This window comes from Saccopteryx bilineata, chromosome 5, assembly GCF_036850765.1.
Source record: "Saccopteryx bilineata isolate mSacBil1 chromosome 5, mSacBil1_pri_phased_curated, whole genome shotgun sequence".
Taxonomy (NCBI): domain Eukaryota; kingdom Metazoa; phylum Chordata; class Mammalia; order Chiroptera; family Emballonuridae; genus Saccopteryx; species Saccopteryx bilineata.
This window is the reverse complement of record NC_089494.1, coordinates 221,740,286-221,812,374: the sequence shown is the minus strand read 5'-3', so window position 1 is coordinate 221,812,374 and position 72,089 is coordinate 221,740,286.

Below are 72,089 nucleotides of genomic sequence, written 5' to 3'. Positions count from 1 at the left end.
AGGAGGTAAGATCTCCAACATCTCTCACAGCGATATAGTTGAAGATTTTTCTCCATGGGCAAGTGAAATAAAAGACAAGATAAACAAATGGGACTATATCAAACTAAAAAGCTTTTGTACAGCTAAAGACAATATGAACAGAATAAAAAGACAAACCACACAATGGGAGAACATATTTGACAATACATCTGATAAGGGGTTAATAACCAAAATTTATAAAGAACTTGTAAAACTCAATACCAGGAAGACAAACAATCCAATAAAAAAATGGGCACAAGAAATGAATAAACACTTCTCCAAAGAGGACATACAGATGGCCAATAGACAAATGAAAAAATGTTCAACATCACTAATCATTAGAGAAATGCAAATTAAAACCACAATGAGATACCACCTCACACCAGTCAGAATGGTGCTCATTGACAAAACAACACACGATAGGTGCTGGTGAGGATGTGAAGAAAAGGGAACCCTCCTACCCTGCTGGTGGGAATGCAGACTTGTGCATCCACTGTGGAAAACAGTATGGAGATTCCTCAAAAAATTAAAAATGGAATTGCCTTTGACCCAGCCATCCCACTTTTAGGAATATATTCCAATCACACCATATCACTGATTCAAAAGGAAAAATGCACCCCCATGTTTATGGCAGCATTGTTCACTATAGCAAAGATCTGGAAACAGCCCAAGTGTCCAACAGTGGACGAGTGTATTAAAAAGCAGTGGTACATATATACAATGGAATACTATGAAGCCATGAAAAAGAAGAAAATATTACTGTTTGCAACAGCATGGATGGACCTGGAAACTATTATGTTAAGTGAAATAAGCCAGGCAGAGAAAGAAAAATATGATATAATTCACTCGTTTGAGGAATCCAAGAAACAATGTGAACTGAGGAACAAAATTAAGACAAAAGAGGAATCAAAGGGACCAGAAGAAAAGAGGACAGAAGGAAAAGAGAAGATAAGATGGGATAAACCTGAAAGGAAGAGGGGAGGGAGATGTTGGGAAGGGGGCAAGCGATATGTTGAGGGTAATACCGGGGAGGGGGATGCATAAAAAAAGAAATAAAAAAGAGAAGAGCCATATAAACTGTACATGCAGTATATAATATGTATGTGCATATTTCTATTTAAAAATAACCTAAAATTATCTATAGTCTGACCAGTTGGTGTTGTGAGATATGTTTTTGTACAATACATCTGTTATATATGTATATGTATTACATAATTTACATTATCTATTCATTTATATATAAATGAATATATATAATAATCAATAAATATATATATAATCACAGACACAAGCAAGGTTCAGAAAATCTACTCCAAAGATATAATTCTCCTTGTATATTGTTGGTATTTTAGGTCACTTTTGTTTTCTTTTGAGCATTTTTATGTTGCATTTGCATATTAATAAAGTACAATTATTTCACTAAATAGAAAAATATTGTATATATTATTAATAAAAGTTCTATTAGCCAATTATGCAGAATGTCTCTTTCACTTAACATAAACAGGGAAACAGCTTCAATCAATTTACGAAGACTTTTCAATCTAAACAAAGCAATATGAAGCATCATAAATGACAAGAATTTACATTTTAGTTTTATCTGCTATTTTTTTTTTAATTTAGTGAAAGAAAGAGAGGCAGAGACAGACTCCTACGTGCACCTTGACTGGGATCCACCCTGCAAACCCACTAGGAGGTGATTATCTGCCCATCTGGAGCATTGCTCCATTGTAACTGTAGCCATTTTTTAGCACCTGAGGCAGAGACCATGGAGGCAGAGACCATGGAGTAATTAATGCACAGCGCACAAGGCTAACTCTCTCAAGCCAATTAAGCCATGGCTACGGGAGAGGCAGCGAGAGAGAGAGAGAGAGTGAGAGAGAGAGAGAGAGAGAGGAAGAAAAAAAAACAGAGAGAGAGAGAGAGAGAGAGAGAGAGAGAGAAGGGGGAGTAAAATGGGTGGAGAAGCAAATGGTCACCTATCCTGTGTGCCCTGACCAGGAATCAAAACCTGGATGTCCACATGTTAGTCCAAGACTCTACCACTGAGCCAACAGGTCAAGGCCTGATATATTGTTTTTATACTGGTTCTATATTGAATGTTTTAAAATAGATTTTTTTTTTACTTGGGAGAGTTAAAGAGATTTTTTAGTTAATCACAGCATTAGTTTGGTCAAATATCAATACAAGATGATCTTTGGAATACATTTTCTAAAATGATGCATTTTGATAGCACTTGGATATCAGGCTATTGAGATCACACTTAGAGTAAAGTGAAATAACTGCTTTGTCTATATACAGTAAACATTCTTAAATATGATACTGTGTGTGTACTAGATGAGCAGACCCAGAAAACACTTCAAAGTGTTTTTCATACTGTACACTGAAATAGAAGTTTGAACACTATTGGAAATTTCTCTAATGACTACAACAGAACTTTGCTAAGCAATATTTTTGAGCCAAATTAATTTCATGCCAATGTTAAATAACAGCTTTCTGTAAATTGTTTGAAATAGAATTTGCCTATCATCTATTTGTGCCTTTAACTTTTATTGTATTTATGCTTTTGTTTGCAAATGGTGAGATTATTACTCTCATACAAAATTATTTAACTGAAATTAACTATAAATATTAGAAGGTAGGGCACTGGCATTATATTTCTTTCAATTAGATAGGGGTAAGAATGTTGTTTACATTCTCTTAGTCAACCAGTGAATGCAATTAGTCATTGCAGTTATACCACTTGGAGCCTGGCTAAATTTCATGATTTTCACAGTTTGAAATAAATGCATTTAATAAAATGCACATCATCCAAGATATATGTTAATTATTATGTTTAATATTTAGGTATTAGATATATGTTTAATATTTAGGTAAGGGGAGATAAATAAGATACCTGAGATTAATTTACTGAAAGGAGAGGAAATTTCCCTTAAGGAATACTAAATACGATATTATGCTACCTCAGGATGAGGTAGCATTTAGTTTAAAATGATTAAATGGTGCTCCCATATGCATTTTCGAACAAAGCAAATACAATTTTTAAGGCTTTCCCTTCAATGGGTGCTTCCAGGAATTCCTAGTAATAAACCATAAAGGATAATAAAATCACAGTGGCAAAAACAAAGAAACAAAACAAAACAAATAAAACAGGATATCAGGAGTGACAGATGAAGAAAGACAAGATTGAGATGCACAATGATTTCAAATATTGAAATTACCAAACATAATGGTAAAAATACATTTAAAATTAGAAGAAATTGAAATTATGAGTAAAGAACAAGTGATTAAAATTGTCAGGCTTATATAAGTAGAATATAATTCCATTAAAAATCTTAGAAATTAATAATATATTTATATTAGAAATTTAATGTTTTTAACACTGGACAAGAGAATGTAAAGAGAATTTTTTTTACCTTAAAAATTGAGTGTAAAGAAATTATTAAAAATGTAACAGAGAAAGAAAGAGGAGAGATTAAAATATAAAAACATTGAGTAAATACATGGGAGAGATAGAATATCTACTATGCATCCAATTAGCACTCCTAAAGAACAAAAGAAAGAAAATAAAATGTACAATACTCACAAGAAATTTTTATTTAGCAAGAAAATGGAGGAGAATTTTTATAAATGATATAATACAACATTCTATTTCTTTTATTTAGGGTTAGGTTTTATTTAGTTTCTATTTTCTTTTATTTCTTCTCTGAAGGGTTATTTCCAACCTTATACTGATTTTGAGATATATTTGTTCTTTTTCTAGTTCCTTAAGTTGCATTGTTAGATTGTTTGAGACCTTTCTTGCTTCTTGAGATAGATCTGTATTGCTATAAACTTCCCGCTTAGTACTTACTCTGCTAGCTGCATATCAAATATTTTGAGTATGTTGTATTTTTATTTTCCCTTTTCACTATGTATCTTTTGATTCTCTTTTTTTTTTTTTACTTTTTTTACAGAGACAGAGAGAGTCAGAGAGAGGGATAGACAGGGACAGACAGACAGGAATGGAGAGATAAGAAGCATCAATCACTAGTTGTTTGTTGCACATTGCAACACCTTAGTTCATTGATTGCTTTCTCATATGTGCCTTGACTGTGGGCCGTCAGCAGATGGAGTAACCTCTTGCTCGAGCCAGCGACCCTGGGTCCAAGCTGGTGAGCTTTTTGCTCAAACCAGATGAGCCCGCGCTCAAGCTGGCGACCTCGGGGTCTCGAAACTGGGTCCTCGGCATCCCAGTCCAACATTCTATCCACTGCGCCACCGCCTGGTCAGGCTGATTCTCTTTTTATTTTGTCATTGACCCATAGTTATTCACCAACATAATATTTACTCTTCACATATTTGTTGATTTCTAGTTTTATATGATTGTGATCTGAAGAGATGATTGGTGTGCTTTAGAACTTCTTAAATTTATTAAGACTTGTTTTGTGTCCCAGCATGTGGTCCACTCTTGAGGATGCTCCATGCACACCTGTTCCATGACATTTTGTGATGGAAAGTTCAACGAATATCTATTAAGTTTATTCTAATAATGTATCATTTAAGGCCAATGTGTCCAGTTGACTTTCCATCTGAATAATCTATTCATTGGTTTAAGTGGAAAGTAAAAGTCTTCTACTAATATTTTTTTATTATCAATTTCTCCCTTTAGTTTTGTTAAGAGTTGATTCATATATTTTGAGGCTTCAGACTTAGAACCAATATAATAACATTATGTCTTCTTAATAAATTATTTCTTTTATCACTGTAAAATATTCTTATTTGTCTCTTGTTATCTTTTTTGTCCTGAAATCTACTTTGTCCAATATATGTATAACTATACCTGCTTTCCTGTGAATACTGTTTGCTGGGAGTCTCATCTTTTTTTTACCTTTTTACTTTGACCCTATTATTGTCTTTTGAGCTGAGATGGGTGTCCTCAGAACAGCATATGACTGAGTCCTGTTTTTTTAATTCATCCAGTTACTCTGTATATTTGATTCATGTGATTAGTCAATTTATATTTAGGATGATTATTGATATATGAGGGCTTATTACTGCCATTTTATCTGTTTTCTGGTTGCTCTGCATCTCCTTTTGTATATTTTTCCTTGTGTTTTTGTCTGTTCTTTAAGTTTGGTGGTTTTTTATGATGTACATTTGATTCTTCTTTTTTATGTTTTGTATATCAGCTAATTTTGTTTTGTAGTTACCATCATACTTGTATAAAATGTCTCATAGATAAAACAGTCTTTTTTCTTCTGATAGCATCTAATCTTCATTAGATTTTATTTGTTCATAGAAGTTTTATCCTTACCCTCCTCTCCTTTAAGTTTTTATTGTCACAAATAATCCATTTTTTGTGCATTCATTACCAAATAACAACTATAGTTATTTTTAATGTTCTTTTCCCCTTTAACCTTGAGTTATAGAAAGTATTTAATATCCTATTCTGAAATAGAGTTGCAATTCCCTACTACTATCTATCCCATTGTCACCTTACACAAAATTTTATACACTTTTGTTTCTTTATTTTAGATAAAAAAGCTCTTCTCAACACTTCTTGTAATTCAACTTTTATAGTGGTAATTTTTTTTTTTAATCTGTAAAGTCTTTATTTCTCATTCAAAGCTAATGTATACCTCTGCTGGACATATTGCTTTCGGCTGGTATTTTTTTTTAATTTCAGTATTTTAAATATATCATTCTACTCTCTTCTGGATTGTAAGGTGTTTACTGAGAATTTTGTCAATCTTTTGATAAGGTTTTTTGTTTGTTTGTTTTTTGGTAAGGTACTTTTTCTCCCAGGTTTTCTTGAGAATTATTTCTTTATTATTAACTTTTGACAGTTTTAGTATGTGTCTTTGAGAATGACTTTTTATATTGAGATAATTAGGTTTTCTTCTAGTTTTATGTACTCAAATATTTAAATATTTCCATAGGTTTGGGAAGTTCTCCTCAATTATTTTTTTGAATAAGTTCTTTATTGCCTTCCTCTTCTCTTCTCCACTGTGATTTCCATTATCCTTCTATTGACCTTTCTAAGGAAGTCAGTTTTTATAGAGTACTTTCATTCATTAAAAATCTTAGTAAACTCCCTTATTCTACCTGAATTATTTCTAGATTTCTATTTTCAAGCTTATTAATTCTGTCTTCCATCTGGTATGCACTATTTCCAGTGCTTTGTAATACATACTTTGTCTCATTTATTGAGTTTTTCAGCTCCAGAATTCGGGGGGTGGTATTATATTTTCAATCCTGTTGGTGAAGTATGCTTTTTACTCATTAATTTTATTACAGAGCTCACTGAACTGACTTTCTGAGTGGCTTTGTATCTTCTTGAGTTTTTTTAATGAGTGCTACTTTTCATTTTTTTATTTTTTTATTTTTCTGAAGCTGGAAACGGGAAGACAGACTCCCACATGCGCCCGACCGAGATCCACCCGGCAAGCCCACCAGGAGGCGACGCTCTGCCCACCAGGGGGTGATGCTCTGCCCATCCAGGGCGTTGCTCTGTTGCGACCAGAGCCACTCTAGTGCCTGAGGCAGAGGCCATAGAGCCATCCCCAGCGCCCGGGCCATCTTTGCTCCAATGGAGCCTCGCTGCGGAAGGGGAAGAGAGAAACAGAGAGGAAGGAGAGGGGGAGGGGTGGAGAAGCAGATGGGCGCTTCTCCTGTGTGCCCTGGCCGGGAATCGAACCCGGGACTTCTGCACGCCAGGCTGACGCTCTACCACTGAGCATACTTTTCATTTTTGTCATTCAAATCATAATTTTCCCTGACTTTGAGTTTGGTGTCTGGTTACTTGTCATTTACTTTTTTTGTTACCATGTTTCCTTGGTTGTTCATGGTACTTGAAGAATTGTTCTTCTGTTTTGCAGTAGATGGTGCTATAGCAGAAGTTTTTGTTTTCTCTTGACTGCTGCTCCCCTTCAGCATCATACATAGTAGGTGGACATTGCTGCAGTTATGGGAATCATCATGTCTGTGACAGGCGTGGTGGGTGTCACTGCTGTGTCCAGGTTGCCATGGTTTCAGGACACCATTACTGGAATGAGGGTGATGTGGATGGTTCTGGGTAGTTGGCTTCACAAGCCTGCAGTGCTGCCTTCTTATTCCTAATGGTTGGCACAGCCGTGGTATAGATGAGAGGCCTTATATGTCTCGATGCTGCTGCCTATTTAGCCCCAGAAGGAAAGGAAGAACATTGGGTTCTCAGGTGCTGCTGTACTGCTTCTGCTCCTGTTACCCTCACCAGGCATAGTATGGAGCTGCATCCTGACTTCTCCACCACTACCCCATTAATTGGAGCCAGAGAACTGTGCCCACAAATACCATCCCTATACTTCCTTCTGTCTCACCTCCCCATGTGTTACATTTTGCTCACCTACAAATGTACTGATGTGTGGATTTTCCATGTTTATTTGTATGTTGAGCAGAAAGACCTTTGTTGAAGTCTAGATGTTCAACTGGTAGTAAATTTAATAGGAGAAAAAAGACTCTTCTCACTTTGCAATGATGCTGATTTTACTCTCAACAAAACATTTTAAAGCTAACAAAAGCTGAGAAAGTAAAATGTTAAAGGATTACATGAAGATAGAAGAGAAATGATCATAAATAAAATGAGATGCATTACGAATTATTTTAAAACCGAAGTTGTAAATGTGAGGATTCATCTAAGCTCCTGGTTTTCTTACATTTTTTAATAAATACTTTTGCCTTTCTGTATAATTTAAAACAAATGAATGAAAAAAAGAGTAATGGGTGTGGGAAAGATCTTAAATTCGTTTTATTCAGCTTAAGGTGGCTTTGAAAGAGCTACAAATAACTGTATTTATGAGACCAAAACTTATGAGAGATGACTGAGCTTGAGATAAAATATGAGGTCAATATGCACATAAGTGGTTATTGGAATAATGGGCATAGATGAGATCATCCCAAGAGAGGATTTAAAATGAAAAAGAAAGAGGCCACAACTTAGCACTGAGAAACATCAACATTAAATAAAGAATCTTTCCTGTGAGTTAAACTATTAAACTGTTTTCTAAACTGATCTTCACTTCTAACAGATGCAGGTCAAGTCAATACATTTCTTTATACAAATGTTAATCCCAATTTCTTTACTACATTGTGATCATGAGCCAATCAGTGCTCTAGAGTCCCTAAAGCTGCTTAAATTAGACACAAATATTAAATATTACATTATTTAAAATCATTAGTCAAATCAATGAGTCTTAATTGTATTAATAAAATACATTATATAAGGATCTATGGTATATTTATCACTACTCCAAGGAAAATTGCCACACCTATCTTCATGATATTATATAAATTCACTGGTAAACAACGGCATCCATGAAATTCCAAAATTTTTATTCCAGGAATGGAAGATTAGTTCTTTGGCATTTAGAGAGCACTTTGTAGCCTTGTACCACCTAAGCTCAATCAGTATCACCTATAAGATGGTCTAACTGAAAACTTTACATAGGATATCAGATTTGTAAACTACGTAGATATAAAAAATTTTTTTCTTTATAAAAATTGTCTAAATAAAACTAAAAAAAAAGCAGCATGTTTTTACCATTATTTTTTTTTTCCCAGAGAGTCAGAGAGAGGAATAGATAGGGACAGACAGGAACAGAGAGAGATGAGAAGCATCAATCATTAGTTTTTGTTGTGACACCTTAGTTGTTCATTGATTGCTTTCTCATATGTGCCTTGGCATGGGCCTTCAGCAGGCCAATTAACCCCTTGCTCGAGCCAGTGACCTTGGGCTCAAGCTGGTGAACCTTGCTCAAACTAGGTAAGCCCGGGTGAAGCTGGCGACCTCAGGGTCTTGAACCTGAGTCCTCCGCATCCAAGTCTGACGCTCTACCCCCTGCGCCACCCGCCTGGTCAGGCTTACCATTATGTTTAAACCCTAGCTCTTTAGCATCTCTTTTCAAATGTATTGCCATCTGTTTTCCATTACTATCCCTCATCTAATTACAATTTTATTTCATTATTGTCTGTGTCGAAGTTCCGTTCCTGACCATCTAAAGTGATTGTTTTTCTGTTAATAAATTTTGAATATTTGTTCTGACCTTTGTATAAGTCTTGGCTCTAGACTGAAATCATTTCCAACTCCTACCCCAAACCATTTTCTTATCCAAACTTTAAAATACTTATTTTAAAATTGCCACACTCATTTTAACAATTATGAGACTTTGGAACAGATAATCATTTCAACAAACTCAATATCTCTTTCAGAGTTTAAGTATATAATTTCTTCTATAGACATTTGGAAAATTTATGTCCTATATTTTAATATGTATTTTCTCCTTATGCATAGATTCTAATTATTCATTATATTCTTCATGGGCCTAAAAAATGCCATTCACAAATCAGTAAGCACCTAAACATCAATTATTATCTTTCTCTTTGACCATTGGATAGTAGGTATTTTGTTTTTCTAACTAATACATTTATTTTTGAGAACCAGCAGATTCCAAAATTTGATGGCATTTATGTGTTTATTTTTTCTAGCCATCTAATGGGGAAACCTATATTTATGCAATTTAAACTTTTACTTGTGATACTGTAAGACAGGCACAGAAAATATTTGCCATAATAAAAAGTCAAAATAAAATGTGTAGAAATGCAGAATCTAATTTTATTGAAAATACTTCATCCTCTTACTTCAAAGAGATAGGTCTAAATATGTGCAAATTTTGTAGAGTAAGTCTTTTAACAGTTACTTGGAATCTCAATATTTTCCTTGGAGTCATCATATATAAAGGTATGCCTTCTTGATCTATCAATAAATGTTTCCACTCTTTCTTTCAAATAGTAAATCATTTTGGAAAAACACTCACGCATATGTATGTTAAGCCATATTTTGGGATGACAGTGGATTGTCAGTGCATTTACAGATGCCATTATTAAAATAAGTAGATGATTGATGAAAAAATGCACTGATCTAGAGGTTAAAAAACTTTCAAAAAGGTTGTGCCAAATGTTAGGCAACTACATCCAGCATTCTTTGGGACACTGTGGTTAGATGCTGTATCTGTTTTTAAAAATGTAATGGCATTTGAGGCCATAAGATTTTCAACAGAGCAATATAACTGATGAGGAAATTTATCTTTAATAGCATCGTAAGATTTCATTATTGTTTGAATTTAAACTGTTTCTACTTCCAATATCTAATTGAGGTGATGTGTATGGTCACTGAAAAGAACTTTATGCCATTCTAGAAAGATATTTAATATTTTCTAGAAAGAAAGATATTTTACATTTCTAAAAGTCTCACATCAAAAACATTTAATATGTCTTATCATAGAAAAGTAAAAATAAGAAGCTATACAGAGTTCAAATAAAATAATACTTAAATAAATAACCATGTCCACTAATTATGATTGGTTAAATTTAAATGAATAACTTGGTATGAAATGGTACTTTAATTAATGTTAAAGATCGTTCAAGAACATAATACAGCTAGTGCTTGACTTATAACCATGATTGGTTCTGACAGACTGGTTGTAACATGATTTGGACATAAGTTGAGTAGGTTATACGTATAGTACTGTGAAATTATGTTATAAAAATCTTTAAGTTATATTTTATCATAATTTTCTTTCATTATTGTTATATATCATCAGGTTTTTGTTCATTTTATGCCATTTGTATCATCTCTACACCATTTTGTTTCTTATTTTTACATTCATCAGGCTTAAGTAAAACACTCCATTATCAGTACAACTGGTTTAATATTTGCAAAACATACAAAATACAAGTGCATACAAAAATACAAAATACAGGTGTAAAAAATATCATAGGAAACATTTTCCCAACTGAAAAACATATCAAAATATATAAACATGTACGAAACATTTTATTGGCCGCTGGTGCTTGGCTGTGGACCATTGATGTCATCATCTGAGGCAGCAGTTGGGGTTATTGGAGTTGGTTTTTTCATAAACATGTGTGATCACATTCACTTTCTTTCCTCCTTCATACTTGTTCATTGATTCCTTTCTCATATGTGCCTTGACCAGAGGGTTACAGCAGAGCAAGTGGCCCCTTGCTCAAGCCAGTGACCATGGGCTCAAACCAGCGACCATGGGGTCATGTCTGTGATCCCATTCTCAAGGCAGTGCCCCTCAAGCTGGTGAACCCATGCTCAAGTCCGATGAGCCCGCGCTCATTTTCGTGTCGAGATCGATGGAGTTTCTGTCCTTCTTGGCAGGCTGAGGCATAGACAAAGACAATTTTATCTTGGTAGACATCTTGGGAGGGGTTTGATGAAAAATATCCAAGACACAAAACACAAATTGCTGTACGGAGTCTGGGATAACAGTTGAAATGGTGCACACAGAGATGGTAGTGCTGCCGGAGGCTGGTCCGCACTGTCATACACACAGCTGGGCAACGCTTGTGCTGCCAGATGCAGAATAGTCGTGGCTAGTGATTGTGGTCGTAAGGTTGAATGGTTGTAAGTTGCATAGGACATAAGTCGATCAATATCTGTACATACATTTTCTCAAAACAAATGCAAAGAAATCAACAAATATGTACTGTTGTTACAGAGCAAAGAGACTTTAGTGGTAGACTAATATTTCTTTGAAACTAATTAAGATAGAGAAATAGGGATATGTAGTTCTACTAGGGAAAGTGTATTGTCTATTTTCATACTTCATTTTTTGTGTCCTTAAATGGTATTTCTCTTCTGATGGTGTACCCCAAAAAAATTTTTTTTCTCTATAGGAAAAAACACTCAAAATAAATAGAATGTTATTTTAAAAAATCTTAAATGTTCAGAAGTCCCGGGTTCGATTCCTGGCCAGGGCACACAGGAGAAGTGCCCATCTGCTTATCCACCCCTCCCCCTCTCCTTCCTCTCTGTCTCTCTCTTCCCCTCTCACAGCCGAGGCTCCACTGGAGCAAAGATGGCCCGGGTGCTGGGGATGGCTCCTCTGCCCCAGGTGCTAGAGTGGCTCTGGTCGCAACAGAGCGAAGCCCCGGAGGGGCAGAGCATCGCCCCCTGGTGGGCGTGCCAGGTGGATCCCGGTCGGGCACATGTGGGAGTCTGACTGTCTCTCCCCATTTCCGGCTCCAGAAAAATACAGAAAATAAATAAATAAATAAATAAATATCTTAGATGTTGACTTGTATTTGTGTGTTAACAGTGACTATTTACAGGCCAAATCTCATCTGTTTTATATTTTGCTTCTTTTTTTCCTAAAGTGAGAAGCAGGGAGTTTGAGAGACATATTCCTGCATGCATCCAACCAGGATCCACCCCGCAAGCCCATTAGAGGGTGATGCTCTGCCCATCTGGGGCATTGCTCCACTGCAACCAGTCATTCTAGCACTTGAGGCAGAGGCCATGGAGCCATCCTCAGTGCCCGGGCCAACTTTGCTCCAATGGAGCCTTAGCTGTAGGAGGGAAAGAAAGAGATAGAGAGAAAGGAAACAGGGAAGGGCAGAGAAGCAGATGGATGCTTCTCCTGTGTGCCCTGACTGGGAATTGAACCCGGGACTTGCACACGCAGGGCCAATGCTCTACCACTGAGCCAACCAGCCAGGGGTTTATTATTATTATTATTATTATTATTATTATTTTAGTAGTTTGATGTCTTAGAGTGCACATATATATGTACATGCATTAGTAAGAGAAAGCATGGACTCTGAGGGGCAAAGTATTCTTTATTTCCTTGTCTTTTATCTCAGCGGTGAAAAACTAGTTCTATTTCTCATGCATCCCCCAATCTTTTACCATAAAATAGTTTTAGAACTTTATTTATGCTTCAAGTAATGGAATGTATAGAAATTTAGTCATTACTCAGATCATTACAATAGCATTTTTAGGCTGCACATATTAAATGCATGTTTTAAGGCTCTTATCACAGTCATCTTGATCTGTATCTTAATTCATTCCATGTTGCTTTAATGATTTGCTTGTGCTTGTAAAATAACGTCTGGAAATTTCAGAGTGCAGGAAAACAATTTACTTCCTTCTTTTTATCTGTTAAATGCATACTGCATTTCAAAGACTGTCTAACAGCACAAACTAATACAGTATATAACTTTAGGATGAACTCATTTTTATGCATAACTAATAATAAGTTACATAGTAACATATTTGTTTAAATATGTTATAAAACGTTATATATAACAATGAGGAAAATAGCTCAGATTAAAAGAAAAGTTAAAAATAATTATTACTCTTGTATTTTGGGGGGGGTTATATAATATTAGCATAGGGCAAAATACCAATCAAAAACCAAAATATAAATGAAACAAAAAAAAATAAAATAACTCCTCCAGAGATCTAGCATTTTGTTATATATACACTAAATTCAATTTATTGGGGTACAGGTTTTGAGTGTACAACTCAAAAAAACATCATCTGTATATTGCATCATGTGCCCATCATTCCAAGTAAGTCTCTTTCTATGCCCATTTTCTCTCCCTTTCCTCCCCTCCACCTACCTCCACCCTCTTTTTCCTCTGACTATATATTCAATAAATGCTTATTAATGATGATGATGCCTAAATATTCTTCAAAATATTTTTTTAAAGATTTTTAGTACCACCTACAAAATTGTTTTATTTTCTGTATACTGCAGATAAAAAAATATTATTTAGTGTTGGTAACCTGAAATTTATCTTCTGAAGGCCTTCTCATTCAAAGTCAAATCTTTATTGATTTTGTGATTTAAGCATAGGTGAATGTACTCAATACAATTTTTTCCCATTGGATTCATTGAATTGCACAGTATATTGTCTTTCACATTGTTACTACATATTACTTTTCCTAGAGGAATATATCAGCTTGTAGACTTTCAATTATTTTTTATTATCTATAAAATACCTCCACAATATATTTATTCCTTTTAAGAAAAACACCTCAAGTGTAGCTCAATAATTTCTGTCTCTCTCAAACATAGTTGCTAACCTCTCTCTCTCAGGAGGTTATCTCCTTATGTTCTTGATCTCAAGAGTTCATAATTTTTAATCCTTTCTATACTTTTTCTTCTAGTCAACAGGAAATTCTATTGATATCAACAAAGTATTGCTTATAGGAGCCAATGCCTTTTAAAGAAGAATATCATTTAATGGGTTTTTAAATCTCATATAATTGCCTGACCTGTGGTGGCACATGAAAAAAGCATCAACCTAGAATGCTGAAGTTGTTAGTTAGAAACTATAGCTTTACCCAGTCAAGGCACATATAAGAAGCAACTACTATGGCCTGACCAGGCAGTGGTGCAGTGGATAGAGCATTGGACTGGGACGTGGAGGAGCCAGGTTCAAAACCCCAAGGTCACCAGCTTGAGCATCAGCAAAATCTTGTTTGAGCAAAAGCTCACCAGCTTGGACCCAAGGTCACCAGTTTGAGCAAGGGGTCACTTGATCTGCTGTAGCCTCCTGGTCAAGGCACATATGAGAAAGCAATCAATGAACCACGAAGGTGCTGCAATGAAAAATTAATGCTTCTCATCTCTCTCCCTTCCTGTCTGTCTGTCCCTATCTATCCCTCTGACTCTCTCTCCATCACAAAAAAAAAGAAAGAAGCAACTGCTATGAGTGCTGCTTCCCACTCCCTGCCCCCTTTCTCTCTCTCCTCTCTCTAAAATCAATAAATAAAATCTTAAAAAAATAAAATTTCATATAATAATTTATATATATTTTCTTTGCTATTTTAAATAATTTTATTTAAAATCAACAAAAAATATTTTATTTATATTATTTCCTAAAAATATCAAGAATATTTAGAAAAGGGCACACATATATCTTTTTCATTTTAATAATAAATACTTGAGCTTTAGAATCTTAAGAGAATATTAGAAGAGGATAATAAAATTTGAATAGGCTGATATTTCTTAAAAGTTAATTACAGTAGTACTATAGTACTATTTTCAATGTGAATAGCAGATATTATCAGGAAAAATTACAAAATCAATGAAAGGATATTTGTTTTTATTTCTCTTTCAGTTTTATTGCAATATAATTGACATAGAGCACTGTATAAGCAAAGTATACAGCATAAGGACTTACATATATTGTGAAGTAATTACCATGCTTAGTAAACAACCATCATCCCATATAGATAAAAAGAAAAAGAAAAAAAGATGTTTCTTTTTCTTGTGATGATAACTGCTAGGAGTTATTATCTTAATAACTTTCAAATTTACCATACAAAATTGCTAACTATAGTCATCCTGTTGTACATTATATGCCTAGGACTTATTTATATTAATACTGGAAGTCGATAACCTTTTGACCACGTTCATCCAATTCCTTCACACTCTCGACTCTGGTAAATACAAATCTGATCTTTTCTATGAGTTCTTTTTTTTTTCTTTTTAGATTTCACAAATACATGAGATCATTTAGTATTTGCCTTTCTCTGACTTATTCCACTTAGTATATCCTCAGAGTTCATTTATATTATTTCAAATGGCAGGATCTATTCTCCTTTTTTATGTATGAATAATATTCCATTATGTGTGTAATAGACAGAAAGAGAAAGAGATAGAGACTATTCTTTATTCACTCACCAATGAATGCTTAAGCTATTTCCATGCCTTGACTATTATAAATAATGCTGCAATGAAAATGGGGTGCAGATATTGCTTTACATAGTATTTTTATTTTCTTCAGACCATGTCATAAGTAGAATTGCTGTATCCTATAGTAATTCTATTTTTAATATATTTAGGAACCTCCATACTGTTTGCCATAGCGGTTGGACCAATTTACAGTTTCACCAACAACTATAATGGTTTCTCTTCATCATATTCTCACCAATATCTGTTGTTCCTTGTCTTCTTGATAACAACCACTCTAACAAGTATGTGGTAAAATCTTAATTGTGATTTTGATTTAAATTTCCCTGAGGATTAATAGTGTTGAGTACTTTTCATGTACCTATTGGTCATTCATGTATCTTTTTTGGAAAAATGTCTATTTAAGTCCTTTGCTCAATTTTAAATTGGATTATTTGGATGTTTTTTGCTATTAAATTTATGACTTCTTTGTATGTTTCTATATTAACCTCTTATCAAATACATGGTTTGGTATATTCAAGCCATATTCTATAGTTTGTCTTTTCACTTTGTTAATAGTTTCTTTTCTGTGCAGATGTTTTTTAGTTTGATGTATTCCCACTCTTTATTTATTTTGTTGATTGTACTCTTCTTGCTCTAATTATTGCTATACCAACTGTGATTTAGCTCCATATAGAAAAATGTTTGTATATCCTTTCCTTTACATATAAATTATTTCAAAGTTTCTATCATTACTTCTTCTTTAATGTCATTCTTATTCCATCCTCACTGTCCCTGCTTTACTTCAGTCCTTACGTGTTAACTGTACTATATCAACTGAAAGACTGAGTATACAAATGGATAATGGCCAGACCATGTATAAAATTAGAAATCTGTCCCACAGCTGCAGGAACATGCCCAGGAAACCAGCCTTCTTAGCTACAATAACAGCCCAGAAGCTAGGCTGCTATAAGACAGACTTGTAGGAAGTCAAAACATTATCTATAGTAACAATCCAGGAAGCTAAACAATAAATTTTAAATCACTTGACCCAGGACTTAATTAATATTGACAGATTACCTAATTTCTACCTCTACTTTTAAGTTAGAACTGACCACAAAAAGCTAAGTATGTACTCCTAAACAATTGTTCAGGATGCCCCATTTCCAGTTATCCTATCTCCAGTTTTTCTGGTGGCTGACTCCCTTGCTATAGTACTCTCTAAATGGCCTTTGCTTGTTCTCATTTGGTTGGTTTCCACTGATTTCCACACAACAAAATCCTAACTAGTCCCTTCCCAGGGGATATTTCTAATTTATTACATTGTACAAGAGTGATAGGCCAAAATTCAGAATTTATGTTGTCAATGCTCTGCATATTTTTAAAAGGCTGCTCATTGCCTTCAGGACTAAAATAAAATTCTTAAAGCAAGCATACAAGACCCCAAATTCAACTACTACCATGCCTTCAAGTAAAACATCTTGCTTATCTCATGATACATCAAACAGTATCCTTTGTCCAATTGTTTTTAAACAATCTGTTGTCATTTTCTTCAATGATATTGTCCTACCTGTTTTTCCTACCTGTCCTGCTTTTCCTACCTGTTCTATTCTTTTCTTATCCTTTGAGTCTTATGCTACCTCCAAGCCTTATTTGATTTTTATCTCTTCTATAGTCTAATACTATCATGAAGTTACTTCTACTTAGCATTACTAAAACCATACTCCTCTTATAGACTTGTCTGTATCTTATATCTCTAGTTAAACTGGGAATCTCGAGTATGAGATTTTAGTCTTAGTTAATTTTCGAGCAACAGAAATCAGATCAATTTCTAGAAGAGACTAGGCCTTCCATAAATAATACTGACAATTTTATTTGTGGCCTTGACTTATGTAGGTGGAGTAAAGAGCTCATTCCTAGCACCTGTGGCTGATGCAATGCTGTGAGAATACTCCAGCTCCCAGAAGCCTCCTGGGCATACCCAGGAAGGGAGCTCACCCGCTATAAGGAAGTGACTTAGCACTAACCACGCAGCTCCCTGATCTTTTCAGCCATTGGCTATGAAGGACATGCTGTACCATCCTATTGGCTGAATCCATATACATTAGCTAGCTTACTTTCTGAATAAAGTGGATCTGCGTCACTGAACCTGGTCCCCGGAGTCAGGTCTTTGCGTCTCCATCGTCCTCACCCCCAGCAGGACTTGTCCACAACTGGCTCCCAACATTGGGCAGGGACCTAACTGGCATCCAAGGGATGGGTGAGTGACCCTCTGCAATGGGAAACCTTCTCCCTCACTCCCAAGCTCTGCAGGCTCGAGCCCTGCACACCCTATTGCAGAGTAGGCGAGTTGAAGTTAGTGAAAAGGATCTCTGTAGTTACTGGGAGATTCTCTCCGGTCTCAATCCCTGTATTGAGGACGTGCTGCTCTGGGACCCAGATACTTGGGCCCAAGTTTTCCGGAGTGTCTGTTCGGCCGAGGGACGGGCCTTCCCTCTCGGCCTCATTCCTGCCCTGCTAGCGATACACGCCTGCTTGACCGGTGCTCCTGCTGGGGACCCTCCACCAGTGCCAAAGATATTGCAGGCTGCCTCTCTCTCTGGGGAGCCTCTACCTCCCTATTCCCTCCCCTCCACTGAGGAGGAAAGTAGTTTAGCCTCCGAGTTTGACAAAATCGCACTGAGTGTGCAGAAACGAAACCAACTGAATTGCTAACTGTGTCATTAGCTCTGCCGCTAGAAAAAGTGGAAGTCACTACTTCCGCATTCCCTGCTAGGGCTCTTTGCCCCACACCAGCCTCTCAGACACCATTTTCTCCAACACATGTTCCTGCTGCAGACCCATGGGCCAGCCTATACACCCCCATGTGTCTTTTTTCTTTCTGTCTGTCTTGTCTACTCCTCTGTATCTCTCTCTCTCTCTCTGCCCCGCCCCTCTCTGAAATGACTCTGGAAGGACCCAGCCATGGCACAGAGGTGGGGATCACACCCTCTTCTAACACAAGGAAGAATTTATGCTTGTGTTTTTCAGCCAATTTGGATCCCAGAAACCCCCCCAACCTGCTTGTGCTTGACAGGGTTTCTTGGGCACCCACTAAGTGGTTCAGTCTTCACCTGTCCAAAGCCACAGCCCTGGCCTTCTCCACACTAACTACACCTGAGCAGAGGAGGTCCTCAGTGCTCCAGAATAAGACCTCGCAGCCTGCATGCACGCCCCATTACCTGGGGGGATGTGGAGGCTTTGGCGGGGCAGGCCCAGAGAATTGCCCCTGATGGACCCCAGGCCCTGGTGCTCTGTTCTTGCTTATGTGTGCTATAGTAACTGCTGACTCCCAGACGGCAGGCGGTAGCAGCCCAGGGCCTGGGCTGGTGTTCTCTGTTCATCTTTGGAGGATGAGGAGAATTGGGCTGGAGTTGCGATTCACAGACTCCAGAAGGTAAACAGGGGCAGCTGTGGTGGGAGGATGAACAGAAGCCAGGCTTGCATCATCGAGTGGCCACTGGAATGGCACGGAGTGCCTGCTAAGCCACTGGTGGGTTCACTGACTTTTTGGGACATAGGGGTGAATGCCATCATGCTCTCTGGAGCAGAGTTGAAAATGCTGACTGCCATTGCCATGTGCTCCTCTTTGGGACAGTGTAAGACCTGCCAGGATGGCAGGAATGAGGGTGGTGGCTAGGCTTCATGTGCATGGACTAATTTCCTGGACTACAACTCGAGTGAGCACTGGCTCCTTTGTTGGATGGACTTATGAATTTTGGACAATGTGAAATGCCTTGATGGAGGTGGGAGCGGCTTTGGTGGAGGCCCTTCCCCTGCCCCGGGAAGCTTTTCCCATGGCTAGAAAGAAGGCCAGAAGGCCAGGACATTTTGTGCTTTTGGCAAAGTGGTCAGAGACTGATGAAATGTACCTTTGTAATTGCTAAAATTGAATGATTTGTCATATTGTTATAATTTGTGTAATGTGCCTTGCAACCATATGCAGTACACACCGCACCACAAGCCATCATTCTGTGTTTGGACGCTGTGACCTTTGTGGGAAAGGGGAGTGCATTGACCTACATCAATTTTTTACAATCAGACTCGAACTGTGTTAACAGCACCTAGAAGGTCTCTGTAACACAATGGGAAGGAAATGACAATCCGACCCCTAGGAGGAATCCCCTGTTTAAGACCCTTGTTCTATTTCCTAACTAGTCAAACATTATAGAAGCTTGCCTCATTGTTTAATCCAGCTAATCTATTAGCATATAGTATAATAGATATTATAGTTGTTTTAGTTCTACTAGGATTCTGTTGCATAATGCATAGTATTCAGAAGCTACAACAATAGCAAGCTGTCATTCATCAAGTCCAATTGGCCTTAATTAAAAGAGAAGGGGAAGATGTGGGTGGAGTGCAGAGTACATTCCTAGCAGCTGTGGCTGATGCAATGCTGTGAGAATACTCCCGCTCCCAGAAGCCTCCTGAGCATACCCTGGAAGAAAGCTCGCCCATAATAAGGAAGTGACTTAGCGCCAACCACGCAGCTCCCTGATCTTTTCATCTATTGGCTATGAAGGGCACGCTGTAACACTCTATAGGCTGAACCCATGTATATAAGCTAGCTCACTTCCTGAATAAAGTGGATCTGCATCACTAAACCTGGTCCCTGGAGTCAGGTCTTTGCGTCTCCATCGTCCTCACCCCCAGCAGGACTTGTACACAGACTTACTTGTTACTCATATACAATATTTACTAATTGATACCCAGTGAATATTTATTTTTATTTTTTTAAAACAAAAATGTTTAGTTTTTGATCATTATCATCAATAATCATGTATCTCCTTTTGCATAAGTAGAATCAAAAAGAACTAAGAGAAACAATGCAATAAATACATCCTATACGGTTTTTGGATATTAGTCATACCTTAAGTGCCTCCTCTCATTTACTCAGGACCAATATTTCCCAGACCCTCTCAGCCACATCATCTGGTTTAGCTGCCACTGAACATAGCTTGAGCCCATGTGGATTTGCTGCCTGGGGTGTACTAGATGTCTACCTAGTAGGGCTGGGCCTTCTTGCTTTGCTATCTCTATGCAATCAAATAAAAATGCTTCATCATCTCACTTCTTTAGCTTTTCCCACCTTTCCCAATTGAATGAGGAACCCACAACAAAGCCTGTGTTCTGGCTTCTTGAATAACAAACTAAAAGCAGAACCACACATTAGAAGTGAAGTGGAGTTTTTCCCCCCAGGGGCAACAAGTTTAGAGAAATTTGGGCAAATGAATGTACTCTTTTTTTCTCCCTCCCATTGCTGATTTTTGTCCTATGTTGCAGAATGGGTATGCCTGCTGTCACTTGCATTGCTTTCCGTCCTTGCCTGTTTTACTTTCCATTTACCTCATTGTTGTTGCCCTGGGATTGTACTATTTAAATCAAAGACACAGTAATCCTTGCCTCAGGTTTTATTTTCTAGGGATCAACGTTTAAAATAGGATGGATATAAGTGTTAGCCTGCCAGAAGAACTTGTGATTTAAATTAATGAAAAATATTGTGTAACACATATGACAGAAAGTTTGTCTTTGTCCAAGTGGAGTTCTTAGCTACTTTACGTTGTTCCACATAGACCCAATAGGAGACTAAAGTAAAAATCCTGAGAATTTCTGCATTTGCTCATTATTCTATGCACAAGCTATGCTGAGATAGTAAAAAAAAATCTCAATAGGTGTCTGCTAAGCCAAGTAAAGCTAGTATTGTGTTTATATTAAGTAACCAGTTTGGAGAGCTATTTTATACCAAGTGCCTTTGGACTGGGTTCAAAGGACAGAAAACTCAGTAATGCCTGATCTTTCAGTCCACATGTTGGTAATGTTAGTATCCTAGACAGGGTCTGAGAATGCACACCACATGCACATCTTGTTTCCCACTTGCCCTTTTTTGTATTAGTCCTTGAGAACCTCTGACTTTGAGCAAAAGCATGAACAAAGGGTATAATCAAGTACAGAAAAGCAGACATTTGCTGCAACTGATGCCTGACAAAGCCGTAAACCGTACGTGAGCACTGGAGACATATGCTTGCCACAGTGGGAGTAAATAGGCCTGCCAGTGCAGGGCCCATGAAGCCAGGGATCCCGTGGAGTCTTTTGAAAGTTCAATATAGAAAGAGAGGTGATCATTGAGTGCACTGGTTGCTCTTTATTCTTTTCTATTAAATAGAAAACTCATCGTCTCTACAAGAATACACTATTTATCAATATTGGCGCTCTAGGAGCACCTTAATCTACTTGAAAATGACATTGAATATGATGTCATGATATGTGTTTCAAAAGATTATGTCTGCACACAGAGAAATGTTGCAGTTCAGCAATCCTATCTTCGTGTGACAGGAAGAAAGACTCGAACTGAACTGTAGGATGGGACTGTGCATGTCTGGCAGAGTTATCCCTACTATCAACTTAAAGAGTACCTAGGGAATGGAATAAAACAGAGATTCATCGCTAAATGTTAATAAAGACTTCAAAATGGGCAATAAAACTGTACATTTTTAAGGCATTGATTCACGGTGTTCCAAGCGTTTTTCATTTTTCTTTTTTTTTAATTTGTTTGAGGAAACAGACTCTTCTATACAAAATTTAAAATGAATACTCTAATGCAATGTTTCTATTTACAGTATTCATGAGCTTTTAAAATGTATTTGAAAGAGAAATGTTATTTATTGTTAATATTTTGTGTAGTTTTATAAGTCCTGGTATCACTTGAAATGTAATGCCCTGTAGGTAGGTGAGAAAAAGTAAGCAACTATGTAACAAGTATTAAAATAAAAACTACATGATTTCACACAGAGGTGGGATATAAAACTAAGACCCATGGCCATAGATAAGAGTGCAGTGGTTACCAGGGGGAGGGTGTGGGCATAAGGGGAATAATGAAGGGCAAATATAAATATGTGGTGACCAGAAAATGATATGACTTTGGATGATGAGCTTACAACACAATCAACTGTTCAAATGTTATAGAAATGTTTACCTGAAACCTATGTACCCTTATTGATTAATGTCATCCCATTAAATTTAATTTTTTTAATAAAAGTAAAAAAGTAAAGAAGTAAAATAAATGACCAATGAATATCTATATGCTCACTTTGAAAAAAATCATTTGCTTCATCTGTCATTAAACAGCATATTGTTATCAAACTCATGGTCAACTACTTCTCTATCTAGCACAGGTTTTTATAGTGACCTTAACTGAGGGATTTAAAAATATTTACTCCTTAGATCAAAGTATAAAATATATTGTGAATAGTCTTTGTCAACTTGCAAGAAACACAGTATAGGTACTACACTTGAATAAAAAAATATCTAAAAATGAACTTAAAGTCTATGGATAAAAAAAAATAAAATAAAATTGTTTACATGCTTTCATGGAAGTGGTATGAAACAAAGTTTTCAAGGAATAGCGTGATACAATATTTGATAAAATATAGCATCTAAAGTACATAGTTAACTGCTATATGCTCTTCAAGTTTTGCTTTATGTTACCTATTTAGAATAAATAATACCATATTACAGCATATAAGATCAGAGCCAGACTCCAGATTAAATTGCCACATTTATTTGTTAACCATGTCCCCAGTTCTTGAGCCAAATCATGGATTTCAAAATTAGCAAAGAATTTTATTCATTTTTGCTTTGTTTTTGCTCCCCTATTCCTGATAGTCCTTCTTCTTACCTGCTTCTTTCATCTACATTGTCCCCTTTTAATCTAGCATACTCCTACTCATTTTCAAAGGCGGTACCTTCTCTATAACTGGCTGAGATCAGCACCCTTCTTATTCCCACAAATGTATCTCATTTAAATTTTAATTATGTCCTTACTAGGCCTGGCCAGTTGGCTCTGTGGTAGAGTATTGGCCCAGCCTGTGGAAGTTCCTGGTTTGCTTCCTGATTAGGGCACACAGGAGAAGTGACCACCTGCTTCTTATCTCTCCTTTTCTCTCTCTCTCTCTCTCTCTCTCTCTCTCTCTCTCTCTGTCTCATCCCCTCCTGCAGTCATGGCTCTAATGAGCAAGTTGGCCCTTGGCATTGAGGATGGCTCTATGGCCCCGCCTCAGGTGTTAAAATAGCTCGGTTGCCAAGCAGCGGAGCAGCGACCCCAGGTGGGCAGATCATCAGCACCCGATGGAGGTTGCTGGGTTGATCCCAGTCAGGGCACATGAAGAAGTCTGTCTCTCTGCCTCCTTTCCTCTCACATGATTAAAAAAACAAACTGTGCCCTTAATTTAGCTTTTATTATATTGCATTGTTTTTACATGCTACATTGTTTTTCCTGACCTCTTTAAACAAAAAAAGAAAAGTAGTTTTAATCACCCTTGTTCACCCTGCTCCCCATACAGTGTTTAGCCTATGGTTGCAGGGCAATAAATATTATTAAATTGATGATAAATTTTATTGCATGTTTATTTAGTGTATTTTCTAAAAATACATTATGTTCATATTTTCAAAATGGTCTCCTATAAATGATTCTTTCTATTCATGTCTGAGAAGAATTTTTATTTTTTCATAAAATAGAATGGCTTAATTCTACATGTAGCAATATTTTCTACCAGAAGAAAGTATAGGCCAAATATTGTTCTTGCCACTTTCAGCCAAGATTCTCTTCCTTTTTACATTATTGTCATTTTTCAGTCCTAATGTTTTATTCTTGTTATTTACTTGGCTATATGTAGTTTGTTTGATTCTGTTTATTGATAATTTCTGTGATTTTCTCATTAAATTATTCTAGTCATATTCTTTAACCCATAATTTTCTTTATACAAATTACATTTTTTTTGAGAGATAAAGAGAAAGAGAGAGGAAAGGAGAAAGAGAGAAGTGTAGTTGTGCATCCATTGATTAGTTATCAGATGTACCCTGACTAGGGCTCAAACCAGTGACCAATGGATGAGTGCTGACTGGGGCTTTACCTCGCATCCTTGGAAGAGAGCCCTGATTGCTATACTTGAATCAGCTGTCGGTACACTAGGACAACCCTATCCACTGTACCACCTGCCAGGGCACAAATGACTTTTTTTGTTTTTTTTATCATGAATTTCTGCTTAAAAATAATAAATGCCCTCTAGAAAGAAATGTAGGTCAAATAATTTTGTAAATATGATATATATGTTTGCTCGCTTATAGTTTGCATGGGGTATGGAAGACAGGCTGTAAGTTGGCAAAGTCATTATAGCCTAAGGCTTAGTTTTAAGACTAAGCCTTTCTCACCCTTTTAATACTAAGATCTTCTCAAAACTAAGCTTTTCCCCACACCCTTGACTGTTGCATGATGTGGGATGGTGCACTCTTATGAGGAATCCCATTTGTCCCTCAGATAAGTGGCTTTGTATCAGAGACTTCCTTATTTGTATTATATATTGGCTTAAAGGTTTTAATTTCTACACTATAAAATGAGGCGAACTGGGGGCACCCTATCTCAGATCCTGTCATTAGCATTGCAGAGGAGAGATAGCCACGATGGTGGAATGCTGAAGGAGAATCCAGCTTGTGCAGAGTTTGTGCAGAGAGAAGGAAATGGGGAACAAAGGTGAATAAGGCTGGTGAGGTAGAAACCTTTGATTCTAGGAATACTCGGATGAGTCAGTAGCTTTGGGAGCCCTGAATGGAAAGGGAAGTGTTTACTCACTCTGTGTATTTCTCGCCCGCCAGGTGCGAGCTAGGATTAAAGATAATGGCCCACCAGCTCTTGCTCTGTTGTTTCATTACCGTCTGTCAGAATCAAATGCGAACCTGCACAAACCAGGTGGCTGTGATGGTAGCCGCGGATACTGGCCTTACAGAATATATATTTCTTTCTTTTTTTTTAGCAAGAGAGAGACTGACAGGACAGACAGGAAGGGAGAAAGATGAGAACATCAATTCATAGTTGTTAACTTTAGTTGTTCATTGATTGCTTTCTCACATGTGCCTTGACTGGGAGACTCTAGCCTAAACAGTTATCTCTTGCTCAAGCCAGCTACCTTTGGGGACAAGCCAGTAACCATGGGGTCATGTCTATGATCCCACACTCAAGCCAGTGACCTTGCACTTAATCCGATGGGCCCACACTCAAGTCAGTAACCTCAGGGTTTGATACTGGCTCCTCAACACCCTATGGGACCACCTCATCAGGTGAAATGATATGATTTTTTAAGAGCTCAGGATTATGTCTAAATTTTCTTTCTAGATAACAAAATATCAAGTCAGTCCTCTGCATATAATTGTCATTCAAAACAAAATTTTGCAATAAATCAGTAAACAGTTGAACAATGATCTGCCAATAACTTATCTTTTTTATTCCAAGTTTTATTAAAACCAAAATAAATTTATTTTAATACCATGCATCTTTAATAAGACATATTGATTGTACTGAATAATTTTATTTTTATATTGTTGAATTAATGAAACCCAAAAGGGTCATCAACAAAATTAATTGAATGACTTGATAGGCCAATTAGAATCTTTTTTTTTTTTCTGAAGCTAGAAACGGGGAGAGACAGTCAGACAGACTCCCGCATGCGCCCGACCAGGATCCACCCGGCACGCCCACCAGGGGGCGAGGCTCTGCTCACCAGGGGGCGACGCTCTGCCCACCAGGGGGCGACCCTCTGCCCCTCCGGGGCGTTGCTCTGCCGCGACCAGAGCCACTCTAGCGCCTGGGGCAGAGGCTAAGGAGCCATCCCCAGCGCCCGGGCCATCCTTGCTCCAGTGGAGCTTCACTGTGGGAGGGGAAGAGAGAGACAGAGAGGAAGGAGGGGGGGTGGAGAAGCAGATGGGCGCTTCTCCTATGTGCCCTGGCCGGGAATCGAACCCGGGACTTCTGCACGCCAGGCCGACACTCTACCACTGAGCCAACTGGCCAGGGCCCAATCAGAATCTTTATCTGCCTTCTTGGTTTGAAAAAAGTTAATTTATTAGAGCTCTGAGAGCCAGAAAGGATACTTTCCCCCATCTCCATTACCTGCCTCGCTGGCATCCTGAACAGGCAAAATAATAAATCCTGTAATGGGAAAATGGCTTCTATAATGTTAAAACGAAATACAAACTTCTGGAATTAAACACATCTTGATTTCACGTTTGCTACTTAGTAGCTGTCTGATGAAGATGTTAATCTCATTTTTCTTATCTGTAAATTGGAATGTGCCTTCTTCATAAGTTTGTTGTTAGAATTTAATGAGACTATTTAAGTAAAAGGATTTGACATGGTTTGTTTGACATTAAACATGACTTTAGAAGGAAGGAAAATTTCTATAATTAACGTTTTGAAATAAAATGATATTTCTGTGAAGGATTGAGAAAAAAAGTATAAAGAAAACGAGAATGTCATGTAATTTGTTTAAAAAACAGCTGTTACACTTTGGAGCATTTCTGGAGATTTCATAGAAAACAAGCAGTTTTATCTCTCTTCTTACTGTGACCCTTGAAGGCAGGCTTAAGATGTGTGATAGGAAGGAATTGAAGTTCTTTCAGGAGAGCTTGAAAAAGAAACCTAAATAACTTTGTAAATTGAGAGAAATCTAATTGTATTTCTCTGTTTTACTAAATAAACTATTTGCTTCCCCCATCCTTTGCCATCCTCCCCCATACTTAGGGGCGTTTCCAGTGATTTGGCAATTTGTTCATAATAGGGAGAATGATATATAATTAAAACTTGATTTCATGCCTGATTTGATTACTGATTAAGTCAATGCTAGCAAATTCCATTTAATTCAGTGATTAGGAGAGGGGTGTTTTCTCATACATCTTTGAGAGACCAATTATTTAGGTAAAACTTCCTGTTCTTTTTATGATGGGATGTCTGAATCGGGCGTTAAACAATGTATTCATTATTTTAAATGTAAATTTATTAATAGGTTTTTCTGACAGACTGGACTCTTAGGTCCTTGGGTAAATGAAAGCAAAGCTATCTCGTTGTCTCTTGGGTTTATTGACATTTATTACTTCAGATTCTTGACAAGCACCATTATTACATTTCACTTTTTGAAAAGTGACAGTGTGCTAAGCCTAGTACCTGACATAGCATTTGATATCTTGCCCAGTAGGTTTACAAGTTAATTCATTAAACCAAATCATTTTTATTAGAACACAGCCTTGTCTGTTACTACCAGCACTAACATAAATTATTTTATCCTGTCCATTGTGGTATGTGATACATCTGATACAGTTATTAGGTTAAAGTGTTCTCTCAAATTCTCATGATCAATTATTCTTGTCACTCCTCACTATGCTGATGGCTCTCTCAGGAATCAATATCTATGAGAATAAATTCCAGAGTTTGTTTCCTGGTATTTATAGTTCTCTGCTTTGGTTGCAACTACTTTCCCAAATTCATCACCAACTATTCTGTACCCAAATCTTCCACATCAACTAGGCTGTTTTACTCCATGTAGACTTGAGGTCTACTAGGAACACTGCAGCCTGCCTAATATGTCTTCACCTTCTATTTGTTTAGGAAAATTCTACCCGTCCTTTGTGACCAGATCTAACCCCACCTCTTTCATAAAGAGTTTCTCTTCTATTCTTTTTCTGTGCCTCTCTTTTGTATATAACAACATGGTCTGATGAGTGAGTCCTTTGCCATTGTCTTCACCATGCTGTTTACAAGTATCATTACTTACTTCTCAGATGACTATTCCTTAAACTTCTAATTAGGTTATATGTTGTATACAGATATAAACTAGTCTGTTATATTTATCTCTGTCCACCCAATATTTAGAACTAAATGCATAGGAAACAGTACGCACATTAAAAATGACTCAGTACTTGTATATCATTTTTGCTTGGATTTGGGGGGGGGGTTGGAAATGTACTCTATAAATCAGCTGTAATTCCTCACACTATATATTGGTGATCACTCTTCTCATTTCTTTGAATCCACTGAGTTGATGACATATCTTAGACCATAATTGATTCTAGCTACATTTTCTACTCTTGTTGATTAATGTTCTCAGGAAAAGTAATATTTATTAAGTCCCTTAAAATATATGGAGACTTCTATAAATCCCTAAATTCCAGTTCTCCTTTAGCTCTGTGTATGCTACATATTCCTTGAATTTTCTTTAACTTTATTCTTTAGATTCACCAAACAATGCTATGATGCTACCACTTCTACAGATTTTTTTTAAACATGGTGCACAAGTGTTAAACAAAATAAAAAATGTTAACATGAATTCACAGTAAAAAGCAGAGACGACACATTTTTCTGAATTTAAGATAGCTCAATCTAATGTTTATTGGCTGAGCAGTAATGGTATGGTACAAGAAACTTTTTTTTTTTTTTTTCTGAAGCTGGAAACGGGGATAGACAGTCAGACACCTGCATGCGCCTGACCAGGATCCACCCGGCACGCCCCCCAGGGGGCGACGCTTTGCCCACCAGGGGGTGATGCTCTGTCGCGACCAGAGCCACTCCAGCGCCCGGGGCAGAGGCCAAGGAGCCATCCCCAGCGCCCGGGCCATCCCTGCTCCAATGGAGCCTTGGCTGTGGGAGGGGAAGAGAGAGACAGAGAGGAAGGAGGGGGGGGTGGAGAAGCAAATGGGCGCTTCTCCTATGTGCCCTGGCCGGGAATCGAACCCGGGTCCCCTGCACGCCAGGCCGACGCTCTACCACTGAGCACCGGCCAGGGCCTGGTACAAGAAACTTTTTGACTAAGATTATATACCAGAGTTTTATTCACTAGCTTTCATTGGCTGAGAGCATAAGACAGGAATAATATGTATAGTATGTTAATTATATAATCTAATATGTTAGTACATATTTATGTAATTTATATGGGTATATGTATATATAGATACATATATATTAAATGTTTCAGAGGAAAACAATATTATAGTAAAATATTATATTTTACCCAGGATACTGAAAAATTAGGTTTTGCTTATATTAATAATTAAAGCCCAAAAATATATGAGTAAATATATTTGGATAATTCAGTTATATAAAACAGATTACTTGCTATTTTAATGAGTCTCATAAATACTCAATTTAATTCTGATGACACTTTTATTTAATATATTTGCCATATTTTAGGAACCAAGGTTCCAAAAACTCAAACCTGGACATTAGATGGTAACATATTAAGAAAAAGAGATGTGGCATTATATAACCATTAAATAATGTCAACACCTAAAATCTCATACTATTTATCCTATTGTGATGATTTTTTTAATACCTGAATTTTGCTAGGACATAGTGCCCAGTTATTCAATCAAACACTAATCTAAGTGTTGTTCTGAAGGTGTTTCTATAGATGTGATTAAAATCTATATTCAGTTTAAGCAAAAGAAGTTTTCCAAAATAATCTGGTTGGGCATAATTTGAAATGCCTTAATACTAGAGCTGAGCTTTTCTGATGAAAAAGAAATTCTACCTTTGGACAGTATTTTCATCCATTGCAGTGGGTTTCAATGTTCCTCTTCTGACAGACTGCCTCATGGATTTCCAACTTGCCTAGCCAGCTTCTACAATAGTGCAAGCCAATTTCCTGCAACAGATCTGTTAATTTCTTTCTCTTGTTGGTCTGTTTCTATGGTTGATGTTTGACTAATTGAACAATACCCATGTAGTTCATGTATCCTAATAAGTATGAATGTAGCATTATATACACGCACAATCAGAGATATTAATAATGAACATATTATCACCCCATAGGGTGAAACTTATTTTTTTTTTTAATGCTGAGAAGAAAAGAATATCTAGCAATCAGCCAGGTACAGAGGAATGGGGCTAGTCAGAGTGCTGCAAACCCATCGAACAGCCTGTGCAAAGACCTGGAGACCAGAATGTGTAGGGTGCTGTCTAGGAACAGGAGACAGTCAAGAGTTGAAGTTTCGTAGGGACAACTCGTGTGTGTGTGTGTGTGTGTGTGCACATATATGACCATTTTTTTTTAAATTCTCTCCAAAGGTTCATAACCTTAAAAGTTTAAGAATCACTGAATTTCTTCTCTTGTCCTCCATAAATGCCTATATCATACTTTCCTATATTAAACTCAGTTTTATATAGTCTGAAGATTCCATGAACTTCTTTGTTCTCTAATCTGAAGAGGGTCATTCATTCATTGCCAAAAATTTAATTAGCACTTATATTATAACACATACTGTTCTACACTCTGCAATAGGATGGTAGATAAGGTTTAATTAGGTCATAACAGAATTTACTAACTAGTGAGAATGTAAATGGAGAAATAAAAAGTTGCATTACTCATAATCCTCTATGATCCACAGAGTTATTATCAGATTAATAAAACCACTAAAAATACTAAGAAAAATGTTCTCAGTTTGGATTCTAAGAACAAACAGAACTATTGGTATGATCTTAAGCTTTGTTACCTCAAGAGTCACTTTTTTTTTTGGATTTTTATAAGTGTAAAACTCAGTTGTTTCACATAGATCTCTCTCTGTGTCCTGGCTTGAAAAAAACACAATATTTTTCTGCAGAAAGATTCATTCTCACATGGGGTTACAACACCTTTTTATAAGTCTGTTCTACTATTGGTTTGCTATCTCAGCGCATTCAGCATGTTGAGGGGGAGGGGTACCAGGTATTTAGTCTCTTCATTTTTCTAGAAAAAAATATCAAATAACACCACAGTCATCTGTCTACCTATTGCTATTCCCAGAATTACAAGAACATATCTCTGTGATCACTTCAGATTCCCAATTTTTATCACTTATTAATTTCTAGGAGTTGGTTATCCAAAGTGACCTCTCAGCATGTTTTAACAAAGTGACCTCCTTAAGTTCATCCCTACTTTGAGCTATATATACTATTACCTACAACAACCCATATGTTTAGGCTATAATTTGTAAATATATTTTTTTCTGATCTAAAAACAGATGCTGGTTTTCCACTCTTGATTTTTCATTGTACATTTGATTCATACAATAATCTCATGGTTTAAGAGATGGAGTTGTACTAAATAAAAACAGACTTTTATTTAAAACTGTCTGTATTTTATGTACTATACCAATCTGTCATATTTTAAGCAAATAGCATACCAATTCAGTATCACCCATGCCTGTAACTTTGTTATTACTATGGTGTATCTGAACAGCAGAGTGGTATATTTTTGGTTCATCCTCTCAGGTTTTAAGCAATTTTAAAGTAGGTCCTTGAAAGAAAGGATAAAAACTGCTATTGAATATAACATGAAACTTAAATATATATGTAACCTAGAAACATCAAATTTCTCTAGTCAACAACTATCAACGGAACGGGACTTTTTCATGTGTATCCTCCCAAGCCCAGGTCAGCTTCCTTTATAATTATGCAGGGAAATGGAGTTAACAAAATGAAAGTATGCAAAGCAATATGAAATATGCATACTAATTTCCATGAAGACAATTTGGCCTTAGAAATAATTTGATGGACTTCAAATCACACAATCCGATTTTACATATGTCATGCTATGAATATAAATTCATATTTTAAAACTACCATCTTTAAATATTTTAAGGAAAGATATAATCCAAATTAGTGATATTATTATCAGCTAACTCTGTAAACTTGGGATATAGTCTTAGCACAATGTAAGCTGTGGTATGTGAAAATTACAGCAACTCAAGATAATTTTTTAGTAATTAATACTTTAAATGTTTTAAGTAAGTTGGTTCTGTTAACTGACATAAATTATTGTAATTAATAAAAACTGTTAAGTTTATTCAAGGTATTATAATTTTTTACTGTCATTCCTGAGAGATAAAGAATTGTAAACTATCCCTGGCCAGTTGTCTCAGTGGTAGAGCATCAGCCCGGTGTGTGGAAGTCTTGGGTTTGATTACTGGTCAGAGCACACAGGAGAAGCGCCAATCTGCTTCCCTCCCCTCCCCCTTTTCCTTCCTCTCTATCTCTCTCTTCCCCTCCTGCAGCCAAGGCTTCATTGGAGCAAAGTTGGCGCTGGGCTCTGAGGATGGCTCCATGGCCTCTGCTTCAGGTGCTAGAATGGCTCCAGCCACAATGAAGCAACGCCCCGGTTGGCAGAGCATCGCCCCTTGGTGGGCACACCAGGTGGATCCCAGTTGGGTGCATGCAGGAGTCTGTCTGACTGCCTCCCGACTTCTAACTTAGGAAAAGTACAAAAAATTAAAAATAAATAAATAAAATTTCACACATACTATTTTCCAATTTCTTCTATAAAGAAAAAGTAGACTACATGTTCATAACAAAATGTTAAAAAATATATTGTTTTGTAAAATATCTATTCTTTTATTCTCAATTATTTCTTTAAAGAGCAAAGTTTTTTGTTTTTGTTTTTGTTTTGTAGGAACACTTGAAAAAAATCTTAAACTGGAATCTGAGCTTTCTTTTTCCTTTTTTAAAAGAGAGAGGGATAGACAGACAGGAACGGAGAGAGATGAGAAGCATCAATCATCAATTCTTCATCATTGCGACACCTTAGTTGTTCATTGATTGCTTTCTCATATGTGCCTTGACTGCGGGCCTTCAGCAGACCAAGTAGCCCCTTGCTTGAGCCAGCAACCTTGGGTCCAAGCTGGTAAGCTTTGCTCAAACCAGATGAACTCACACTCAATCTGGTGACCTCGGGGTCTCGAACCTGTGTCCTCTGCGACCCAGTCCCACACTCTACCCATTGCGCCACCGCCTGGTCAAGCTGAGCTTTTTTTTTGAAGGCTACACTTTATAGAGAGAAAATATGTTCTTGAGAAACAAGCAAAAACCACAACAAAATGTCTTTAAGTGAAAAGACAAAATAAAAAAAAAGTAGTAATGCATGTCTTTAATTTTCCAAAGTACTAAAAAATGATTGTAGTGTTAAAATTTCCTATTTATAAATTTTTATGTTACAAAATAATTTATAAACTATTTTATTCTCTATAAAAAAGAAACATTATTATTTTTGCTTTACTTGGTCTTTATCTTATTTAGCAGCCCCTCTTCCTTTCCCCTAGAAGAGTACAGTCTGCAAGGTGAAAGGGTTGGCACCATCTCTTTAAATTCTATATTCTGATCCTTAATAAGATGATTTTCAAATTTTCAAATATTGACCTCTATCTTCTATTTTAAACAAAATAATTCTTTACAGCATAATGTCAAACTCATCTCTCTCTGAAATGTCTTTTCTTTTTTAATTTTCCTGCTTTTCGAGGCAGGATTAATCTAATACCTAATCTGATGCCTTGTGCTCAGTTGCTCCTTAGAAAATAAAGAATGAATTTGATAACATTTCTTTCCTACTAATTACATAAAAACTCTCTTATTTTGTATGCTGTTTCTCCTCAGAGACTGAGTTTGACATCCACTTTTTACTCAGGATCCTTCTTTATATTCACTGCATGAGTGAATTATTCCAAATGACAACTAAGAGAAAATTACGTTTCTCTTACATGTTTGCTCACATCCCTAGAGAATATCAACATCAGATGAAATCTTCCAAAAATACAAATTCTGTCAATATATTTTCATTCTCAAGTTTTCAGGGGGAAGAGGGAGGGAAAACATGAATAGGCAGAGCACAAAGGATTTTTAGGAAGAGAAACTACTCTGTATGATATTATAATGATGGGTATATGTCATTATACATTTTCACACACCCATAGAATGTAAAACACCAAGAGTGAACCCTAAGGTAAGCTACAGAGTTAGGGAGATGATGATGTACCAATGCAGGACCATCAATCATAACAAATGTACCAATCTGGTAGGAGACACTGATAATGGAAGAGGCTGTGCATGTAGGCGTCATGAGGTATATAGAAACTATCTGTATTTTTCTCTCAACTTTGCTGTGACTTTAAAGCTGCTCTTTTTTTTAAATTTAAATTACTTTATTTAAAAATATTTTAATAGGTACTTAGTGGTTAGTCATCTTGGTTTTTTACCTAGTTATTCATTATAAGCCCGGAGCAATGTGCTTGCTTTTTCTACCTGTACCTGCCCTTGTTCCCAATGTGTCATCGTAATTTCAACCACACTGATATCCACTGCACTTTAAATTCCTTATAAAAATTTTCGTTTCTTTAGATACAATGTGCTCACCATGGCTCCAAATCTTAAAACTCTCTCCCTCATCTCCTCACATATTCAAATCAATACTAACGCTTGAAACTCTTTAACACACATTTCACGACTGTCAGAAAGGTGTTCCTGGACATGCTGTCCTATAGTAACCCTCACGTCACCACTGACTGAGGAATTAAACATGGTGGGCTTTAGTAACAGACAGAACTAGATGCAAATTTTGATTATTTTTCTTATGAACTTGTAACCTTGGATAAATTATTTTTTAAATAAAATAAAACCAGAGAACCTTAAAAAGCATCTTCCAGATATACAGCTAAACAAATATTGTAACAATTTCCCAAAATTTAGAAACATAGAAGCTTAATATAGCAAACATAAAAATAATGTAGCATTTTGAATTTTAGCCATATAAACTGAATATTTTATTTATTTGTGCAGAATACTTACATATTAAACATTATCTAAGTATAATAGAATTCATAAAAGAAACAAGAGGAAAATCTTAAATAATTTGAGTCATATGGTCTCTGGAAAAAACTATATAGAGATTCAGAGCAGGTTTTCAAATTTGAAGCAATGGTAATTATGCAACATTTATTCTAAAGGATTAATGATAATTTATTGTAAAACAAACTGAGAACTATTTTATCTGGGGCTGGTTAATACTTATTAGCTAATAGATGTCAAATATTACTATTTTTTTTACCTGAAAATAACCCTCCATGTGTTTTAAACAGGAAATATTATATTCATTTATCATTCCTCTAGTATTAAATGTTCAGAAAACTATTTTATAATTCACTAAAAATATTTTTTTTACAGCTCTACCAGTGCTTTTTGTCTTCTTTTATATGACATGCATCTTACATTAAAGTAAATTGGGTGACTTGACTTTCATTGTGATGACTCTGAATAAAAATATCTTAAACAAGTTAACAACCTGAGGCCTCACAAAATAAGAGGCTGTTGTGAAATTTGTATTTGAAATACACACTATGATTCAATGACGTTTTCTGGATTTGGTTAGAAGATACCTATGATGGGAAAAGAAGTCTGGAAAACCTTTTTCAACACTAAAGCAAGGAACCAGCTAATCAGACTCAAAAACTAAAGATAGCAAAAGGAAATAAAATTAAATCAACATTTGACAAAGAGAACATGGTCCTGTACATAGGGATCTGGCAAATCTTCATAGAAATGATTTTTAGGGAAAATTTAAACTGAAGTAGATTGTAGGACATCAAAATGGGAAGGGAGGGATGTATTGCAATTTATCCTAGAAATTCTCAGAGTAAAAATGGTAGACATTAAAATATTGAGGTCACTTTTTATCAGCAATACCAAATACCAATGAGTAGTTGCATACATCTAATGTGAACGGTAATATTAGTAAATTATTTTATCACCAAAGTATATAGCTGGTTCAACCTAAATATGTGTCAGATATTTAAAGATAGTGCAGAACTTTTCTTTCTTTCTTTTTTTTTTTTTTTACATAGAGGAAAGCTGAAAATAATATTGCCCAGTGATGCCATCCCACACTGCTACAAATTTTTTTGTTTTCTTGGCTAGTACATCCAAAGTATTTATTACTATAAGTATAAAAATTGCTGACTTTTCTTTCCAGAATATAATTAATCTAAGTATGTTCCATAAAAACAACCATTTGCCTCAATAAGATACAGAAATATAATGACCAAAGTGTAAGAATAATGTTCATTGATTCAAATGTTTCAGTACCCAGCAATTCGGGTTAGGATTTTCATAATCATACCTCAACAGCAAAATACTGTGTAGAAATAACCCAATCATCACAATACGGGAAGAATTATAACCAGATTTATCAATTAGGGAAACTAAAAGCATAAACTTATTACAGATACTTATAGGTAAACATTAAAAATATAAAACTGTATTTCCATTGCCTCCTTACCAGAGAATTTTAATTGTTTGCTAGTCTGGGATGCTGGCTCTACATCTCAATCCACTCATTCCACACCTTTGATCTTGTCTGATTATCTTTTCAGTTAATGTTAAACGTCACACAGCTGTATCAAACAGCTTTCCACTGCAAGTATCGCCATCTCCCCTTATTACTACCTTAAATAGATCTTGTTTTTCTAGATTCAGTGACTGTTTGTTCTCTGCTTTCAGCTGCTCTTCTCTCTCTCCCTCTCCTGCCCTTTCTGCCTCCCTTCTCTTTTCTGCCATGCTTTTTTCTCTGACCTAATTGTATTCAAACTCATCTGTTTGCATTTCATCTTTCATTCTTTATTTCTAAACTTCCCCGGCTATCCATATAACTTTTCCCCACATCACATATTTCAAGATCTCTGTGTTGTCAGCTCAAGTTCTTAAGATGCTCCCCTTCTTCTCAGCTTGGTGGGAGGGACTATTTTTCCCTTTCAGGAAACTTCCATCCCAGTATTTTGAGAAAAAAAAAAAAAAAAAAGACTGGCATTGCCACCAGGCAGACGATTCTTGCTAAGAACCAAAACAAATCTTTTATACTATTTTCTGTTTCTTCAGTTTAAAGCAACTTCCAGTAGAATAAAAGGCACATATCAAGTGTGACAGGCCTAAAACCTAAGGAATGACAGAGATTGAGTTCAGTGTATTTGAAGCATGGCAATTACTCTTCTGTATTTCTCCCATTTAGACTATTTTTACCTTTAGTTCTCCTTGACACTGTGTGTGTGTGTGTGTGTGTGTGTGTGTGTGTGTGTGTGTAACAGAGACAGAAAGAGAGACAGAGAGAGGGACAGATAGGGACAGACAGAGAGGAAGGGAGAGATGAGAAGCATCAATTCTTCATTGTAGCACTTGAGTTGTTCATTAATTGCTTTCTCATATGTGCCTTGACCAGGGGGCTACAGCAGAGTGTATAACCTCTTGCTCAAGCCAGCGATCTTGGGCTCAAGCCAGATACCACGGGTTCCTGTCTATGATCCCACGCTCAAACTAATGACCCTGCACTCAAGCTGGTGGGCCCATGCTTATGCCGAAGACCTCAGGGTTTGAACCTGGGTCCTCTACATCCCAGTCCAACCCTCTATCTTCTGCACCACGGACTGGTCAGGCATCCTTGACACTCTCTTTGATAACAAACTTCAGGATGCAGTGATACAGGATCATGCACCCTTGTTTTGTCTGTGGGAGGAGATAAGAATAGAGAAAACAGTAGTGAGGAAAATGGAAATGCTGATATAGTTAACCTCTGAACAGGGTTAGAAATCTCCTAAGTGGTACAGATGTGGTTGGTGTTTTCTGAAATCTTTACATTTCAGAAGACCATTTTGTTCTCAATTGCAGGTTAGATATGATGGAATTACAGAATTTATCCATTTGCATGTTTTTCACTACTATACCTGCAACACAGAGGATATTCCTTTTCTTCTTTTTTTCTATGTGAAATGTATAGCAAAAGTAGTGGGTGCAATTTAACTATTTGTTATTATTTCACTAAATCAATGTATTAAGTAATCAATGATATAGTGAGTGTATCATACAGTGAGTGTAAGTACATAGATTACAGGATAATACCTGGAAGTGTTACAGCTAAAAGACAAACTTGCATTGGAGCTGTGACAAACCCCAGATACTGCAGAGGCTGAATCAATTGCTAAATGTGCCTTAGAAATGCTTCAGACTTTATGTGAAGTTATCGTTAGAAAGGATAAGATAAAACAATTTTCTGGAAGTTATACCTAGTAGGTTAGTGAGGCCCACATGAGAGTTTGGATACTTCTATCCATGATTAGCATAACCAACCTTCAGTCAGATGTTGAATAGTTTAGCTAGGACAGAGTAGGGCAAGCTATTATGACATGTACATATAAATAGATAAAACTGAGGGAAGCTCTCTTGGCACTGGACTAGGAAAACTAAAGGCATGTTTGTGGTTGATGGTTGTGGGACCAGCAATTGAGAAATGATAAGATGGGCAGAGAGAAATTAGATCTTAATGGCACTGGTGCCCACCCACATTAAGTTGCATCTAAGACTAAATCGTTCCTTAGATATATCAGTTACATAAGCCAGGTTATTTGGAGTATTCTACAACTTATAGCAGAAATGGTCATGGCTAACATTTCTCCTCCAGGTTATAAACAATAGATACTATAGTCTCAAACAGGAAAAAGCCAAATGTTTATCAGTAGAAAAGCAGATAAACACGTTATAGTCTAGCTGTATAATGAAATTGACACAAACATAAACATCAGATATTCTGTTACATGAAAGAAGACAGACAGAAATGAGAAAATACTACAAGAATCTATCTATAAAAAAATAATATTGCCAAGTGATGCCATCCTACTCTCATATACATTTTCTGTTTTCCTGGGTAGTGTATCCAAATTACATGATTAGAAGTATAAAAATTGGTAACTTTTCTTCCTAGAACATAATCGACCTAATTATATTCCATAATAATAACAGCCTGTATAATAATTAAGACTTTTTTAGAATTGTGCAACTCAATATTACTAACTCCAAATATTTTTTTTTAATATAAAGTACTTTCTTTAGTGGGAACACCATCCAGAATCATAAACAAATAAAATGGGCCTTCCAGAACTGCATGTGTTGATACACCAAGGAAATATCCAGAGGACCCCACCCTACATCCTCACTCCAACCATGGCCTTGACTTTAAACCAAGATAACTCTTCTACTCCCAAATCATAATTAACACAGTATCATAGTGACTAACTGCTCTCTTATCCAAATTGGCACTTGACTTTTACTTCTACCTCTTTGGCTGAATATTTCTTTCTACTTTTATTAACTGGTACCATCTGAAACAGCCTGTCTTAAAGCAAGTTTATAACCTTCTTCTGCTAAATGGAGCCCATCTGGCTTCCTTATTTTTATTTTGTAATAATTTATTTCTACCTATCAGTAATAATCTTATGTAGCCTCTTGATTGATGTCTTCCTTGACCACTTTGATAAACACATTACTTTTCATTCTCTCAACAATAGCAGAACCTGTTTGGGAACCACACATGGCCATTGAATCATGTTATGTCTTGATTTGCAATTAAATATCATTGTGTGATTACAAAAAGAAACAAACAATGTATCTAAATGAGTAGCAGTGCTTGAATTATGATACATACCATAATGTTAGCTGTCCTCATTATTATGTATATATCCTGCCTGGAAACCTAGACAATAAGACCCTTAATAATAATAGTAAAAAAAAAAAAGTCCAATAATTTTAGTATACACCAAAGGTGTCTGACAGCATGGATATACATATTATTAAACTGTACAGCACATATTGATTAAAGATGATGCTTTATTCTGCACATATAGGTAATCAGTAAACTTCAAAGATTTTAATTACAACATATGCAAACAATTTGAAGGCAAATAAGAATAATAAAGTACAATCCTCTACTAGATGAAAGAAGAATGCAAAAGAAATCAGCTCTGGATTTCTTAACATCAATGCCTGTTGTTTATTTGATGTTTAACTCCCATGTAAACAATATTTAAAAGAAAACATAAGAGCTCATTGTCAAATCAAACATACTTTCTTGTAACAAAAAGCTAGAACACAATGATACAAGTTGCAGCTCATTGTACAAGCCAACTGCTCCAAGCAGCCTTCCCACTTCCCTTTGGCAGATGGTACTCGTTATGATTGCTCTCAAATGAGAGAGTGGTTTGAAGCAGGCTTATATTTACAATTACCACTCTCACATAAAGAGGGTTGCTAGGGTTCTAAAGTTAATTAACTCTGTCCACATCTCAATATTTTTTTATTCCGCAAGCTTACAACCATTTTGGCAACCATGGAGAAAGGACAGCCTGGGAAAGAGTAGAGAAAAACTGAGGACATATTTAAGGTCCTTTTAATGTGAGATATATATATATATATATATATATATATATATATATATATATATATATATATATAATGTTAGGTTAAAAGAATAATCTTAAAAACATTGCTATGGTTACAAAAAACCCAAAGGGCATAAGACGGTTCACAATATATATAGATCTGAATATTTCTACTTAAGAAATAGAGATTCAAAATAAAATACCAGTTTTTAACCTACGCTTGTCTATATTATTCTGACACAGCCACAGTAGTAGAGAGCCGATTTGAAGTGATGCATGTCTATTGATGGCTCCTTAAGCAAAGAAGAATGGAGCTTAGTTGGGGAAGATTTGACTAATGGGGTTTTTGACTGAGAATCTTTTTTTTTCCAGTTCTTAAAAAAAGAACATAAATATACCATGATATATTGTTATTGTAAAATCCTGAGAATGTGAGAGTGGAGACTGACTTAAGTTTTACAAATGGTAGCAGCACTCCTGAACAAAGTTAAGCTAGTAAGCCAATCACCATCCATCTGCATACAGAGAAAAATTCGATCAAAAGCAAAAGTATATTAAAAAGTAAGTTGTTACATGTCATTGATTTTTAATAGTTTCTATATAAATAAAATCCCCAAAATCAAGATGCAGTAGATATATCCTCTGGCAGGCTCACTAAAAGAGAAGAGTCTCAAACAAACCATTTATATCAATAAAAGTGTAAAACTTGGCCTTCTAAATCTCAGGATTCCTCTGTCTCTTTCTGCCTTTACTAGACCTTTTCTAAACCTTTATTTCTAGCCCTCAAAAAAGTGTTTTATACTTATTAGTGCTTTGATTCTCTTTCACTATTTAGAAGATAAAATTTTAAACAAAAACATTGTAATGAACACATTCTGTCTTGCAAGAAGTTTACATTTTCTTATTGAGAGAAGGGGAGGCAGAGAGATGGACCCCCCCATGTACCCCTACCAGAATCCACCTGGCAAGTCCTCTATGGGGCATACTCTACCCATCTGGGGAATTTGGGGTATTTCTCTGTTGCTCAGCAACTGAACTATTTTTAGCACCTGAGGCAGAGGCCATAGAACCATCATCAGTACCTGGGGCCAACTTGCTTAAAACAATTGAGCCATGGCTATGGGAATGGCAGAGAGAAAGAAAGAGAGAGAGAGAAGGAGGAGGGGGAGAGGTGGAGAAGCAGAGGGTTGCTTCTCCTGTGTGCCCTGAGCGAGAATCAAATTGGGGACATTTATACTCCAGGTGAACACTCTACCACTGAGCGTACCAGCCAGGGCCTCTTTACATTTCCTTTATCTTAGTTTTTTTTTAAGTGCTCTTCAGTATATTCAACAAATAGGTCCTCCTTCTTTCTCCCTTCTGTTTGTTTATTACTGGATATTTAAGTAACACTTCATTCTGTACCCATACACATGAATACTATCTTTATTCTTTTTTAGAGAGGCAGGGAGTGAGACACAGAATCATCAAGCTGCTCCTGTATGTGCCCTGACATGGGAATTGAACCAGCAACCTCTGCACTCCAGGAAGAGCAGAGGGGGAAGGGAAGCATTCATATTCATTGGTTAATTTCCATTTGTGCCTGACCAGGAATCGAACTCACAACCTTGTCATTTCCTGACAACACTCTAACCGACTGAGCTAACTGGCCAGGACCTTGAATACTATTTCTTTAATATTACAGTATCTTTTCATTTAGAAGGTAAAAAATATGTGAATGCAAAGATGGATATTTTTAATCATTTGTTCACTATTGTTTTTCTATTGCTTAATTACTAATAATGCAAGTAATAACTTCCACTAGTCAAGCAAAATTTTGAAATGTGTAAATCAAAGCAACTTTTCTGCAGACAAAAAATGATAGTAAGTAAAAGAAAGTATATTTTATCCCAGCATTTTAAAATATTCTAAATTGAGTTTAAAGGATTTTAACAAAATTAAGAATTGAAATTTTTACTTTTGTAGAGAAAAATTCATTTCCTGTATATACTATACCATAATCTTAGTAATTTTATTGAGGTTTTACATACCAGCCTTTAATTTACCTGCAGAGGTTATGGTATTGCTGCAATAGTCAGTCCTTAAGTGTAAAGATATGTTTCAAATAAGGATGGAGGGATAGTATAAGAAAGAGTTTTGCATGACTGGTGGGGGTGCAATGGATAGAGCGTTAGCTGGAATACTGAGGTCCCAGGTTCTAAATCCTGAGATCATCAGCTTGAGTGTGGGTTTATCAGGCTTGAGCACAGGCTTCCAGTTTGAGCATAGGGTAAGCGTCTTGATCATGGGATCATCAACATGATCCCATGGTCACTTGCTTGAGCCCAAAGGTCACTGGCTTGAGTAAGGGATGACTGGCTCAGCTGGAGCTCTCCATCAATCTCCATCAAGTCATGTATAAGACATAATCAATGAACAACTAAAAAAGTGCTGCAACTACAAGTTGATGCTTCTCATCTTTTTCCCTTCCTGTCTCTCTCGCTCTCAAAATAAGAAAGAATTTTCAAAAAATATATAAACATTTCAATGATATTTATATTTGGGAAAACAAATTTCAAAAAAATTACAGTTTTGGTCAAGAGAATGCCATATTTTGTGCGTTGATCAAACTGAAGAGATTTAAGCTTTGGGAATTAAAAAAGTGTTATCCACAAAAATTATTTCTAAAATTTATCAATGAACTAAGTGTCAGCAGGAATTGAAAAGCTCTAATATCAATAGGTATAATCTAGACTAGGAATACATTCATCAATTTGGGATCTGCAAGACTCAATTTGACTTCAAGGCCAAGAAATTTCTGAAGCTATATTCAGTTTCACTTAAAAAATTTAAAAAATGTCATATACTACTAATTTTTTAAATTAATATTTCACATAGAGGGAGTAGTTATTATTATTATTTTTTTAAATAATTTTATTTTTTTAATGGGGTGACATCAATAAATCAGGATACATATATTCAAAGAAAACAAGTCCAGGGTATCTTGTCATTCAATCATGTTGCATACCCATCACCCAAAGTCAGATTGTCCTCCGTCACCCTCTATCTTGTTCTCTCTGTGCCCCTCCCCCTCCCCCTTTCCCTCTCCCATTCCTCCCTCCCCCCCGTAACCACCACACCCTTATCAATGTCTCTCAGTTTCACTTTTATGTCCCACCTACGTATGGAATAATGCAGTTCCTGGTTTTTTCTGATTTACTTATTTTGCTTCATATCATGTTATTAAGATCCCACCATTTTGCTGTAAATGTTCCGATGTCATCATTTCTTATGGCTGAGTAGTATTCCATAGTGTATATGTGCCACATCTTCTTTATCCAGTCATCTATTGATGGGATTTTTGGTTGTTTCCATGTCCTGGCCACTGTGAACAATGCTGCAATGAACATGGGGCTGCATGTGTCTTTACGTATCAATGTTTCTGAATTTTGGGGATATATACCCAGTAGAGGGATTGCTGGGTCATAAGGTAGTTCTATTTTCAGTGTTTTTTTTTTTTTTTTTTTTTTTATTTATTTATTTTAGAGAGGAGAGGGAGAGACAGAGAAAGAGAGAGAGAGGAGAGACAGAGAGAGAGAAGGGGGGGAGGAGCTGGAAGCATCAACTCCCATATGTGCCTTGACCAGGCAAGCCCAGGGTTTCGAACTGGCGACCTCAGTGTTTCCAGATCTATGCTTTATCCACTGCGCCACCACAGGTCAGGCCTATTTTCAGTTTTTTGAGGAACCACCATACTTTCTTCCATAATGGTTGTACTACTTTACATTCCCACCAACAGTGGATGAGGGTTCCTTTTTCTCCACAGCCTCTCCAACATTTGCTATTCCCTGTCTTGCTAATAATAGCTAATCGAACAGGTGTGAGGTGGTATCTCATTGCCGTTTTGATTTGCATTTCTCTAATAGCTAAAGAAGATGAGCATCTTTTCATATATCTGTTGGCCATTTGTATTTCTTCCTGGGAGAAGTGTCTGTTCATATCCTCTTCCCATTTTTTTATGGGATTGTTTGTTTGTTTGTTCTTGAGTTTTATGAGTTCTTTGTATATTTTGGATATTAGGCCCTTATCTGAGCTGTTGTTTGAAAATATCATTTCCCATTTAGTTGGCTTTCTGTTTATTTTGTTATCAGTTTCTCTTGCTGAGCAAAAACTTCTTAGTCTGATGTAGTCCCATTCATTAATTTTTGCCTTCACTTCTCTTGCCATTGGAGTCAAATTCATAAAATGCTCTTTAAAACCCAGGTCCATGAGTTGAGTACCTATGTCTTCTTCTATGTACTTAATTGTTTCAGGTCTTATGTTTAGATCTTTGATCCATTTTGAGTTAATTTTTGTACAGGGGGAGAGACTGTAGTCCAGTTTCATTCTTTTGCATGTGGCTTTCCAATTTTCCCAGCACCATTTATTGAAGAGGCTTTCTTTTCTCCATTGTGTGTTGTTGGTCCCTTTATCAAAAATTATTTGACTATATATATGTGGTTTTATTTCTGGACTTTCTATTCTGTTCCATTGGTCTGAGTGTCTATTTTTCTGCCAATACCATGCTGTTTTGATTGTCGTGGCCCTATAATAGAGTTTGAAGTCAGGTATTGTAATGCCCCCAGCTTCATTCTTTTTCTTTAGGATTGCTTTGGCTATTCGGGGTTTTTTATACTTCCATATAAATCTGATGATTTTTTGCTCTATTTCTTTAAAAAACGTCATTGGAAGTTTGATGGGAATTGCATTAAATTTGTATATTGCTTTGGGTAATATAGCCATCTTGATTATATTTATTCTTCCTAGCCAAAAACAAGGTATATTCTTCCATCTCATTATATCTTTTTCAATTTCCCTTAACAATGGTTTATAGTTTTCATTATATAAGTCCTTTACATTCTTTGTTATGTTTATTCCTAAGTATTTTATTTTTTTTGTTGCAATCGTAAAGGGGATTATTCTTTTGAGTTCCTTCTCAGTTGTTTCATTGTTGGCATATAGAAAGGCTATTGACTTCTGTATGTTAATTTTGTATCCTGCCACCTTACTGTATTGGCTTATTGTTTCTAGTAGTCTTTTTGTGGATTCTTTGGGGTTTTCGATGTATAGGATCATATCATCTGCAAAAAGTGATACCTTTACTTCTTCTTTTCCGATATGGATGCCTTTTATTTCTTTGTCTTGTCTGATTGCTGTGGCGAGAACCTCTAGTACCACATTAAATAAGAGTGGAGAAAGTGGACAACCCTGTCTTATTCCTGATTTAAGGAAGAAAGCCTTCAATTTAGTGCCATTTAAGATGATGTTAGCTGATGGTTTACATATATGGCCTTTATCATGTTGAGATATTTTCCTTTTATACCCATTTTGTTGAGAGTCTTAAACATAAAATTGTGTTGTATTTTATCGAAAGCCTTTTCTGCGTCTATTGATAAGATCATGTGGTTTTTGTTCTTTGTTTTGCTGATATGGTGTATTACGTTAACCGTTTTACGTATGTTGAACCATCCTTGGGATTCTGGGATGAATCCCACTTGATCATGATGTATTATTTTTTTAATATGTTGTTGTATTCGATTTGCTAGTATTTTGTTTAGTATTTTAGCATCTGTATTCATTAGAGATATTGGTCTGTAGTTTTCTTTTTTTGTGCCATCCTTGCCTGGTTTTGGTATGAGGGTTATGTTGGCCTCATAAAATGTGTTTGGAAGTATTGCTTCTTCTTCAATTTTTTGGAAGACTTTGAGTAGAATAGGAACCAAGTCTTCTTTGAATGTTTGATAAAATTCGCTGGTATAGCCGTCAGGGCCTGGACTTTTATTTTTGGGGAGGTTTTTAATGGTTTTTTCTATTTCTTCTCTACTGATAGGTCTGTTTAGGCTTTCTGCTTCTTCTTGACTCAGTCTAGGAAGGTTGTATTGTTCTAGGAATTTATCCATTTCTTCTAGTTTGTTGAATTTAGTGGCATAAAGTTTTTCATAGTATTCTACAATAATTCTTTGTATACCTACGGTGTCCGTGGTGATTTTCCCTCTTTCATTTTGGATTTTGTTTATATAAGTTCTTTCTCTTTTTTCTTTGGTAAGTCTTGCCAAGGGTTTGTCAATTTTGTTGATCTTTTCAAAGAACCAGCTCCTTGTTCTATTAATTTTTTCTATAGTTTTTCTGTTCTCTAATTCATTTATTTCTGCTCTGATTTTTATTATCTCCTTTCTTCGGCTAGTTTTGGGTTGTCTTTGTTCTTCTTTTTCTAGTTCCTTAAGGTGTGAAGTTAAGTGGTTCACTTGGGCTCTCTCTTGTTTGTTCATATATGCCTGAAGTGATATGAACTTCCCTCTTATCACTGCTTTTGCTGCATCCCATAGATTCTGATATGTCGTATTGTTATTTTCATTAGTCTGTATATATCTTTTGATCTCTGCACTAATTTCTTCTTTGACCCATTCATTTTTTAAAAGTATGTTGTTTAGTTTCCACATTTTTGTGGGATTTTTTTCCTCTTTTTTGCAGTTGAATTCTAGTTTCAAGGCTTTATGATCAGAAAATATGCTTGGTACAACTTCAATTTTTCTGAATTTGCTGATGTTGTTTTTGTGGCCCAACATATGGTCAATTCTTGAGAATGATCCATGTACACTGGAGAAAAATGTATACTCAGTCACTTTGGGATGAAATGTCCTGTAGATGTCTATTATATCCAGGTGCTCTAGTGTTTTGTTTAAGGCCACTATATCTTTGTTGATTCTCTGTTTGGATGACCGATCTAGAGCCATCAGCGGTGTATTGAGGTCTCCAAGTATGATTGTATTTTTGTCAGTTTTTGTTTTAAGATCAATAAGTAGCTGTCTTATATATTTTGGTGCTCCTTGGTTTGGTGCATATATATTAAGAATTGTTATGTCTTCTTGATTCAGTGTCCCCTTAGCCATTATGAAATGGCCATTTTTGTCTCTGAGTACTTTTGCTGTCTTGTAGTCAGCATTATCTGATATGAGTATTGCTACACCTGCTTTTTTTTGGATGTTATTTGCTTGGAGTATTGTTTTCCAGCCTTTCACTTTGAATTTGTTTTTATCCTTGTTACTTAGATGAGTTTCCTGTAGGCAGCATACAGTTGGATTTTCTTGTTTAATCCATTCTGCTACTCTGTGCCTTTTTATTGGTGAGTTTAATCCGTTTACATTTAGTGTAATTATTGACAGTTGTGAGTTCCCTATTGCCATTTTATAGATTGCTTTCTGTTAGTTTTGTGTCTTGTTTGATCCTTCTCTTTCGTTTTTCTATCTTTTTTTTTATTTGGTTGTATTCCATACATCTTTCCTCTGTTGCTATCTTTTTTATCTCATGTGCTTCTGTGGTGGTTTTTTCACTGGTGGTTACCTTTGAGTAATGAAAAGGGTCCCTACCCTGTTCATTGTAGCGAACTATTTTGTGAGTACTTTTGCACTCCATCGTCCTTTGCTACTGTTAATCTCCATCTTCTCCCCCTCTTTCTTTTTGTTGTTGTCACAGTTTAAATTTGGTTTTATTGTGTTCTTCTTGGAGCTTTTACTTGTGGCTCTGTTTTTTTTTGTTCTTTGTATCTGATTGGAGAACCCCCTTTAGTAATTCCTGGAGTGGGGGTTTTCTGATGATAAATTCCCTCATCTTTTCTGTATCTGTGAATGTTTTTATTTCTCCTTCATATTTGAAGGATAGCTTTGATGGGTATAGTATTCGTGGCTGAAAGTTCCTCTCTTTCAGGACTTTAAATATTGTGGTCCACTCTCTTCTAGCTTGTAGTGTTTCTGCTGAGAAATCTAATGATAATCTAATGGGCCTTCCTTTATATGTTGTATTCTTCTTTTCCCTGGCTGCTTTGAGAATTTTTTCTTTGCTGTTGGTTTGTGTCAATTTCATTATGATATGCCTTGGAGTAGGTTTGTTGGGGTTAAGAAATCTCGGTGTTCTGTTTGCTTCTTGAATTTGTGGCTTTAGTTCTTTCCACAGGCTTGGGAAGTTCTCATCTATTATTTGTTTGAGTATGTTCTCCATTCCATTTTCTCTCTCTTCTCCCTCTGATATACCTATTATTCTTATGTTATTCTTTTTGATGGAGTCAGATAATTCTTGTAGGGCTATCTCATTTTTTTTAATTTTTGAGTCTCTTTCTTCTTCTCTCTGTTGTGCCTCAAGTTGCTTGTCTTCTATTTCACTAATCCTCTCTTCTATCTGACCTGTTCTATTAGCTAAGCTTGTTACTTCATTTTTCAGCTCGTGAATTGAGTTTTTCATCTCTGTTTGATTTGTTTTTATAGTTTCAATTTCTTTGGACATATATTCTTTGTGTTCTTTGAGTTGTTTTCCGAGCTCCCTCAATTGCCTTTCTGTGTTTTCTTGTATATCTCGGAGGATTTTTAGGATTTCTATCTTGAATTCTCTGTCATTTAGCTCCAAGGTTTCCAATATATTAAATTTTTTCTCCATAGATTTTTCCTCATCTAGCTGTGTACCTCTCTTTCTTTTGTATCCATGATATTCGATTTTCTCTTCCTTAATGGCATCTGAGTGTGGTTTTGTTGATAGTATTAATGAGATTTAATAAAGAATAAAAAGTTTAAAAAAATTAAAAATCAAAAAGAGTTGTTTTTTTTAAAAAAATTAATAATGAAATAAAAATAAAATAAAATAATAACTTTTTAAAAAAAGGAAATTATTCCCCCCCTCCTTTTTTCCTCTCCTCTTCTCTCCCCTCTTTCTTGAGAAAATGTTGTGGTGAACTGTGAATTATAACAAACAATGCCTGTGATGGAGGGCCTGAATTGGGGAAAAGTAATAAAGGGGCAAAAAAAAAGGGGGGGTATGGACCCACAAAAAGCAAATAAGGAAAAAATTTGGGTCAAGAATAAAATGATTTACTTTTAGGTGTTGGTTGTCTAAGAGTTATGATGAGAGGAATAAGAGGAAAACAGAAAAATGGGGGGACAAATTAAAAAAATACTATTGTATTTAGTGGAAAAAGAACTAGATAAAATGGAGAGCCAGGGATGGGAGCACTGCTAGTGAGTTAAAAAGGTGAAGTAAAAACCCCTCAAAATGCCACAAACATAAGTTTGAGTCCCAGATAAGATAATTTGTTTGTTATTGAGGTTTGAATGAGAGGAGATGTAAAGGAGAAAGGAAGAAACTAATATAGAGGGAGAAAAGAAAGAGAGAGAAAAAAAAAGAAGGAACCACTAAAAGAAGAAAAAAGAAACGAGAGAGAGAGAGAGTTAAGGGTTTTGGAGTGCAACCCTCATAGAGAGAAAGGAAGAGAAGAGAAAAGATAATGGGAGATGTAACACTTATGGGTAGTGTAGTTCAAGGAGAGGAGAGAGTAAGACCAGCAGAGAGTTAATCGGCCAAATTGGAGGAGGAAAAAAAGTCTCAAGAATGAAGATAAGAGAAACAAACGAACAAATATAATAAAATGGGATAGGTTATAAAGTCTGCAGATTATTCTTGATTTTGAGAGGTTATCTTCTTGCTTTTTCTTTTCTCTCCCTCTTCCTGGTCGGTGACTCTGTACCCTGGGTTCTGCCCCTTTGGCACGGTCAGGTAGAGGTTTGCAGTTGATAAGTCTCTATGGCAATGTCATGTATTGTGCTTTAGTCCCGTTGGGAGTTGAGGCTCACTAGCATTTATAGGCTCCGACAGTGAGAGAGTCCGTGTTCCTGGAGCCTTTCTCCTAGTCTTTCCTTCCTCAATTAGTAGCCTGATAATCCAGCTATGGTGTTGCTGCTGCCTCTGCCTAGATAGTAAGAGGTTCAAAGAGCTGGCAACTCCCCACTCTATTCCCACTCAGCACAGGGCTCTGGGTAAGGCTCAGTCAGTCAGAGCTGCTAGCATAATCAGGCAGGCTTTCCGCCCACTCAAAGACCTCTGGCTCTGCCACTCTGTCCGATAACACAGGCGGGCGCCCACTTCCGGGGTGCTTGGAGGAAACTCTCATTCACTATCTGCGCGCGCAGACCAGGATATCCGGCCAGCAGTCTCACGCTCTGAGTGAAACCCCCAACCGCATGGAAAAGTTGCAGCGTTGGAATTCGTGGAATTCGCTCTCGCTCCGTCCCCGTGCGCGGCTTTTGCAAGGCGCTGGAGCGGCTCGAGATTCCGCTTTGGCCCACACAAAGGCCCCTGACTCTGCCCCTCTGTGCGATAACACGGGCGCGCACTGCCGAGGCACTCGGAGGAATCGCTCACTTCCTATCTGCGCGCGCAAACCAGGATATGAGGCCGGCCGCGTTTCGCTCTGAGTGAAACCCTCACCAGCACGGAAAATCTCTACCGTTGGAATTAGTTCTTGCTCTCTCCCGTGCGCGGCTTTCCCAGGGCGCTGGGGCTGCCCAGAGATTCCGCTCTTGGCCCACAGAAAGGCCCCTGACCCTGCCTCTCCGTGGGGCAACATGGACACCCATCTCCGGGGCCTAGGAAGAAATCTCTCGCCCACTAACTGCGCACCAACCAGGAGAACGGGTAAAATGGCTGCCCCGCTTGTCTTTCTTTGTTTGGGTTTGGCGCGAGTGTTAGCTTGTATTGCCCGGCTTGCCACAGGATCAGTTTTTCCTCTGCTAGGATCTCCGTGCCACAGCCTGGTTCGGCCCTTTGTGCCGCAGCCTGGATGTATTCACCCCCTTTGCCCGCCTCAGTTTCTCTATTCACAGTTACCAGAGAAAGCTGCCCTGTTTAGGTTAGTGAGGAAAACAGAGCATTTCTTACTCCCTATTTCCTTCGGGGTTTGGTTATATATTTAGCCAATTTTTCACTCGACCATACCTTCGGGTGTATTACGAAGCATCTGGAGGCTCCAAGTATAGGTTTTTCTGTTTCTGGTTGAAGATCTTGTTGAGTTTTGGGGGAGATTTATCAGTATCGCTTCCTACTCCGCCATTACTCTGACATCATCCTAGTAGTTATTATTTTAAACTCTAAATTTACCTTGTATTAACATCTGGATTCAGCAATTATTTTTATTAATTTGGTCTCAGAATTAGATATCCCATATTTTTAATCATATTCTATCATTTTTAATTTATGTACAACAGTCTAAACTATTCTATACTTATAGATTAACTAAATACATCAAGTCATGATAATATAATTTAATCCAGTTCCAAAATATGTACAATTGCTTAGTACTTTATTTAAAGCACTTAAAGAAAATCAGGACAATTCCTCTTTCTTTCTTACATGTTAATTTCTATGCATTTTTACAAATAAATGCAATAGAAAATGGATGGTTGAATTTCATAAGAGATAATTTCATATACTATCAATATATGAATCATAATTATTATAAGATTGAGAAATAGTAAAAATTGGTAAATAAAGGTTTTACATATTTAAATAAATGTGTATATTCTACAATAATATAATTAAATAATTTATTTAAGTAAAACATTGGAAGAGATTTTTCTGAAGTAATTGCTGAACCTTATTTTTTTCCTATAAAATTAAAATAATAGACTACAAGTTTCCTAAGATTTTCCTACCTGGAAACCTTTTATACTATGGTTCTACCTTATATGTGTCTACAGGTCAGTTAAATTTCAAGATAGGGGAAACATAGATCAATTTTATGCATGTGAAACCTCAAAGTTAGGTGAAGAAATTTTGCCAAAAGTTTACTATGAGAACAGGATATGTAGTTAAGAACTTAGATAGAGCCCAAGAGTTTCAACCTCACTATGTTTCTGGTTAGAAAAGCTCTTAAAATACTAGACTGGCTTCAGGGTAATTATGGCATATTTAATTCAATTGAGATAATGAGAAGAAAAATAAAACTCTGTGCTTCTGACAAAATAATTTATAGGATTCAGAGAGCACAGAATGAGGATCTTAAGGTAAAGATAAACATTCTCCAAGGGGTAATTCTAAACATTTCCCAATTTTCTCTGAGCATAATTTATGTTCTGTAGTTACTGCCAAGACAGCATCTATTACATTTGTATATTTAGAAACTCCACCCCTACCTCAGCACCCTTTAGGACATTTCTATACTTTTGTCCCATCTATGAAGCCTTATAAAAAGTAGAACTGTTTGTAGACTCTTGGCCAAGACTGTTGGCAGAATAGAGCTACAAACAAACTAGTAGAATCTGGTTATCTTTTTGCTCAAGGAGCTCGACTTGGTTGTTGGTGGTGTTGGTGGGACTGGGAGTCTAGGCTCAGGTATAGGTACAACTTATTGGGAGCCTACACTGTGCCTTTTTATCTATTCTATTTAAATTAGTCTCTGCACAACACTGTCAGTTAGATGTTATTCTCATTTAAAAGTGAGCAAAGTTGAGCCTGACATGTGGTGGCACAGTGGATAAAGCATTAACCTGGAATGCTGAGATCTCCTGTTCAAAACCCCAGGCACATACAAGAAGAAACTACTAGTTGGTGCTTCCTGCTCCTCTCTCTCTCTAAAAATTAGTAAAATAGATAAGTAAATAAAAGTGAGCAAAGTTGAAGCTCAAAGACATTAAGCAACTTGTTGAAGATGATAGAACTAGAAAATGTAGCTATTACACTAAACTTCGAGTAAGTCTGACTTCTCAAACTTACATTTTTATTAAAATTTTATTGTAATAAAATTGGTATATAAGATTTATATATATATTAGATGTACAACATTATCAGTTAATATTTATATACTACATATTGTTCACCATCTATCTAGTTACCATCTATTATCATACAATTGATCCCCTTCACTGATTTTGCCCTTCCATAAACCATCTTCAACTCTAGTAACCACAAATCTGTTTTCTGTATCTATGGGTTTGTTTTTGTTTTGTTTTATTTTTAGACTCCACTTATCATTGAAATTATACAATATTTATTTTTCTCTGACTTATTTCACTTACATAACACCCTCAAGCTCTAACCATGTTGCAAATGGCAAGATTTTCTTCTTTTTTATTTCTGAGTAGTATTCCAGTGTGTGTGTATCTCACATCTTCTTTACTCCTTTATATATCAATGGGCACTTACACAAGTTGTTTCCATATCTTGACTATTGTAAATAATGCTGAAATAAACTTAGCGGTCCATATATCTTTTTAATTAGTATTTTTGTATTCTTTGGATAAATATCCAGAAGTAGAATAACTAGATTATATGGTAGTTCTGTTTTTAATTCTTTGAAAAATTTCCAGCTTTTCATAGTGGCTACACCAGTTTACATTTCAACCAATAGGATTTTCTTTTCCACATCCTTGCCAGGACTTACATATATTTTTTTCTTTTTGGTAACAGTTATTCTAAAAAGAGGTGAGGTGATATCACCTTGTAATTTTGACTGCATTTGGATAATAACTAATAATATTGAACACCTTTTCTTGTATCTGTTGGCCATGTGTATGTCTTTTTTGGAATGTCTATTCAGAACCTCTGCCCACTTTTTAATTAGGTTGTTTTTTTCTTATGTTATTGAGATATTATGTTTTGGATAATAACCCCTTAATATATATATATATATATATATATATATATATATATATATATATATATAATTTATAAATATCTTCTTCCATTCAGTAGGTTGTGTTTTTGTTTTATTGATGATTTCCCTTGCAGTGCCAAAGCTTTTTAGTTTGATACAGCCCCATTTGTTTACTTTTGGTTTTGTTTCCTTTGCTTTTGGAGTCATATCCAAAAAATATTGATAAGACTGATGTCAAAAAAATTACTCCCTGTGATTTATTTTAGGACTTTTATGGTTTCAGGCCTCACATTTAAATCTTTAATCCACTTTGAGTAAACTTTTGATTATGGTTGTAAGATAGTGGTCTAGTGTCAATTTTTTACTTTTGCATATATCTATCCAGTTTTTCCAACACCATTTATTGAAGAGACTGTCTTTACCCTATTGTATATTTTTGGCTCCTTTGCATAAATTACTTGTCTAACTCTGCTTGAGTTTACTTCTGAGCTTTCTATTTTGTTCTATTTATCTGTGTGTCTGTTTTTGTGCCAATTCTATATGGTTTTAATTACTGTCGCTTTGTAATATAATCTAAAATCAGGGCAAATGATAGAACAAAGCATGTGAGTATTTCTTTGGCTATTTAGTGTTTTTTGTAGTTCCATATAAATTTTAGAATTATTTTGTCCATTTCTGTAAAAAATTCCATTGGAATTTTGATAGCGATTACATTGAATCTGCAGATTTTTTGGATACTATTGACATTTTAACAATATTAATTATTTCAATTAATGAAGATAATTTTTTAAATTTTATTTCAACACTGTCTTACAGTTTTCTGTGTACAAACACTATTACCTCTTTAGTTAAATTTATTTATAAGTATTTTATACTTTTCGGTGCTATTGGGAATTGTTTCCTTAAGTCTTCTTTCATATAGTTCATCGTTTGTGTATAGAAATGCCACAGCTCTCTATACATTGCTTTTGTTACTTGCGAACTTAATGAAGGTATTTATTAGCTTTAACAGTTATTTGGTAGAGTCTTTAGAGTTTTCTATATATTGTAATATGCCATCTGCAAATAGTGACAGTTTTACTTCTTTCTTTTGTATCTGTGTGCTTTTTTCCCCCTTGTTTAATTGCTGGGGCTAGAATTTCCAATACTGTGCTGAGTAACAGTGACAAGAATGTGACACTTCACAACTCTTTCCTATTCTATCATACCATGATACATGAGAAAACAGCTTGAGAACACTCAGTTTGTAGTATGATTAGAAATACAATGTAAAATTTCCACAATGACCATCATGAGATAGAATTATATAAACTTTAACAATTAAATGCCAGTTAATAGTAAAATGGTATGGTTATCTTAATGATAAATAAATAAATCCAAATAAATTAGTTAAAAGACTATATATATAAATTTATATCCACAAAGAAAACAGAAAATACAAAGTATTTAATGTTTGATCTACCAATCAAATAGGGCTGGCTTTTGACAGTATTTCTTCTCAGCCATTTTAGCCAATGCACTTATGCATTTATAATGTTGTTCAGTAATATAGTAGCAGAGTGAAAGAAATAAAGCTGAAGAACTGTACTAAAAAGAAGAACAAAAGTATAAAGAGGCCCTGGCCGGTTGGCTCAGCGGTGGAGCGTCGGCCTAGCGTGCGGAGGACCCGGGTTCGATTCCCGGCCAGGGCACATAGGAGAAGCGCCCATTTGCTTCTCCACCCCTCCGCCGCGCTTTCCTCTCTGTCTCTCTCTTCCCCTCCCGCAGCCAAGGCTCCATTGGAGCAAAGATGGCCCGGGCGCTGGGCATGGCTCTGTGGCCTCTGCCTCAGGCGCTAGAGTGGCTCTGGTCGCAATATGGCGACGCCCAGGATGGGCAGAGCATCGCCCCCTGGGGGGCAGAGCACCGCCCCTGGTGGGCGTGCCGGGTGGATCCCGGTCGGGCGCATGCGGGAGTCTGTCTGACTGTCTCTCCCTGTTTCCAGCTTCAGAAAAATGAAAAAAAAAAAAAAAAAGTATAAAGAGAGGGAAATTGGAAAGAAAATTTTATGAAATCAAAAAATTATTTTAGAAATGCATGATCCGTATGGTAAGAATCTCAAAAAGAAAAAAAAAACAAAGAAAATGGATGAAGCATAAATTATTTAAAAAATAATTCATGGATATGTCTCAGCACTAAAAGAATTATCCTCAAATATCATGTGCTAAATTGTGCCCACTCACCCTTAAATGTATATATTGTAGCCCTAACCCACTATATTTCAGAATGTGATTATATTTGGAGACATTTCCAAGGGGTGATTAAGTTAAAATGAGGTCATTGGTGTGGGCCTTAATCCAATCTAACTGGTGTCGTTGTCAGAAAAGGAAATTTGGACACACAGAGACACCAAGTGCACAGTTGCATATAGAAAAGGCCATGTGAGACCACATTTAGAAGGTGGCCATCTGCAGGTTAAGGAGAAAAACCTCAGAAGAAACCAAACCTGTTGAAGCCTTGATGTTTCACTTCTAGACTTCAGAATTGTGAGATCATAAATCTCTCGTTTTAGTCATGCAGTTGGTAGTATTTTGTTATAGCAAGGGATGAAGAAAAATCCCCACCACGGCATATCACATTAAAATTTCAAAACATGAAGTTCAAATAAAGAATCACCAAAGCTTCCTGAGAAACAGAACTCACAAAATAGCAAGCATTTGAACTGTATTATACTTCAGAAAAGCAACCCTGAAAACGAGAAGGCAATTTAGTAATGATTTAACAAATCTAAGGGGACTCATTTTCTAAATTAAACTCAATTAGACATTCTATCAATCAAAGATAAAATAAAGAAATATGTAATAATGATAGGTCTCAAAGTATTTACCTATCATTCATTTCTTCTCAAGAACATATTGAGCCTGACCAGGTGGTGGTGCAGTGGATAGAGAGTCAGACTGGGACTCATAGGACCCAGGTTTGAGACCCCCAAATCACCGCTTGAACAAGGGCTCATTCAGCTTGAGCATGGGCTCACCAGCATGAGTGTGGGGTCACTGGCTTGAGTGTGGGATCATAGATATGACCCCATGGTCACTGGCATGAGCCCAAGGTTGCTGGCTTGAGCAAGGGGTCACTCACTCTGCTATAGCTCCCCCAGTCAAGGCACATATGAGAAAGCAATCAATGAATAACTAAAAAGCTGCCACAAAGAATTGATATTTCTCATCTCTCTCCCTTCCTGTCTGTCTATCCCTACTTGTTCCTCTCTCTGTCTCTCTCTCTGTCTCTGTCACACAAAAAAAGAACATATTGAAAGATACGTTCAACCAAAATAGATGAGTTAATGAAGAAAAAAAAGATGTGGAATTAAGAACACTAGAAATTTACCCAAGAGGGAGGTAAAGAAAACCCTATAACTAATGGTGAATGGAACTCTGGAGGTGATCATGAAGGGCTCAAAAAAAAGTGTCAACCTGGAATACTGAGGTCACTGGTTCAAAACCCTGGGCTTACCTAGTCAATGCACATATGAGAAGCAACTACTACAACTTGATGCTTCCCAATCCTACCACCCACATTTCTCTCTCTCTCTCTCTTCTCTGTTTAAAATTCAAAAATATTTTAAAAAATGAAAAATTATGCAATCTTTATTGTCAACAAAATAAAAGTTGCATAAGAAATGAATTGTAACTTTTATATACTAAAGGGCTCAATTATGAACAATAATTACATAGAGATAATGATTACATGGGATAATAACTGTAATGTACTAATTAGCTCTCTTGGGGATGTGGAAAAGACACTTGCATGTGGTGAGAAGTGCTGGTGAGATATAGTTAGATACATCCTCATCTTCTCTGGTAGTAAGTCAATAAATGATATCTAATACTAAAATTGTGAACTCATAGAATATAAAATAAGCATTCCATTTAGAAACATGGAGATGATTACTATGAGAAATATTTAAACTAGCTGTTTCTGTGAAGCAAGAATCAAAAGTGGAAAGGGATCATGCTACTTTCTGTTCCTTTTATAATCTGTAAAACTTCTTGAATTTTAAAACTTTGTGCATGGGCCCTGGACAGTTGGCTCAGTGCTAGAGTGTCGGCCCAGCGTGGGAATTTACCAGATTCAATTCCCGGTCAGGGCACACAGGAGAAGCACACATCTTCTTCTCCACTTTCCCCCAGTACTCTCTCTCTCTCTCTCTCTCTTTCTCTCTCTTCCTCTCCTGTAGCAATGGGTCCATTGGAGAAAGTTGACCCCAGGCACTGAGGATGGCTTCATGGCCTCCACCTCAGGGCTAAGAAGAGCTCAGTTGATGAGTAACAGAGCAACGCCCCAGTCTGGCAGAGCATCACCCCCTAGTGGGTTTCCCAGGTGGAACCCAGTTGGGGTATATTCAGGAGTCTGTCTCATCCTCCCCTCCTGTCACTGAATTTTTTTAAAAAATTAAAATACAAACTTTGTTCATTGACTAACTTGGTAAAATAGAAATCATCTGAAAAAAACTCAGTGAGGGGATTCTGAGTCAAATCAGCAATACTGATAATCCTGATTTGGGCTATCCCTGTTTTCTCAGCATTTCTGCTGTTGCTATAGCCAAGCCCCAGCTTTCTGGTCTAGTCATCCATGAGTAGGCCTCACCAGCAGAATCAGTATTAGATTTCCAAGAGTTATTTGCCCTTGTATTCTCATCTAGCATCACTGGTTCTTCTTTTTAGATAAAATGGTTCTTGCGGTTTCTTTTTGTATTGGATATTGGACTAGTTTCTTGATTTCTTGTTTCCAGGTAGGAAATCCAGAACAAGACATATATTCGTTTATTAAAACTGGCTTTCTGAAATAGAACAGGGAATATCTCTTTATCACTTTTCTGAATAGGACTCTTAAAATGCCTCTGGCTAAATACAGATGAATAGTCAGATTAACTAGGCCCTTGTCTTATTGTTGCATGCCAGTTACACTCTCAGCAATGGTTTATTCTTGGCACTTGGAATGAGAATTTGCTCTTGAACTCTATTGCTTGTTGGAATTCTCCTATATACATACTTCCTTTCTTTCTTCCTCCTTTTCTTCTTTCCTTCCACACATTCAATATTTTATGATTCCTGCAACACACAGTGCCAGTTTACCTGTTATCAGGCCTCAATGAAGACATAGATCTATAGAAAGGATCTGCAAAATCTCTGCCTCTGTAAGCCCTGCCTGGACACCCAGTAGCTAGCTCTGCTAATTTGACTGCCTGGACAGAGTACTCACTTTCTCCCATTACTATTTTGAACTTCTCTCACATAAACCACTTATTTAAGTCATGCTGGATTTACAGTAACTTTCTTAAATTGAATATTATAAAATCTTGCCTGCCTGAAGACAGGAAAAGCTTTAAAAATTTGTCTTGAAGTTTCTCTAGCTTCAACAATCTTTATTTTTAAATTTTTTGGTCTCCCCAATATAGCCAACTATAAAAATATACTATACTAGAAAGTAATACAGAAATAAATAAATAATCTAAAGCCTTGGATAATAAATAACAATTGGCAGGATAAACATTTTATGAAAATGTTTCCAAATGTTTTTTTTTATATCAATAGTAAAGAATTGACATTCAGGTACACACTGAAAAGGTTTTTGGCAATTTAGCATTTGAACAAAGAAAGCAATGAATTTATCAGTGGAATAATAAGAGACACATTGTTGGCTTTTTTTTTAGATCATGTAAGTACATTAATGAGTCTTGTTCTCCAATTTTTATGAATATAAAACGGTGGTTGGCTTGCATGTACTTCAGTGTTCCTCGACTTCAGTTGGAGTGTTGCCTGGGAAAGGACACAGAATAGCACTACTGCTCTGCACGTTGTTTGAGATAGGTGGCCTCAGAATGTACACCGATGCTCTGTGTTTCACTGTGATAAACACTTGTGACATTACGGGATTATTTCTTTCTTTTTGTTCCTCAAACATGTTTTACTTTCATAAACTATAAATATAAGTGAAATAAAATTATAATATATGTATTATTTTTAGTATCATTTTTTTTCAACTTTTACTGAGACATTTCTTTTAAAAGACAAATGCTTGCTTTCCAGAGGAGTAGTGGCTCTAAAATAGCAAAGAGAACAAGGCATTTTGGCATGTGGGGATAAAATTTTGCCTACATGTACTATTAGAGGTTGTAAAATTCATTTTTATACTTCCCCAATGGTCATATATCTAAATCCTGGCTAAGAAAGCATTGTTCTGCTGCTTTTGCCTCTTCTTTTATGTCTGAACCTTCTGCATGACACCTGCAGGTCCAGCTGCCATACTCAAGATGATAGAACAGGAGGAGAGGACGCTGGTTTCTTGAAGGCATCATTGAGCAGGTAGTGATAACCTAAATTTTAGCTGAAAACTCATTTTTTTAATAGCTGCTATTAGAATGAATGTATGTACCCCCCTAAATTCATATATTGAAACCCAATACCTAATGTGACAATGTTAGGAGGTAGGGCCTTTTGAAATTGATTCGGTCACGAAGGTCGAACCCCTGTTACAGAGGAGTCATTTGCCTATTCACATCAAAGCCCAATAAGATACAAAAGGAGTCTGCAGCCAAGAAAGTAAAGATTTATTAATTGAGGAGATAACACCATGTTCAGAGTCACAGGTGAGCTAATAATACTCAAAGACCTAGCTCCCTAATGGCTTCCAGCCGATGGATTATATAGGGAAAATAATTATTAATCACGGTGACTAACGGAGTTAGGGTTGTTGTCTCTATTGATTGGTTAGTGTTAGGGTAGGGGATAATTGGTCATTGATCGCATCTAGTTTTCATGTTGGCCATGGAGTCATTCTGTCTGATTTTGCAAAGATTTGTTCATGGGATTGTTCTGTTTTCCTGGGTCCAGGGGTAAAACACACTTGAGGCTAAAGTGCTATCTTTAGTTTGATTGAAAATTCTGTCTCTGTAGTCAATAGACCCAAGACCTTGTTCCTAAGATTACTAGATGCTGACAAGAATCTCCATGTCCTGAGGACTCAATGATTAAGCAAGGGAGAAGTACGTGTGTGAGTCAGGGCACTGAGTGAGGCCAGTTTGAGTCAAAGAAAAAAAAATCAATAGAGAAGTCCAAATTAAAGAAAATAAGGATTTTGTATGGTTATAACCTCACGAATGGGATTGGTGTCCTTGTAAAAGAGATCTCAGAGGGTTTGCTTGTCCCTTCTGCCATTGGAGAACATAGTGAAAAGACAGCTATAAACCAAGAAGTAAGCCCTTGCCAGACACTAAATCTGCCGGCATCTAAATCTTAGACTCCCCAGTCTCCAGAACTGTGAGAAATTTCTGTTGTTTCTGATTCACCCAGTCACAGTATTCTATAACTGCAGCCTCAGTGGACCAAGACAATAATGTAGAAAATGGTCTATACATTCAGATGTGGCCTAGAATAGAAATTAATGGAAAGGCATGTCTTGCTTTTCAAAGCACACAGCAAACTTGTAGAAAAGTAATGTAATCTTTATCAACAGTAAGGTGAATTTAGTAAACTATAACCTACCCTTTACAGTACAAATCTGAGGGAAAATTCTCTCTCACGCTGGGCAAAAGTCTTGGCTTGCTCCTTATTGTAACTGTTTTCTAACATTATACAAATTTAACATTTCAATATAACATTATACAATATAACATTTAACATTATACAAATTATACAAATTTAACATTATTAAATTATACAAATTTAATAATTTTAGGTGAGAGAATATTTTTAAGCAACTCTTCTAGAGCCTGACCCAATGGTTGCTGGCTTGAGCCCAAAGGTCACTGGCTTGAAGCCTAAGGGTGCTGTCTTGAGCCCAAGGGCACTGGCTTAAGCAAGGGGTCACTTGCTCTGCTGTAGTCCTCCCATCAAGGCACATATGAGAAAGCAATCAATGAACAGCCACAACAAATGCTTCTCATACTTACCATTCCGGTCTGTCTGTTCTTATTTGTCCCTCTCTCTGTCTCTGTCACAAAAAAAAAAGAACTCTTCCAGAAAAAAGTCAAAAGAATGTATGTGTCTGGATTCTCAAAGTTAGAATAAGATCATACAATTATATTGATACACAAAATAAGACACATATAAAATGAGATCATATAACTATATTAATGCATATACCTGGAGTATTATAGTTATGTAAATAAATAGCAATTTCTCTGTAGATATTTAGCTCATCACATAAAATGATGTTCATTCTGCTGTATATGGGGCGGTAGAGATTCCCTCAGCTAAGGTATTTAAGTAGATGCCCATTAGAGAAGATCACAGAGAACAAGACTTTTCCCCCTCTGCCTGTATTATTTTCTGATGAGAGATCATCTTTTATTAGTAGCAGCTTAAGAAGAAGACATGTGCAGTAAAATAAATGGATAAGGGAACTGAGAGGGTGAATGGAAAAATTTTATCTGTTCATACACCACAAGCTGATTTTTTACATTTTAAATGTCAATGTATATACTGAAATATTGATAACTTTTGAGAACACAAACACAGAGATAATAAGTGATATAAGAATATCTAGGGAGAAGATTCTGTTTTTATGTCCTTTTGAAAGTCAACACATGGATATGTGAATTAGTATTGACACTCAGACCAGGCACTTGTACTCTTGTGGGTTAAAGTTCCAATGAGCATTAATAAACATGCCTTCTAGTACTTGCTCATTAAACTCCAATTCCTTCTTTTTCAGTTTCTGCACTCTTTCCATTACAAACTCCAGATTTAAATAATATTAAAATATTCAAGAATCACTATTTTCAGAAAAAGTTAGCAAGCTGCATCATCTTCAGTGTTTTTAATAATACATTGCACAGTGACCTTCCTTCACAAATAATTCATTTACCAACTGAAATATCACATTCTGAAACTAGCTATGTAACTAACCTTAAGAAATCTTCCACAAAGACAGTGCAAACAAGAAAAAGCTTTACAGAAAGCTGTCCCAAATAATGCCCATGAAACATACTTTCTGAGCCAATGCAAAAGGAAGTATGAGTTAAATAAAGACTTTTTCACCCAGCCCCAGAAAAAAAAAATCATGTCAAATTCAATTATGGATAATGAAAACTAACATGTATAGACCACTAGAGAGTTTTAAAAAAACTTGCACATACACTATCCCCTATAAATTATTATTATAATAATTGTTTTGTCAGGTAGCTACAAAATAGTATTACTCAGAGTGTTGTACTCCTTGTCAGAGTAAAGGAACAATGATTTGTGATGTTGGCCAGAATTTAAATTGCAGGAATAACAGTAGATTTTGTTGATTTTTCAGTTAAATTTTTAAAAGGAAATAGAACCCCACTGATGTCCAGGGAACCCTTTAAGCTTCTTTATCAGTGTCTGTGGAAATCACCTGTAAAGGTACATACATATCAATCAAGTTTTAGAACTTTTTTTTTTTCTGAAGCTGGAAATGGGGAGAGACAGACAGACTCCCGCATGCGCCCGACCGGGATCCACCCGGCACACCCACCAGGGGCGACGCTCTGCCCACCAGGGGGCGATGCTCTGCCCCTCCGGGGCGTCGCTCTGCCGCGACCAGAGCCACTCTAGCGCCTGGGGCAGAGGCCAAGGAGCCATCCCCAGCGCCCGGGCCATCTTTGCTCCAATGGAGCCTTGGCTGCGGGAGGGGAAGAGAGAGACAGAGAGGAGGGTGGGGGGAGAAGCAAATGGGCGCCTCTCCTATGTGCCCTGGCCGGGAATCGAACCCGGGTCCCCCGCATGCCAGGCCGACGCTCTACCACTGTGCCAACCGGCCAGGGCCTAGTTTTAGAACTTTTTTTACACACAATTACTGATATATTAAATCATCTTAGCTAAATTAGGTGCTGTTTAAAAATTTACCCAAATATTTTTAGAGTAGTCAAGTGGAAGAATTTCTGGCATTTATACAAGATTAAATCTTAAAACCAATTTTACAGATTAAAAATTAAAAGGCAGTTCTCAAGGCGTACAGAATTAAGTGTGGTCTAGATTCATTATGGTGGTTATGAGGGTGTTAGGCAGTGTCTGATGAGGTAGAGAAAACACTGAGGCAAGAAGTAGAAGAGTGATTGGCTAACGATTGGTTTTAAGACTAGATTTCCAACTTCTGTTCTCACAGCCATTCCAGAAAAGAGCTTAAATATTTATTTCCTACTTTGTTATTTTGCTCCTTGCATAGGAAAAGAGAAACAAAAGCAATCTTAATCCCCAACATACAACAGAATTAACCTACTTTATCTTGTAAATATATTCTCAATCTGATTGTTTTGTCCCTAGAAAATCAATCCTTGTCGAATATCTCTTTATTTGTCCTTTCCCTTGAGTTAAGACAAGTAATTTCTAATTCCAGGTGGTGGGGTGGGGACTATATAGTTAGTAAAGAGTGAAAGAGATCACGGTGAGTTATGAGATTGATATTTCAATCTTTGATCTATTGACCTGAAAATCAAGGAGTGATTATTTATTATTTCAACAAATATTTTTTCAGTGCTTACTATGTGTCAAGAACTTATTAGATTACAATAGTGAATATAACAGACAAAAATCTTAGCCCTTGTGGAAATTATATTTTAGGGCCACTAGGGGTTTCTCTGTAAAACACAAAGAAAAAAATTATAACTAACTTTTATATCAATTTTGAGTGAAAATTTATTTATTATAGCTTTTGCATATTTTATTTTATGTTTTTGTAGTTTTAGTAGACATTTAATTCATATTTATAAATCAAAAGCTGTCTGTTTAATACATTTCAGAAGAAAATATAACATTTATAATCAACATTCAGTAATTTTAATAATAGCATCAATAGATTCAAATCCTTAACGATAAAATATATAAATGAATAGTTAACAACTCTTAGAGTCAATATCTTCTTATAAAAACTTGAGAAATTTTTATTTTTCTAAGAACGGTAGAATTGTTTTCTTACTGTCTTCTAGATTTTACATATATATAATATATATTTTGAGATACATTCTAATAATGACAAAAATAGCCATTTGACTTTTTTAGTTCAAGTACAGTATTTTGAAATACAAATTCTGCATTTTCAAAATACTGAAACATGTGTGGGTAGAAGCTTTCAAAACCTGTTAGCCTGGGACTACAATAAAAAGATCCAGAGAATTCCCCAGAGTGATCTTAATACCAGTCACATCTGAAAGAATATTTGTTAAAGTAGTATGTTTGGGAAAACTAAGTTAAAAATTCTCTGGATAAAAAACATTGAAAATGCAATGTATAACATTTTAGCCTTGAGTGTCAAAAGACCATTATTATGTTTGTTCTAGCACTGTCATAAAAAAAAAAAAAGAAAAAAAAGTCTATTCTAGGGCAGAACGTAGAAAGGACCACCTGGAAATAACATCACTAAATTTCTTTAATTTTTTTATATGAAAATGAAGTTTTTAGTGTTGGGATCATAGGAAATTTTTAACAGAAAATACACTTAAGTAGAGGCAACTATTAAGATTAACAAGAAAACTACCAAAATTATTAGATCTGGGTACTTTTTTTGTTTTATTTCTTTATAGTAATAATTGGCTCCAAGCCCATAAAAATACTTTAGTCTCTAATATCTATCATACTTATAATGACCTCATGATCTTATATATTAAATGAAATTTCTGTATTCCATGAAACCAGAAGCCCAGGAACAAAGGGGAAGCTGTCTGAAACCCAATCTGTGTCTTTGATATTCTTCCTAGTTTGGCTCAATGTCTGTTCTTTCTAGATTATACCAAAACAGATGGAAAAAAATGGGGAAATGATTACATGTATATCTAGAATTTTAATAGCTTAGAAAATGTTGAGAATTTTAATATAAACATTATCAAGTGAACATATATAATGAAAAGTAACAGTTTAGTTTTGTATCACATAAACAAAAAATATGACTAATGCATTTCCCAAAGCCATAAACCAAAAACATAATTTCATTTACTTAATGAAATTTACTGTATCTAGGCTTTAAATCAGGGTTATATTATGAGTAGATCCCTATTCTTACTGAACTCAAAATCTAGTAGAGGAAACTTATAATCATCATATAAAATATTATAAGATGAGAAATACATGAAGGTACTCTACTTAGGCAACAGTTATAGAATTATTGAAGAGAAAAAATGGTAAAAGTATAAATACAAGTTTGAGGTTTATAATAAAGAGAGGGGCATTGTAAAAGCATAAAATATACAAAGGCAGTCCATTCTAGGTCCCTGTCATTAAGCCTCTTGTATCCAAGAACAAAAACTCTAACTTTTCTACAAGAAATGTCATGCTCCCTAAAGGCCCCACCTCCTAATATCATCACATTGGCTACTAGGATGTCAATATATTAATTGGGGGTGGGGGCACATAAACATTCAGACCGTAGCAGATTACTTGGGAGCAGTCGATTTGGCTGGTCCTATTTTCCATACCACTAACAGGGTATTGGGTCTGCTGTTCATTTTTGATAAGAAACCTTAGTGGCTGTCATGGACTGAATGTTATGTTTCCCAATGTTTATATGTTGAAGCTCTAACTCCCACTGTGTTACTATTTGGAGAAAGAGCCTATTAGAGGGAATTATAGTGGGATGAGGTCATGAAAGTGGGACCCTCACAATGGGATTGGTGGTGGCCTCTTAAAAAGAGATACTAGACAGCTCCTTCTCTCTTATCCCCATTTCCTCTGCCCCATGCAGGCACAGAAAGAAAGCAGTCATCTGAAACTCTAGAGGGGAACCTTCACCAGAAACCAACCACAGTGGCTAATAAACTGCTTTTCAAAAAAGTAAATCTAATGGGAAATAATATCTGTAGGAAAAATATGAGTCCAAGACCCCAAGGGTTACTTCTGTTTGAGGCTACCTATGTTTACAAATGGACCCAGTTGGAAAAAAAATTCAAGTCACTTGTACTTTCAGGAGGACATTTGGATTGTTTGACTCAATGGTAGAGAGTGTTCCATAGCTTGACAGACCACTTCTCCTACAGCCAGCTGGTGTGGGCTCCACTCAAACAATGCTAGGCAGGTTAGTCCATAGAAGAACCAAGGGGCATGCCCAAGTGGGACATGTAATGTCTTCACTAGCCAAGAATCTGACGAGGCCCTGGCATCCTTTTTGATAGAGGAACTGAAAAAACAGCAGTTCTTCTGTGATTGCTCGAGAGTTTGAGAGTCATAAATCTGCTTGCATAGCTCCCTCCCCAAATTTTACTTAGTTTTCAGGTTCTTGACTTTTATCAAGGGTATTTTGTTTTCAAACTACGTTTATGAGAATAATCTAATCTAAGATAGCAGAAAATACTCAATAATACTCATAGTCATAGAAACATTAAAAATTATTTTTGTTAAATAATGTCATCAAGGTTTCAGCAAAAGTAAGCATATTTACTTCAAGTTTAAATTGTGCAATTAAAGGGCAACATAACATTTCAAAACTGTTGTTCATCTAATTGCATAAGTAGAATTAGGACAAAGAAAAAAGGTTATAGCTTATTATTGGCAGCCAAAAATACAATCTGAATATATAAAGGTCATATATAAAATATTCTATATAGAGGACAAGTACATATTACTGTGTTTTATGAAATGATGATTAAATACAACCTTTGGATTAAACCTCTCTCTGTACAAATGTCTCCCAAATATGTCAAATTAAAATGAAAAAGGTTTGGCTGTGCAGCTTCAAGGGTCTAGATTGAAAGGAAAAATGAATCAACCTAATGCCTGCACTAGTGAATACCATAATCCTCCAGGGCAGTAATAATGATGAAAATGGATGGAAGGACCTTCTGATACGGAGAGTTGGTGACGAGCCTAGCCCTTTACCTGCATTATCACTAATCCGGGGCACAATCCCACAGAGTGCCTGTTACGATCTCATTTTCTCTGAGAAGGAAACCGAGATTTGGAGAAGGCGAGTAACTACTGCAAGACTACACTGGCGACAAGGAACAGGCGAGATTTAAACATAGCGCTCTCTGGATTTGAGTCTCAGAACGTTTCCCTTCTGTGCTACTGCCTCACTGTTAGAAATAAAAAAGGAGTAAAATAGGACTGGAGGGAGAAAATGGAAAATATCATACAGCAAGGGAATTTCAAAAAGGGGTTTGGAAGAAGGCGATGCAAACCAGGCTAACATGGCATAACAATGGATAAGAAAGAAAGCAGTAGGGGGAGCTCAAGCAAGAAGCCAGGTGCATGTGCCTTCAAAGAAATGCCTTTTCCAGATTTCTCAATACGTGAAAAGGATGTGTTAGGTAAAACATCTAAGTGAACAAATGGAGAGAAATACCATTAAAAATCGAAGTAAAATCTATGGGAAAGAGAAGGGGGAAGACAAGGAGGGACGGAGAGAGAAAGAAAGAGAGGAAGAAGAATTAAGTTCAGCAAATGAAAGATAAATCAGATTCAAAGAAGTGCGTTAATGAAATAAATTTTAAAGCATTAAAATGATTCTGTATTTCAAACCATCCCAAAATGAAATGTAACCAAAACACAACAAATACACACACACACACACACACACACACACGTACCCAGGCATATGCCTGTACTCTCACTTTATAGTTAGCCAAAAAACATAATTTCAGAAGTTATTGTGAAGTGATTTTAAATTTAATTATGAATTCCAAGCAGAGGCTATGTGTAATGTTTAAATGACAGAGGAGAATCTGTGTTATCCAGCTAGGACCAACTCCTTTGATAGATGTAACAAACTCAATAAGTAATGGGATATCTATTGTTGTAGATCATTAAAATGGCTTACTTAAGGTCATAAGGTAAAATAATTATACATGCCTAGACAAAAAAAAGACTACTTTCTGCACATTTTAAAAAGGTAAGACATATAGCAGATGAATTGATTTCCACTGGATCTATAATTGTTAGTTATTGTGATGCTGTGACTGAGGAGCATACTGGCTCTCACACTCCGCATAAAACATTTCTCACATTAGAAAGTTTATGGTATGTTTATCTATGCACCAAAAAAAAAATTGAAAAGAAAAAAAGAAAAAGAAAAAAGAAGAAAGAAAAGAAAAAAAAAACAAGTGTACTGAAAATCTTTTCTAAATGAATATAGGAATTAAGAGATCTGTGAACATTGATTTTTATTATGCAGCACATTTTACAGATATTAATATAGGTTCTTTGTTTTAGATATGTCATGCCACACAGACCATGACACTCCACACACTGAGTACTACAACTGAGAAAACACAGCATCTTTTCTGTCCCAGTAGATTTTGAATGTTTACCATGAACCTGGAATTCAACTCTCTTAACTTTGAAAGGCTAACTTTATCCTTCTGCTTTACTGTTTAACCCTCGTCATATAGGTTTGTTTGTTGAAGAACAAAGAATAATTTCTTAGAAAAAAAATTAGAGTCTTCCACTTCTTAAATGTTGTATCTTTTAATGGAAATTTTCTTTTATTTTAATTTCATTAGTTATTTATTTATTGAGACAGAGAGACAGGAAGGGAGAGAAAGGGTGAAAAGTATCAACTTGTAGTTGCTTTCACTATAATTGTACATTAATTAATTCTCGTATGTGCCTTGATCAGGCCTGAGTAGATGTTTCCTTGCTGAAGACAGTGACTTTGGGCTCTTTTATTCCAATGACACTTGGGCTCAAGCTGGCATGCTTTGGGATCGTGTGGAAAAGTCTCTTCTCAAACTAGTGACCTTGCTTTAATGAGCCTGTACTTAGAGCTAGTGACATCAGAGTTTCCAAACTCCGCATTCCCAGTCAAAGCTTTATCTACTGCTCCATCACCAGTCAAGCTAAAAGTTGTCTTTTATTCAATATCCAACTTTAAATATTTGAGCAACTTGTATGTGCTGTGTTCTGTGTTAAGTACAAATAATATAAAGTTGGAGATGATATGTGTATTTGCATGTAGCATAATTAATACTGATATACTTTGTGAATGCATAAATTAGATAAAGTATAAAGTTAATGGGAATTTATATCAGGTGCATAACTCTTGGAAAGTTAGGGAAGTTTCTCACAAAGAAACAATCTCAAGTTGAAACATTCAAGGTGAATATATACTAGGTAGATGAGGAATATAAGGTGAAGTTGGTTGGATAGGCATATCCTAGGGATATAAGAAATTTGATCATAGTTCATTCTGATTGAAACATAGAGGCAAGTGGTGAGAAAAGACTTTGGTAAGGGATCTAGTAAACCATACTTAGGTCTTTGAAATTTACCAAAGGTGAATAAGGGTCTCTCAACCAAATAGGTCTGATGTCATGGGTTTGGGACCTATGTAGTGTCAGGGATGTCGGCTTAAAGGAGGCTCATATTTGTAGTTGGTTTAATGCTTTGATGTTGCCACCTTAAAAGTCTTAATTATTTTTGAACAAGGGAACCTGCATTTTTATTTTTATCTTTTCCCAAAATTATGTACTTCATCTTGCAACAGGAATTAGATTTGGCTGCATGTAACAACAACAACAACAACAAAAATTGTGGTTAAATAGGGTAAAGATTTGTTTCTGTCTTGTATGAAAGAAGTTTGGTGCTAAAGCAGGCCTGGGCTAGTGTAGCTATTCCACTGACAGCAAGGACCCAGCTACCTTCCTTTTAGCCCCTGGACCCTCCTTAGTGTATAGCTCCTATTCTCACAGCCTCCTGGTTTAAAATGTGTGCTGAAGTTCCCACATCACAGACAGATACCAGGCACACACACACACAAAAGAGGAATGGCAAAAGAGCTAACCTCCTTTCTGAGTCTATACCTGTTAAGCAGCTATCCTAAATAGAGCTGTAGCCCCTGAATATAATTGAAGAAGAAGGAAATGGATATTGTGTAGTCAATTAAGAAATTCTCATACAGGATGCTATAGAATGCATTTCAGCTGGGAATGCCAAAACCAGACTTACAGACTCACATTTTATAAAGATCATGCTAGAAGAAATATAGAGGAAGTTGAAATTGGAGGCAAAAAATCCTCTGCTGTTAACATAATCCTAGCCTGAGTTGATGGCAGATTGAAAGGAAGTTGGCAATAGAGGCAGAAAGAAGTGACTAATTCACCAGCCATTTAGAATTCAAATACAGAGGATTTAGTGACTGAAAGGGCAGAGCAAAGAGAAGGAAAAATTCCAGCTAATGACCAGGTTATTTGCTTAATAAATCTGGTGATTCTTAATACCATTCAATGAAATATGGATAGAACAAAACAGGTGAGGGAGGAAGGTCAAGTTTCAAAAATCTGTAGAAACGTTTAATGATGATTTTTAGAATTTGGTCCTACCTATGGGCCTGGATCTCAAGACTGAGTGGGAGCTAGAGACCTATTTGAAGTATCAGCATAGGGTAATATTTAAGGAGGGAACAGCTAAGTTACCTCAAGAAGGAAGAACTAGAAAAACAAATAGGAAATACAGCTATACTTCAACTTAAAGTGCTTATATAAAACCTATGAAAAAAAAAAACATTTAAGTCTAAATTTTATTTATTTATTTATTTTTCTTCTTTTACCAAGTCAGAGAAGGGGAGATAGAGAGACAAACTTCTGCCTGCACCCCGACTGGGATCCACATGGCAACCTCCATCTGGGGCCAATGCTCTGCCCATCTGGGGCCATGCTCACATCCAAGCTACTTTTAGTATCTGAGGTGGAAGCTCCTAGGAGCCACCTTCAGCACCTGGGGTCTATGAGCTCAAACCAATGGAGCCATGGCTGTGGGAGAGGAAGAGAGAGAGAGAAAGAGAGAGAGAGAGAGAAGGGGGAAGGGAAGGGATGGTGAAGCAGATGGTTGCTTCTCCTGTGTCCCCTGATCAGGAATCAAACCTGGGATATCAATATGCCCGGCTGATGCTCTACCACTGAGTCAACTGACCAGGGCCTAAGTCTAAATTTTAATTGATTGGAAAAGACTGTATTATACTTACAATTGAAAAAAAGAATGAGTCACATTAAAGATCTTTAGAACGGTGTCATCATTACATAAAATGAGGAACTTGGTGCCCTGCAGAGACTGACCTAACACTTTTAGCTCTGTCTGGAAGTCCAATGCTTCAAATTTTGAATATCTTCTATTCTCTTCCATCATCAAAAACTAATTTGAATGTGACAGAAACATGCAAGGCACCCAGGATATTGTGGAGAATGAGATTGACAAGGTTCCACTATTAAAGACCTCACAGGAGAAATAAATTTTTTGGAAGTCACCATCATTGTGTCAAGTGATGAGAAAAGAAGTACATGGGTTTCTTTAACCTCTGTGAAGACATGAGAAAGATATACTGTCCATTCCCTTGAGTTACCTCTCTGC